This window comes from Lepidochelys kempii, chromosome 7 (assembly GCF_965140285.1).
Source record: "Lepidochelys kempii isolate rLepKem1 chromosome 7, rLepKem1.hap1, whole genome shotgun sequence".
NCBI classification, from domain to species: domain Eukaryota; kingdom Metazoa; phylum Chordata; order Testudines; family Cheloniidae; genus Lepidochelys; species Lepidochelys kempii.
The window spans coordinates 100,661,348-100,733,436 of NC_136386.1; the positions used below are offsets into that span (position 1 = coordinate 100,661,348).

Sequence of the window (72,089 nt, forward strand, 5' to 3'; positions counted from 1 at the left end):
TAATGAGTGTCCACAAGGGAGAGCTTATCAGGGTTGTAACGTGGCATTGAGATTCAGAGTCATTGCTTCTGATTCATGCTGAAAGATGGGGCTGATTTATTTCCTACCCAAATATAAAGGAGATGAGTGTCTCTTTGGAACAATGGCAGTTCTCCCATTGAGTTTAGTGAGAGTAGTCATGCCAGTAAAGATTGCAAGATCAGACCCATTTTGTAAGAAGTTATTAAATCCTGATCCAACACCCTTTGAAGTCAATGGAAAGATTCCCATTGATTTCATTGTGCTTTGGATCAGGTCAATAAATCATGAAAAGTGAATTACTCACATTTTTCCCAATTTCCACAGAAAACGGCCTTTTCTAAAAACACCTGATCTTTAAGAAAGTTGATAATGTTCTTCTTATGGGTTTGTTTTTATTAGTCCTCTAAAAGAACCAGGGATTTTCCAGAGGGCTGCAGGCTAAAGAAAGCTGATATCATTCTTAATTGCTGTATAATACCTGTATTACACAAGAAAGTAAAACATCAAAGGATAACAATAGACCAGTCTAAAGAAACACTTCGGAAATTTGGTTAATAACATGCCTGCAAGAAGAGTAGGTGGGCACTTCGATAGTGAAGGTGAAAATGTGTACTCTGATGAGGTCCGGAGTTTTCTGAGACTTACTGTATTAGTGACTATGATGAACATGGGAAAAGCATCAGCAAAGACAAGACAAAAGGAAGCCTGAAGAACGACAAGGGAACATATTAGTCATAAAGAAGATGAAATTTGTATTTTTAACAAGCGATATTTTTATGAGCAGTTCCCAGAAATCAGGATGAGATAATCGGCAATTGCTCAGTGTCTTATGAGCAATTATGAGGAGAGGCTGAGGGAACTGGGATTGTTTAGTCTGCGAAAGAGAAAACGAGGTGGGATTTGATAGCTTCTTTCAACTACCTGAAAGGGGGTTCCAAAGAGGATGGATCTAGACTGTTCTCAGTGGTAGCTGATGACAGAACAAGGAGTAATGGTCTCAAGTCGCAGTGGGGGAGGTTTAGGTTGGATATTAGGAAACACTGTTTCACTAGGAGGGTGGTGAAGCACTGGAATGGGTTACCTAGGGAGGTGGTGGAATCTCCTTCCTTAGATATTTTTAAGATCAGGCTTGACAAAGCCCTGGCTGGGATGATTTAGTTGGGGATTGGTCCTGCTTTGAGCAGGGGGTTGGACTAGATGACCTCCTGAGGTCCCTTCCAACCCTGATATTCTGTGATTCTTTGAGTGTCCTATATTTGCAAATCTCATTTTAGAAGTTCCTAATTTTTGTTACAACCTTGCGCTGCCTCCTGTAATAGCATTGACTTCTCCTGTCATTTTAAAACTGCCAATGATTTATAGAAATGGAAAAGAAATATTCAATATAATGTTATACAACTTAATAGAACTAATAATTTAAGTCTTAAAGAAAAATGGAACCAAAATGTCTACAATACTTGAAAAGAAGTCAATAACATTTTAATTATCAATAATATTGTTCATTACTGAACAGATACAAATATTATACCTAATTCTAAGGACTACTTAAAAAACCTTTTGCTGTAAACTCAAAATATTTTCTTCCCAGATATTTTGGATTTGTGGGGTTTTTTTGGCTGGGTTTTTGTAAAAATGTGTATCCTGTCAATTCCTTAATACAATCTTTTCATGTTGCCACTGAACTGCCTTGAGCTCTAGATTGGAGTTGATGAGTTTCAGCTTCCTTATTTCTGAACTCTGCCAACAAAGGTTCCAACTTGTGTGGCTGCTAAGTCATAAAGAACCCTAAAATTATGTGCAAATAACAGTCACAACACAATATTCCTAACCTGTATTTACATGATTTCCACATTACGAAATACTGAAAAAAATCTGTTTTCCTAATATGTATTTTGAGACACATAAAACTAAGACATCTTACAATTCTGCTCTAACTTTTTTCTGTTTACTTTATTTATTACGTATAGTATTACTGTTAAATGAGTAAAGCAAATTTTCAGAGTACTTACACATGAAATTTAGGACCTTATCCATGCACAGAACATGCTTCTCACTACTTCACATGGAAAGAGGCAGCATTTCTCCCTTTTTCTGTACCACATCTACACAGATATGGGAATCAATGTGGGGAATGGCTGGATGAGGAGGAGGAATGGCCTGGGAGCAACATGAATTGTCCTTCCACTGACCCTGTGAAGTTCCCCAAGAAAAGGGAAGTACTGTATTGCCTTCTATGCATGCCCTCTTTGATCGGCCCCTTTAAATGGGTAGAAGAATATTCAAAGTCCGCCACCAGCTTGACAAGTCCTGCTAGTGTCAATTTTCCCCCAGATCAGATTGGCAGTGACCTTGGGAGGTTTTTGCCTTCATCTATTGCATGAAAGGTGGCTCACAGGCCAGGATTATCAGGGTATATCTGACTTAATTATTTCCCTGATATTGCAGAGACCTTGAGCATTAATGCATCTCGGACCCTCCTATTCTCTGCCTTTGGCACATAATAGTCTAGTATCCTATGGGCTGTAATACTTTACTCTCATTTTGGTTGTTGGGTTTAGGGTGCATGGGGTGTTGCTGGCCTGTGATATACAGGAGGTCACACTAGATAATCTAGTGGTCCCTTCTGGCCTTAAACTCTGACTCCATTGTGGGGTGAGGTAGGTGCTGGGGTCCTAGCGTGGAGGCAGAGGATCCATAGGTATTGGGGCAGGGTTCATGGCCCATTCCTGGTGGTGGTAAACTTCCCTTGCCCCTCCATGGATAATTTTAGGAGGAATTTCATGTGATGCTGTATGATTGAATATGACTATTTATAGCATTGATATTACTGCTGTTATACAAATGCAATAAATATTGTACAAAGTATGACATGTAAGGTGTCAATGGAAAAGTTATGATTTGCTAAGTATGATTATCGTGTTTATATGTATGTATCATTTTTGTATCTGAACTTATGAATATTGGCTGTGCACTGGCATCATATACATGTTGTATTCCTGGGTTACATCCACCCAGATAAAATTTACATTAAGTCCAGACAACTATGTATTAATGACCCATCAAGGACACAAAATGGGCCATAGAAAAAACTCATTCCACCCAGATAGCTCTTCTTGTGGATGCCTAAGACTCCACGGAGCCAATGGCCACCCCTTGTGAGTCATCAAGCCATGTAAGGACATATGATATGCTCAAGTGACCCTGGACTCCATCTTAGGCCAGTAGCTTTCCACACACAGTAAATTTCCAGGCACATGGCAAAATATAAAAAAGGACCCTAACGTATATCCATTTAACCTCTTTCCTGCCCTGATTCTCTGGCCTGTGAATTTAGGAGCATTTTGAAGCATGGGCTGAGAACCTTCCAATCTTTTGGAAGTTACCAGAGAGACTTTACAAGATAGCAGTCTATTCCATCACTGCTACAAACCTGATACAAATAAATTGCTAGATCCTAATATGTGTATAATCTATTAACCATTACTAACTCTCTTCTTCTTTTCTTCTATTATTAAACCTTTAGTTTTTAGTTACTAAAGGATTGGCATCAGCATGATTACTGGGTAAGATCTGAGTTATATATTGACCTGGCTATGTGTCTGATCTCTTGGGATTAGAAGAACCCTGTATTTGATTAAAGTGATTTTCAGTAACCATTCATCAGAGTCTGGTGTCTGGGTGGGGCAACCTGGGCTGGAATGCCTAAGGAGACTACATTTTTTACTTCTTGTTAACCAGTGTGGTGAGATAGAAGTTTACTGTTGTTACTGGCTTGGTATAATCTAATGAGAGAATAACCAGCAGTTTGTGTGAGTCTGCCGTAGTTCTCAGAAGTTTGTCCTGAATTTGGCATTCTCAGCTGTGACCCACTGAGGCGTGGTGACACTCCATGAAGGAGATTTTATTTTTTGGCACTTAGTATCAATCACATTATGCAGCAGCTCTGAAAAACACCTAATCCCTTCAGAAGCACCTGAACCATTCTCTTTACTTTAACTACTGCTTGAACTTGCTAGTATATTTCAGGGAATATTATAAAATAAATAATATGCCATTGTCACATCATACTAACTTAAATCATTATCCCACTGTGTCAGTGGGGGTCCCAGTGAACTGCTGCTGCCCTGCTCTTACCCAGTGGTTCACTACTAACTGGTTGAAGAGACCATGAAACCTGAAGCTGCATCAGGGAGGCTTCCTTTGGGTCCTGATTGGAGGAACAGTGGGACCTCTAATTGGTCAGGGCTTCCTACTTAACTTGCTGCGCCTCTTTTTCAGTTTATCTGTACAACTGGGTGAATTCCTGGTTGGCTGCTACATTGGACTGTGCCTTCTTGCCTGACTTCTGATTCCTGTCTCTGGTCCTGACCTTTGTCTTGACTCCTGATGCTAACTTCAGCCCAGACTACTAGGTTTGACTGCCCTGGGTGAGATGCTTAGACCAAACCCTGTATAGTTTTGTTCTTGTGCATTTACTTTATCTTAAAAAATGGTAGTAAAAATTATGCTCTGAGGTTTATGGGCTCTATTGGATATTGAGTTCATTATGGTGAAGTAGTAATCTCTTGAAACATTTTTATGCTGGTCAAACACCTGAATTTTTATAAGTTTTTTTTTTTTTGGTTTTTTTTTTTGTAATCACTATTAAAGCACATCCATAATATTTTTGTTATCCTAGTTCCAGTGCAGCTAAATATTTTGAGTACAGTCCTCTTTTTTAGGTAGTGATGGTATAGCAGTTACAATAAAGGATGAGCAGCTAAAATCTAATCTGACTTTACTTATTGATTCAGTTCCTGACCTGGGCAAGACTCTTGACCGCCTTATGCCTCAGTCAACTCAGCTGGAAAATTGGGTAAAGAGCAGGGCCTGCTGGAAAACCATCTTCAATTTGAACTAAGATTTCCTGGATACTTAAGGAGTGTAGTGCTTTGGCACAGACGTAATTGATAGTGGACTGTACAGCAAAAACATCCTGAGCTGTGTGACAAAATTGGTGATATCTCATTTGTTGTTGAGGCTCTGGGTGGTCTCTGCAGTCAGAGACTAATCCCATTTCTTGTGTTTGAAGCATATTTTTTCAGTTATGTAGCATTAGTTTCTGTCCCAGGCAACCCCTCTGTACCTGCCCTTGTTAGGAGCACAGACCAAGCACTGCTTGACTCTGAGAAGGCACTCTGAGGTAAATTACAGTTCCTGTTGAGTTTAGGGGTTGCAGAACTAGATTATTCTGCCCTAGATTTATTGCAACCAAAGGTGGCATCAGTTGCTGTTGTATCAATAAAAATGGCATCCATGATCACCCCAGTATCCACATGTTACCTTTTCAGAATGTCTTTGCTATCCCAAACTGGGTTTCATATTGTCAGTCTGTAGCCAGACTTTGCTTTAATTGAGTTGTCGCAGGGTCACTTTACGTTTCCATACCCATTTATCACATTGCAACTCCTAAAAATAGGCATAAATATTAGTGTAAGCAGGGTCTGAATAAGTTCTCTCCTGGCAGCTTGCTGGGAAGGAGAGAGACTTCTGGAGCAAACTGTATTTACATGAACACACCTACTCTGCCAAGATATCCAGCAGATAGAGCTGTGTTGCTCAACGTGATCAACATTGGCTGGTGTTGGGTTACAAATCACTTTAATATGGAATGCAGGGGTAGTGAAATGTTGTTATCAATGTTGTTGTCTTTATTGTAGGAATAAAGGGGAGCGGAACTGTGCTTAACTTGTCCCAAAGAGCTGAAAATCACTAAGAGACTGACCTGCAAAGATCACAGCAGAGAGGCAGGTGGCAGCGATGAGGTGGCCAGCTGAGAGGGACGAGCGGCTGGTGGGGCAGCCAGCCAGCACAAGTGCTCAGATGGCGGAGCAAGCAAGGTGCCTTCTTCCCCGGGTGGAAGGTGAATTCACACAGATGTACCTCTGAACCCTGGGTCCTCACTGACCAAGGACAACCACTGTGAGTGGGGTGTGGTGAGGGAGCAGAGGGGGGCATAGCAAAGAAACTTTTGGTTGTAGAATTCAAGACTGTGAGGCAGAAGACACTGCCCCACGCAGTCTGGGCTGGGAGTCCTACTCCTAGTTTTTTGATTATGAATCCTGCTTGTGGCATTTTCCCTAATTAATGTCAGGTGACTTCTCTCCTTTCATTAAAAGTTTCTTTTGTACACTCAGAGTCTGTGCTTGCACATGAAGAGGTATTGCCTCTGAGGCACCCAGGGGTGGTGTATATTTTCCCCAGGTTATTGGGTGGGGGCTCAAGCTGGTTCTGTGTTGTATTGTTGAAAAGGAACCCCTAGATATTGAACCCTGGCCTGGTTGCTGCCAGCTCCACCCGGCAGAAGGGTTATATTAGAAATGTATGAATTCAAAGCAAGCTGAACTCACACTTTTTCCTGGTTTATGCTACATACTTTCTGTGGTGCCTCTACAGTTAGTACACTGCTGATTGCAGTCTTCAGATACACTCATCCTCAATCTGAACAGTTTGTCCAGTCCTGCAGTTTTGTTGCTGCAGCAGCCTTTAAGTGCAAGTGTTGAAGTCATATGGATCAAAGCCAAAGGCATGAAAATGGCATGTAGATAACCACTCGAAACTGATGTGCAGGCAGCAAGTGATCACCCACATGCACAAACAAAGCACCATCCTCTCACTAATTTGGCACTGTATGCAGTGGTTGAAGGCCAGCATCATCTGCTTGTGCCAGCAGATTTAAACTGCCCCAAACCTGCTAATCCATTCTGCATGACCCAAATTGGAAAAATTGCTATTTTATGTTCCTAATCCCCCATCTGCTATCTGTTTTCCTTCCTTTATCTTCCCATGATTTGGGAAGGAATTCAGGAATGCAGAGCACTACCTCTAATGTAGAGTGGCATATAGCTGATACTGCTTGCATCCTCTTAGTAGGTAAACTTGCTACGTTGTGTTCAGTCTGTAAATCACACCCACCCTTCTAGGTGTTCACAATTTAGAAAATGATTCATGGGATTCCCACAAGCCTTTGATGATTGTGTTTAGGAATGTCATCTCTGCCAGCTGTATAGCAACAGCAGGAAGGACCAACCTCTTCTCAGTCAAATCTAACAAATACTGCAACACCTGTCCTTTAAATAAGTCAATATTTACCACATTTCTCTGGCTCTAAAGGACAGAAAAATAGTCATAACTGGACACTGTAGGCAGTAGCATGTTTGATGGCTACATTATTCGCAAGTAATTCTCAAGTGTTTCTTTTCCCAGGTTGTACAGGAACATGAACACTGCCTTGGGTTCCTTTCTGAATTTTCAGGGAGGGTTCTGAAACATTGCCTGTTAAAATGAATCAAAGCTTTGACTGTCATGATTTTTCCATGGGTTGTGCTTAACCTTAATATTTGTATTCTGCCACAAAAATCTCAAAAGATCACCCACAACAGCTTTAATGAGATCAATAAAAAGGAGACTTTGCTCACTTTAACCTGAAAACCACCTTGCCCCAAATTGTCACAATTAAGAAAAACTATTCCAGAAGTAATAACATCCAGCTCTTACATAACGATTTTCAGCAGTGGATCGCAAAGCACTTGACAAAGGAAATCAGCATCCTTATCCCCATTTTACAGATGGGGAAACTGACACACAGGCTGAGGAAGTGACTTGCCTAAGGTCACCCAACAGCAGACCTAGAAACAGTCTAGATTTCTTGAATTTCTGTGCAGTGTTCTATCCACTGACTAGACAACACTACCTCCCTCTAACTGAACCAAATTCCACATGCTTTTTGACCAGCCCTGAGAGCACTAACCTGCCAGTAAATTAGGTGTAAATTTAATTGATTTTAGAAGAGCTTTTGACACACATTTCACAAAATCCTACTCCAGAATTCAAATGATCTTGGATATAGGAATTTACGTTGTAGATAAAAAACTGGCTGAAGGACTACAAAGTTGTAGTGGTGAACATCAGTAATTTGAGTTGAGGGTGGGTTTTGGTAGGATACCATGGAAATATTAGGTACCTACTCATTTAACATCTGCATTAGTGATCTTGAAAATGGAGTAAATAGTGCATTAATTACATGGCTAGAAGATACTAACTTGAGAGGGTTTATAAATACCCGTGAGGACAGAGAAATTATGCAAAAGACCTTGTTAAGTTAAACATATGGTCAAGAAATAAAGTGGAATTTAACTTGGAGAAGTCCAAGTTAATTTTTCTGGAGAAAATAATCTAGAATGTATGTATTCAATTCAACTGGGCAAAGGTGGGCATACAGTAGGTAAATCTGAAAAGTAGCAATATCCGAAGAATCGTAGGAGCAATAATGGGTTCACATTACACATAAGTTTGAAATGTGGTACGGCAACAACAACTGTTAATGGAATTTTTGAATACTTAGATACAGGCAATGTGTGAAATCCTGGCTCCCCTGAAGTTACTTAGATTCTTGCAGTACAATGCATTGACTTCATTAGGACCAGGATTTCACCCATCAGTCACAAAGCAGGTAAATTCATAGCACTTCTCTACAAGACCCCTGTCTAGATTGCACCTGGAGTGTGTTTATTCAGTTTGCTGATATTTTTGTGATAATGAGGAACACAAAACTTTAGGATGTTCAGCTAAGAACACCAAAAACAATTAAGAGGTGGAGGCAGTGACTTATTAAGAGAGTAAAAGAACTATTTATGTATGGTGTGACTAATAACTAAGGAGAGATACAGTAACTATCTACAGATATTTGATGGGTGAATCACCAAGTGTTTAATAAGCATAATGGAATGAAAGTAAGAAGAAAAAAGAAAATCTTAACCTGAATATCCAGGAAAACTTCCTATCAGTGATGTCTTGCAGATTGTTTTCCTTTGTCATTTTAAAGTTAAAATTTTTCCTGCGGCTTTAGGCACAGATTGTGCCAGAATGAAGGTACAGAATATACGCATAATGGTGCAAAGAATTGAATGTAAAAAGTGGTGCCCTGACTTGAAGGCAGGATTCTATGTGCAGTCTAGCCAGAGCCACATAAGAAGCACTACTAATGTCCCTCTTTTGTGACATGACACATCTGTATATGCATCCAAAAAGTTTATTACCTATTTTGAAAACTCATACATAATCTGCTATCTATTATCACCCATAGATTTCTCTTGCAATTACTTCTTTCCAGATTTCCTCCTACCATTGAGAACCTTTGTTTCAGATTATTTTTCCCTAGATATATTAGCTTGCATTTTTCAAAGTTAAATCTCATTTGTCACTTTTCACACAGAGGCCATACATTCCACTTTGAAATACTCTCTGATAATTGAGGCCATAAGACCTGGTTATCAGAGAAACATAGAAGTTAGAGATGAAAAGTTCTATTAGGTCATCCAGCCCATCTCCCTGCCAGTGCAGGACTATTCCATGGGTCTGAATAGTTCATGGTGTACTGACAGCCTTCCTTTGTCAAAACGGAGTCATAGTGGTATCTTGGAACAGCTCTCTTTGGACCTAAACTCAGACTTTGCTGTTGCAGACAGATAAGTTCTCTTTCATGTCAGTGTGCCATCAGAAAAGAAAATTCAACACATTGATGCAATGAGTCAGACATTGTTAGTGGAAGATCCTGCACAATTTCAAAAGATATTATATGTCTAAGCATCAAAGTACTTGAACAAAAATAAAAAACAGATTGGCTAATTCTCTGGGTAGGATTCTTATTCTGTCAGTTTTCAGCATAGAACAAAACAAACATTGAAGTGCATGAAATACAAAAACACGTTTTGTGCTTTAAAATGGAGTCATCTTTTTGTGCATGAAAGATAGTAAGATGGCACCCACTCATGCACAAAGTAATCAAAATTAATATTTTTAGCAGCAAATTGCTAATACTAAGCAAGGGCCTGATCATTTTCTCATTGAAATAAAGGGAAAACTCTCTGATTTCACTGGGAGCAGGATCATACTGCAAAACAAAGGTTGGATTACTTGAAACTATAATTGACCCAGTTTTGTAGTGGTAAGGGGGGCAGGATGAGGAGGGTCCTAACCATCTTCAGTTTCTTGGTATATCAAGACTCAACTGTTACTACCAGTCTGTCTGTCTAATGTACTCTTTCCACCTGCTGGATATTCTGCTATCTATGTTAATAGCATTCAGTATTGCAATAAAGGCAGTCCTGGCTGATGTTCAATTAGATTAAAACCAGTGAGTTTTTAGTGCTCTTCTAGTTCTTTCCAATACGTGGGTGCTTTTTTGTTTCTTCGGGTGGGGGTGGGGGAAGTTACCTTTATCATAGTAAAAGTTGGAGCAAAGAAATAGTTACATTTATATCCCTTCCAGTCTGGTCTAAAAGAAAATAAAAAGGTTTTGTTCTCCTTTCCTATGCAGGCTAACTGAGTCTCAGCTGATATACATATTGAGGGGAGCATACCTCAAATAAAAGCATTTTTCATTAGAGTCAAAGACTGTCTTTAAACAATTATGTGACATTCGTTTGTTATTTTACTTGAAATACAAACAGGCCATTTCATGCAATATCTACAGTATGGAAAAATACTGATTTTCTGTCTTATTTATTATTCTCTGAAATAGGTTTTTTGCTGACCTAATATATTGAAAAAGGACTTTCTGTTCTTCCCCGATGGGTCTCAAGGCTCTTTGGGTCATTTTATATACATTGCACATCTTTGACCAAGACTTTCAAAGGGTGTGCAGCACTTGAGAGAATGTTATATAACTCCACAGAAAGAAGCCTTGTCTGTAATTAAAATTCTATACAAAATAACAAGATCGTCATCAGATTCTTTATATTCATATACAATCTGTTGCCATGGGAGCTAGCACTGAATAGCAAGGTAGGCAAAATCAGTAATGTTACATTACATTTGCCCTATAGCCACTGGAGCGCCCCTTAAAATAAAGTCACCTTTTATCTCTGCTTTCGGAATAAACACAAAACTGGATTTTTAGTGCAAAATCCTGATTTCAAGGTTATTGATGCCAGACTAAATTAATACAGTCTGTGCGATAGCATACAAAATCCCCAGCAAAGCCAGGGATACTCCTGTCTTTTGAAAGCTTGACATTTGTTTTTCATCATGAACTTAAAGGTCACCAGCTACAGATGAATCAGGACACCTACTTGAGTTTACATTTACATGCATTTTTATTTTATTCCCACATGCACTTTTTTATAAGATCTCTCACTGGAATAAAACAGTAGTCCTCTCTTATTATCCAGGTTTGAAAAACGAAAAGAGTTATCATCCTACTCTCTTTAAGAACAAACTAGTTGTTTTTAATCTCATTATACTGCAGTTCCAAGAAATACATGAGTTTTCTTTTAGCTCTCTGCGGATATTGCTGCTTATACCAAACATCACAAGTCTCTATAATCAGCTATAAGCGATGTTAAAAAAAGTGATAGATTAAGCCTGAATCACTAGTTTGCTACTTTTATAATCTCACATGATGATTGCTAAAATACTGTCAATGTTGCATTGTCAAAGTAATTGGAAACCGGTCTCTGTGTACCGGTACTTGTTTAATTTTTATTTCATTTCTGGAGAGATGTATGCAATTAATCAAAATGCAGGATTCAGAATTTATGATGAATCAAAATATAGGATTTGGAATTGTCAACAGATGTGCTCCATCTCTTCTGCATATGAAATTTTTGTTTTTGTTCAGGATAGGCATGTGACCTGTATTGCTGCACAGATTTTGTGAAACCAAATATTTTATATTTTTACCAAAATACATGTGGAGCTGACAGAGCATGATGCATTCATTTTCCTTGATTTTGTAGTGAGGGAAAGGCTAGCATGAATAATTCAAAAATAATGCTGAGACTGTTAAGATTTAGTACTGGAGAGGTCATCACAGTTGGGAGAATGAGCTGGGAGACTATTACTATTCCACGATCTTTGAATCTCAAGGTGACATCATTATTTCTCTATATCTATAATGTGGTGCAGCAACCAACTTATTGCAGTGTTTCTCATGTAGGGTAGAAAGATCAATTACATACAGACCTCAAAATGTGAACTATAAGCATAGTGTCCAATAAAACTGTCATTAACAGTCACCACAATTTTAGCTGTATGCTTCCAGGTCAAGCTGTTTTAAAAATGATAACTGACATTGAAAGGTTGAATAAAGAGCACTCATTCTAAAGGGAGCAATTTTTTAGCCAAATAACTTAAACTCTTTCATTAACAAATGTGTTAATTCCTTCCCTGATGTTACAAAAGTATTTAATCTTGAGTTTAAAAAAGTGTGTGTGAGTGTGGGGGGGGGGGCCTTGAGCATTTAAACAAAAGAGTATTCAGTCTACTCTGGAAACACAGAGGTTTGCTACATGATCGACATCAATGGTAAGTATTGTTGAACACAGATAAAGCATCTCCATGCAATCCGATTTAATTTATTCCTGTTTTCAACAAGAAACTGAAAGACACTACCCAAAATGGAACTTATATAAGAGTAATGTTTACCACATTACATTAACTATTGCCTCACCTTCCCATATATTGATAGCTAAATCTGTTCCCCACAGAATATATGGTATCCAAAATAATTAAGGTCACCCACAAATATTCAAAAGTAATGTGTGACAGCAAATAGCCTTTAGTACTGCAGAAGTATCTCTCTTTTGGATAAACACTGATTTGTATGTTTAATTAAACATACATTTACACTAGAGACTATTCCTCAAGAAGCGTAACTCTTCCAGTCAATTCTCTTTCTATTTTTTTTGTTTTCATTTTCACATCAATATTTGAATTATAAATTGTAGTTTTGAAATAGGGGGATTGGGTGGGGGATAAACCATGCATCCAATAATGTTTTGATAATAGTTTCAAAGTTATTCTAAAACTTATGCTATACATTTAAAGCAAAGATTACATTTTGTTATTCAAACAAGCCAAATCACTCTTCTCCTTCCTCATTTTTTTCAGATTTTTTCCTATAGAATTTAAGACAAGCAGGGACCAATGTGATCATCATTTCATCACATTTTTCTCATACCTCTTGGTTACTTTCTTCAGCGATAGGTGAGCACTGACACTTTCCCCAGACAGAAACTAAATGTCAAGTTGTGGAAAAAATTTGTTCAGTAGTTCCAGCATCTGACTCCTTGGTAGTCTTCACAGGCAATTGTGTGCTGATGCTTGTGAATCTAACATATGGTTAGCTTCCAAATAAGCTTGTTGGCTGCTTTATACTTCTGAATTCCATCCTCCTTTCATTCATCTCTGCAGCTTTGGCAATTAGATGCTACCCCAGAAAGTATTCATCTGATGGATCAAGTGTATGCAGGAAAGACTGATTAAAAAGGAAGACTCTTTATCACTTTGTTTGCAAAGATCTTCTGATGAGAAGAGCCAGAAAGAAAGGAGACTGTGATTGGACCATGGAATTTAGTCTAGCTAAATCAAGAGATGAAGTAAAATGAATCAGAGGGATCAAAGGCTAATAGGTATATATGATGATCCCATCAGAAACATAAAACAGCTGTAAAATACAGAGCTTTTTTTAAACTTACAGTAGACTACAGGTAGATTGCAGGTGGATTTTTTTAAAAAAATAAACGGTGGCCTTCTAAACCAAGCTTTTTTTCTGGCTTGACCAAACATTTATGCACCATTTTTTAGGCATGCAGAGTGAAGTTGACCCTTGTGTAGATGGCCAGCACAAGACTTATGCATGACTTAAGTCCCACTTAAGCCTCATTTTGAGAACTTAAGTGAACTTAAATTGTGCTGTAACCCTTTTGCTAGCCATCTGCGCAGGGATGGATTTTGTTCTTTAGAGTAGTTGCAATCAATAGGCAACAAAGAAGGACAAACTGCTTTGAGGATTGTTAAGGACAGTCACAATGTTCATAGGTTTCAGAGGAACAGCCGTGTTAGTCTGTATTCGCAAAAAGAAAAGGAGTACTTGTGGCACCTTAGAGACTAACCAATTTATTTGAGCATGAGCTTTCGTGAGCTACAGCTCACTTCATCAGATGTTTACCGTGGAAACTGCAGCAGACTTTATATACACACAGAAATCATGAAACAATACCTCCTCCCACCCCACTGTCCTGCTGGTAATAGCTTATCTAAAGTGATCAACAGGTGGGACATTTCCAGCACAAATCCAGGTTTTCTCACCCTCCACCCCCCCACACAAATTCACTCTCCTGCTGGTGCTAGCCCATCCAAAGTGACAACTCTTTACATAATCAAGTCGGGCTATTTCCTGCATAGATCAAGGTTTTCTCACATCCCCCCCACCCCCATACACACACAAACTCACTCTCCTGCTGGTAATAGCTCATCTAAACTGACCATTCTCCAGGTTTAAATCCAAGTTAAACCAGAACATCTGGGGGGGGGGGTAGGAAAAAACAAGAGGAAACAGGCTACCTTGCATAATGACTTAGCCACTCCCAGTCTCTATTTAAGCCTAAATTAATAGTATCCAATTTGCAAATGAATTCCAATTCAGCAGTTTCTCGCTGGAGTCTGGATTTGAAGTTTTTTTGTTTTAAGATAGCGACCTTCATGTCTGTGATTGCGTGACCAGAGAGATTGAAGTGTTCTCCGACTGGTTTATGAATGTTATAATTCTTGACATCTGATTTGTGTCCATTTATTCTTTTACGTAGAGACTGTCCAGTTTGACCAATGTACATGGCAGAGGGGCATTGCTGGCACATGATGGCATAGATCACATTGGTGGATGTGCAGGTGAACGAGCCTCTGATAGTGTGGCTGATGTTATTAGGCCCTGTGATGGTGTCCCCTGAATAGATATGTGGGCACAATTGGCAACGGGCTTTGTTGCAAGGATAAGTTCCTGGGTTAGTGGTTCTGTTGTGTGGTATGTGGTTGTTGGTGAGTATTTGCTTCAGGTTGCGGGGCTGTCTGTAGGCAAGGACTGGCCTGTCTCCCAAGACTTGTGAGAGTGTTGGGTCATCCTTTAGGATAGGTTGTAGATCCTTAATAATGCGTTGGAGGGGTTTTAGTTGGGGGCTGAAGGTGACGGCTAGTGGCGTTCTGTTATTTTCTTTGTTAGGCCTGTCCTGTAGTAGGTAACTTCTGGGAACTCTTCTGGCTCTATCAATCTGTTTCTTTACTTCTGCAGGTGGGTATTGTAGTTGTAAGAAAGCTTGACAGAGATCTTGTAGGTGTTTGTCTCTGTCTGAGGGGTTGGAGCAAATGCGGTTGTATCGCAGAGCTTGGCTGTAGACGATGGATCGTGTGGTGTGGTCAGGGTGAAAGCTGGAGGCATGCAGGTAGGAATAGCGGTCAGTAGGTTTACGGTATAGGGTGGTGTTTATGTGGCCATTGTTTATTAGCACTGTAGTGTCCAGGAAGTGGATCTCTTGTGTGGACTGGACCAGGCTGAGGTTGGTGGTGGGATGGAAATTGTTGAAATCATGGTGGAATTCCTCAAGGGCTTCTTTTCCATGGGTCCAGATGATGAAGATGTCATCAATATAGCGCAAGTAGAGTAGGGGCTTTAGGGGACGAGAGCTGAGGAAGCGTTGTTCTAAATCAGCCATAAAAATGTTGGCATACTGTGGGGCCATGCGGGTACCCATAGCAGTGCCGCTGATCTGAAGGTATACATTGTCCCCAAATGTGAAATAGTTATGGGTAAGGACAAAGTCACAAAGTTCAGCCACCAGGTTAGCCGTGACATTATCGGGGATAGTGTTCTTGACGGCTTGTAGTCCATCTTTGTGTGGAATGTTGGTGTAGAGGGCTTCTACATCCATAGTAGCCAGGATGGTGTTATCAGGAAGATCACCGATGGATTGAAGTTTCCTCAGGAAGTCAGTGGTGTCTCGAAGGTAGCTGGGAGTGCTGGTAGCGTAGGGCCTGAGGAGGGAGTCTACATAGCCAGACAATCCTGCTGTCAGGGTGCCAATGCCTGAGATGATGGGGCGCCCAGGATTTCCAGGTTTATGGATCTTGGGTAGTAGATAGAATATCCCAGGTCGGGGTTCCAGGGGTGTGTCTGTGCGGATTTGATCTTGTGCTTTTTCAGGAAGTTTCTTGAGCAAATGCTGTAGTTGCTTTTGGTAACTCTCAGTGGGATCATAGGGTAATGGCTTGTAGAAACTCGTGTTGGAGAGCTGCTGAGCAGCCTCTTGTTCATATTCCGACCTATTCATGATGACAACAGCCTACAGACAGCCCCGCAACCTGAAGCAAATACTCACCAACAACCACATACCACACAACAGAACCACTAACCCAGGAACTTATCCTTGCAACAAAGCCCGTTGCCAATTGTGCCCACATATCTATTCAGGGGACACCATCACAGGGCCTAATAACATCAGCCACACTATCAGAGGCTCGTTCACCTGCACATCCACCAATGTGATCTATGCCATCATGTGCCAGCAATGCCCCTCTGCCATGTACATTGGTCAAACTGGACAGTCTCTACGTAAAAGAATAAATGGACACAAATCAGATGTCAAGAATTATAACATTCATAAACCAGTCGGAGAACACTTCAATCTCTCTGGTCACGCAATCACAGACATGAAGGTCGCTATCTTAAAACAAAAAAACTTCAAATCCAGACTCCAGCGAGAAACTGCTGAATTGGAATTCATTTGCAAATTGGATACTATTAATTTAGGCTTAAATAGAGACTGGGAGTGGCTAAGTCATTATGCAAGGTAGCCTGTTTCCTCTTGTTTTTTCCTACCCCCCCCCCCCAGATGTTCTGGTTTAACTTGGATTTAAACCTGGAGAATGGTCAGTTTAGATGAGCTATTACCAGCAGGAGAGTGAGTTTGTGTGTGTATGGGGGTGGGGGGGATGTGAGAAAACCTTGATCTATGCAGGAAATAGCCCGACTTGATTATGTAAAGAGTTGTCACTTTGGATGGGCTAGCACCAGCAGGAGAGTGAATTTGTGGGGGGGGGTGGAGGGTGAGAAAACCTGGATTTGTGCTGGAAATGTCCCACCTGTTGATCACTTTAGATAAGCTATTACCAGCAGGACAGTGGGGTGGGAGGAGGTATTGTTTCATGATTTCTGTGTGTATATAAAGTCTGCTGCAGTTTCCACGGTAAACATCTGATGAAGTGAGCTGTAGCTCACGAAAGCTCATGCTCAAATAAATTGGTTAGTCTCTAAGGTGCCACAAGTACTCCTTTTCTTTTTACAATGTTCATAGTTTCACTGTGAAAGTGGCCAAAAAATATGAATGTAGCAGCTAGTAGGAGTTTGTATTCTATCTGCAGTGTAATGAAACCCAGGTGACTACTCTCACAGGGGAGGAAAGAAGGTCTTACAGTAAAGGAACTTAAATGGGACCCAGGAGACGGGGGTTCAATTCCTGGCTCTGCCACAGACTTTCTGTATGAATACAAGCAAGTCATTTAGTCTCCTTCTGCTTTAGTTCCCCATCTAAAAAAGGGGATTGATAATACTTCCCTAGGTCACAGAGATATGATGAAGATTATTCATATTTGTGAAGTGTTAGGATATTGTTATGATGGGGACCGTACGATTAGGTGGACTGTGCAATCAGTACAGATAAAGCACAGTATATGGAGGAAGTATGGTCTAGTAGTTAGGCACAGGACCTGGAGTCAGGAGGTGTGGCTTCTATTCATCCACAGACTCATGTGACCCTGAGAAAATAAATTGGTCAAATTGTGGCATAGTTTCTGTAAAGCTGAAATAATTCTAACTTATCTCACAAGGTTGCTGTGGGGCCAAATTATTGCTGTAAAGCTATGTCAAAAGCTATGTTACACTAGCTGAAAATCTGGCATAGAGTATGGGGACATAACACAGTAATAAATATGTTGTAAGCTAAAGCCATCTTGCTCTCCCTGATACCTCACTTGACAGCTAAATAATGATCATACAATCAAGAGATACTATAGGAGGAGTTTGAGCTCATCCCCATACCAAAGAGGGAGGAAATCTGCATTTCAAAGTGCTCAGAACTGGTGACATTTCTGTTTAGAAATAAAAACCCCAATTCCTTCATGAATGAAGTAACACTTCAGGCAGTAGAAACACAAAAACCAACCAACCATTCTCAATAGATTTGTTCATCAACACCTATAGTGGAAACTCAGTCAACTAATTATAGATTTATTTTTTTAAGTGATGAAATATTGCATCAATAAGAAACAAACCTCTAGAATATGTTCGTTATCTTCCACATTAAACGAAGTCTATGACCCGTTAGCTCCCCTATTAAATTTAATAGGTTGCCTCATGAGAAGCAGCTCATTAATATGAATATGAAGAACATGCTTCAACCTGCAAAGTAAATAACACATATGAGTGTTTACCATGGGCACATTTACTCTTAAAAATGAACTATTTCAATAGAAATAGGCTAGGAATCAGGTACCTTGTTTCTATTCACTGCTGTATCAGACTTGTGGTGTGACATTGAGGATTCATTTAAGTGCTTTGTGCCTGTTTCTGCAACTGTTGAAAAAAAAAAAGGAAATTGTAATACTGTACCTATGTCACATGGCTATTGTAAGGCTAAATAATCAGCATTAATAATATTGGGCTAGACAGCGACATTACAAGCTGCCCTGAATACGGCACAGCATGTAGTGTGAGCAGCAGACAGAGAATGAATTATGACCATGGCACCCCCTCACGTGCCAGGGAAAAGCAATCTGCTCCAGATCTGTACCAGTTTCAGATTATTTCTTCTTTTGTGCTGGTGCAGCTCCATCAGCCAGTACTTTTGGGGTGAGTGGAGATCAAGGTTCCACTCATTCCTTGGCCATACCAACCTACTCCCTGCTTGCAGGGAGAGGAGTATTGGCCCTATGGTGGCTACTCTCCCCACTGTACTGTGACCTGTGATGTGGGTTCCCTGCACAGGGGAGTAAAGGGACCTCTTCAGTCCCTTAATTCCCTGTGTGCAAACACAGGACGAAAGACAACCTTGCTCATTACTGAAATGTTTAGAAGCCATCCTATGTGCTTAGGTTTCTGTTTGATTTACCTACAGTAAGTTACTAAGGGCAAAATTAACAAAATCCCACACTAAAAATTTAAACAGAAAAAGGTCAGGAAATACAGAGGTTATAGCTCTCATAGGAACATTTACCCACATTGGGGTCAGTTTTCAGAGGGGCAGCTTCTTTTTGGCGAGCTCATTTTCTCTCAAAAATTAACACACATCTGTGAATTACAGGCATAATTCTGAGGACTGGCACCCTGAGAACTTGATTATATTATTCATTCTTTTTGAGTTATCAGTAAGTAAAATTTCCTTTATATATTTTTGCTGAAAGAGTTTATTCATTCTACCATTGTTCATAAATAGCTGCAGGGATTGTCTTCAAATTTTGTAGGGGAATTAATCTCTGGGTTTAGACCAATCTTGGAAAGCTTCAGACTCAACAGTGGAAAAGAAAAGGTTATAACTGAAGCCTGAACAAAACAAAACAAAATAAATAAAAAAAATCAGGCCTGATCCTACAAGGGGATGTGACCAAGTGGACTATTACACTGATGCAAAGCCCCACTGAATTCAGTGGTCCAGAACCTTCACATCTGTTCACAATGGAGACACTCCAATGGCGTCAATCCTGTGTGGAAGAGGGGCTTTGTTTCGGTTTAGTGGGGAAAATTCCCCTTTCCTCTTACTTTTTAAACTTTAAAAAGTAACACAGAAAATAGGATTTCCCCCCACAATTTCCATAAAAATTAAAATCTTCAGGATAGAACTAGTGTAATCCTCTGGGATCATGTGGCGGTCCATTGACTTCAGTGGAATTCCATCTACTTGAAGTATTTTTAAGTCTTTTAGGCAGAGACCATGTCTTCTTGTTTTCACTGCAAAGTACCTGTTACATCCTGGAGGCTATAAAAGGGCAAGATTTCACTCGCAGCCCCCTGTAAGGAGCAGCATGTGTGACAGGTTTTTCCCAGAGTACCAGCTGGGGTACCTCTGAGCCCTCTGACCCACCAGCCTAGGCTCCCTTTCACACTGTGTTGCTGTGACACGCTGTAGACCACTCCCACCAGCATTCACATAGCCAGGGACACAAGCAGCTGCAGTTACATGCAGGCTTTGGCCAGCCACTGCATGAACCAACAATAGAGAGGCTGCAGCCAAAGTAACCACTGGCTCCCCAGCCTTAGACTCCACAGCTGTACTGTCCTGCCCTTGTTGAAACTCCAACCAGCATGAATTTATTACCCAGTTCGCCCCTCCCTCAATGTGGAGAGTAATATGCAACAAACTTTTGTTAACGAAGTTGAGATTTTTCCACAGACACTTCACTTAAAGGCACAGTGGTTTAGATTAAAACATAAAACAAGTTTATTAACTACAAAAGATAGATTTTAAGTGATAGCAAACAGATCAAAGCAGATTACCTAGTAAATAAACAAAAATGCAAACTAAGCCTAAAATACTAGAAAGATTGGGTATGAATTAGTAATTTCTCACCCTGACTGATGATACAAGCAGGCCTGCAGAGTCTTAAGGCACAAGCTGCACTTGCTTTGCAGCTTGGAATCCCCACCACCGTTCCAAGTCCTTTTTTTTCAGAGCATCTCTCAGGTGTTGAGTTGTGGGGGACTAAATAACAACAGATGATGTCACTCCCTGCCTTATATATCTTTTCCATGGGGTAGAAACCCTTTGTTTCAAAAACAGTTCCAGCCCAGTTTGTGGAAAAATACCGGTACCCAAAATGGAGATCAGTGACATGTGGTTTGGTCACATGTCCTTGCATGCCCTGCTGAGTCATAGCAGCCATTACTTACAAGCTGTCTGGAGCATTCTCAGGAAGGCTCACCAGGTGGGGGGATAAGCTTCTCCTAGCTCCTATTTTTTTTCCTAATGGCCCATTACCCTGAATAGGCCCTTCACAACCAGCTATCTAGGCTGGAAGCATTTTGCCTAGTGGGTGTTTCCCAGGTGTAACCACATTTGAAATACAGATACATAGTCAATATTTATAACTTCAGATACAAAAATGAAACATGCATAAATAGGATAATCATATTCAGAAAATCATAACTTTTCTGACACCCTACACGACCTAGCTTGTAAAAATGCATCATAATTATGCTATTATCATATCCTAATATTACTATGATGAATATGGGGTGTACTGTCACAGCATGTATGTCACAGCATGTGCTCCGTAGGAAGAACTCCAGAAAGGAACTGTGACCCTCAAAACATCCTCCTGAGTTACAGTTCCTTCAACATACCTGTTTTGTGCAGGGAGGGAAGTGTGCTGCATCAGCCCATTACAGGAGGCAGCAATGCCGGCTGGAGCATGAGTGGGTGGGAGCCATGCCTCTGTCTACTACACCCCTCTCTCTACACACTCTTCATGCATTTGTTTGGGGGTGGAGAGGGAGTATCAGAGTTACAGACCCTGCTCTCCCTACTGTACCTGGATTCATGATCTATGAAGGGTCACAAGGTGGAGGGCCTTCATTTCCTGCATCACAGTATAAGGCTGGGTCATAATAGAGGCCAAAATAAATAATTTCCTAATAATAGTTATCAACTCAACAATAGAGTTTGCCATCACAATTTTTTTTTTAATAATTAAACACTTCGGAATTAATTCAAAGTACTTAGAAAAGTTTGCACGGTTTTGACCTACACTCTGCTCCTTAATGCGTACAAATGCAATGTGTTGGGTATTCCAATAATTTTTTACATTTTTGTTCCATTACACGTACTCAGGAGAACGTCTTTATTTCAAATTTAAAATAGTCTATGAAAATCTGTATTGACGTAGCATCTTATTAGGCTACTTGCAAAATATTCCCAGAACTAATTTTTAATTAATATAGTTCACTGAAAACTTATAAAAGATTCATACATAATATGATAAAAAGAAATAAACATCTTCAATAGCATGTCATTTTATTTTTCTAATTTCTTTGTAGAACATTGAGGGTTTTTTTGCTCCTGTGTTGTCAGAACGAAAACACCTAGTCTTGTGAAATGACTTACACTTGTCATTTTGTTTATCATAACATGTCAAATTTGACAGATCTGCCAAAATACATTTATTAAATCAGGGCAGTTCTGTCACTATTACTTACATTGGGTGTTACCCCATTCTACAAGTAGTCCTATTTCTTTCAGCTGGAGTTCTTGTAGAGTAAGATACTACTCCTCAAAGGGCTTGATCCATAGCTCACTGAAGTCAGTAGAAAGGATTTCATTTATACAAACTGGCTTTGGATCAGTCCAAAAGTGATGAAGGATGGCAGAATTGGGCTCTTAATGTCTGATCCTGCAAATATTTACTATTGGGACTTTTCATGGTAGAAAGCACCACACCTGTAATTAAGTGTTTGTAGGATCGGGTCATTAGAGAAATAAAAAGGGCATATTCCTGTCTCAAGATCTTTCAGTAAGAAAGACCCTATGTGCTCTTTGGTACATTATATGTAAATTATCTTCGGACCAAGGAATTATGCATAAGAGTCCATGGGATATTGTGAGACTTCTCCAAGAAGCCCTCTCCTTACTCCTTTTTCTCCCCCAGAGTCCCGACCAGGGGAGTATCAATATCTTGTGATGCTTATTAAAATCTACTTATTTTAGTCTGCTCCCAGATTTTAAGTTTGCATCAGAGTTTTATATTACAATATTTTCTGGCACTGTAGAAGTTGTTGGGGGGGAAATCTGGAGAGTTTGATAGCTGAGCTGGGCAAAGCTGTGGCTTTTGGTTGCCAGGAAAGCATTGCTTTGGTGTATCCTGAAAGCAGTTGCAGGAGGCCTTTGCTGCTGAGATGGGACTTCATCTCCTTAGCCCTTCTGCTTTTGGGCAGCGGCAGTGGTGGAATTAGATTTAGGGAATGGCAATTTGCATTCCTCATTTCCCACATCAGTAATATCTAGTTATCCTATTATTTGCCATTACATCCAGCAACAATGGATGAGCCTGTTTGCTCTATGATTCTTCTAAAATGTTCAGCAGTAAAATAGCTAATGCTGATATTTGCATCATAATAAGGTTTCATTCCCACTGATATGGAAGAGAGAAGTTGACACTTGTCCCAAAGCTATTGTTTTAGACTGTCTGCAGACTCAGGCAGACATCAGTGTAAGTGGGGGAGGAGGAGTGGCATTTCAGGAGGCCATACAGGGTGTACTTACCCTCTTGGGTGGCAGAAAGCCTGGGTGAGTGGGTAAGGTTCTGTGGCCTGCAATGTGCAGGAGTTCAGACTAGTTGATCATTGTGGTCCCTTTTGATCTTAAAGTCTGTGAGTCTAAGGGACTCCCTGTGCAGCTGTGTGAAGGAGGGCATGGGGAAATGCTGGGAAGGGTAAGGAACAAAGGAACTTCCTCCCATGAGTGAATGGATTTTAGGGCTGCAGAAACTACTCCAGCTAGTGAAGCTGCTTTGTATCCTGGATGGAAAGACTCCCCACCTTTTATCCCTACAGACATCTTCAGTGACAGACCCAGTTTCTTAGGCAGGGCGGGGGAGGATGTTGCTCTACAGGTAGTTTCTTTTAAAGAGCTTTAGTGATGTTGTTAGAAGTATTAATGATCACATTCCAGAAATCATAAGCATCACAATAGAGGAGTGACAGGGTTTGACTCATAAAGAACTATATAGAGTCTGAACACCTATACAAGAAATGAGGTAGGTCAAAATTTGGGGCCTACCAACCTGGACAGTACCCCTTTACTTACTTTAACCAGGGAAATATTACAAGACCAATAACAAGACCATGATACAGTAATAACACCAGCCATCTCCATTTAGGCCTCCCTTAATTTCATGTTGTTGGACATCTTTGTCCAAGTCAAAGTAACACAGCATCCTTTGCAGGGTCCAATCCTGCAAGGTGCCGAGCACTCTCAACTCCTGTGCTATTTTAGGGCATTCAGCCCAGTCAATGTAAGTCTTTACATCGACTTCAATGGGCTTTGTATCAGGCCCTAACTGTAAACTGATACATTCTCATGTAGGTAAGCTAAAGTAATGAAATTACTTATTTAAACATATATTGTCTATGGTAATGTTATTTAGTTTAAATCAGTAGTACTTCCTGATCCCTATGTAGATTTGCATAGTGCAATATTAACCTATCTACTAATGATATTGTAGGTCTGGGTTTTAGCTTATTTTAAACTTAATCAAAAGCACCATTGGGTATTCTTTAATGTTATAGGAAAGGAATGATTAATTTAAGGTTCAGGTGCAAGATAGGGTCAGGAAAGAAATGTTACTGGTTATAGTGATCATTTCAAGATGAATTTGTGGTTTGAAGCTTCATTTTGTATGATGGGTGACATGCGAGTGATCACAGTGTTTTGGTGCAATGTTCTGTGATGGGCTTTTCATAAAAATTAGCTGACAATGTCATGAGTATACAAGTAAATTTATAGCTTTCATACTGGACTACCATTCCCAAAGCAATTTCCAATCACTTGGGCTTTTTATTAAGTTTATTGTTCTTTTATTGTTCAGCAGAGTGTAAGCAGTGAGATTACAAATAAATGTAAGTTTCACTGGGTATGAAGTCAAGCTTGTAGAATTAGGAAAGAAGCAAGTGAAGGAAAGCAAAAATTAATTTGAATCATCATTGGTGATATGAAAGAGCACATTTTGACTTTTCTTGTCAAATGTACATACTGTATACAGCGTCTGAAGTTGACATACTGTTCGTTAAAGTTGAAACAGAAAATTCAGAAAACAGTGTGTCATTTATGCTCAAAATATATTGATGAAGCTTTTGACTTTCTTACTGAAATCATCGTTGATTTTTTTCCCAGTTCACTTCCTACCTCTTTGTTCTTATTTCTCACTATCACTTGCTCGTAGCATAACAGAAACCAACAAGTGAAGGACAACAAACTTTCTCACTTCAGAATCATTCTCATAGTATCTTCAGCATGAGACCTTCAGCATTTATTTCCCTCACCTTTTCCCCCCTCAGAGAATGAATATTTTATCATTTTGGTTAATATCCCGACTAGCAGAGCAGAAAATCAGACATAGCTTTGAATGACACATTTTCAACTGCAAGTTAGTCAAAAAAAATCATTCTTATGTGGGTCTTCAATACTTACACAGTTTTCAGGAAGCTTAATTAAAATGTGTGTTCTTTCCTTGTTATTACTATAGTGGACTCCACTTAAAACTAGATGCTGTTTGTCTGGACAATCTGACAATAACTGGGATCCAAAAGCAAATCAATTTGCTGTGTTGCTTCCGCTGTTACTTAAGTTATAAATAAAATGATTTTTTCCCCAGATGGCTCCCTGATGGCCTTGCAGTCCTCCCAGTACCTGCTTTTTATCCCTGCTTTAACTGCCCCATGGCTTCCCTAATCCACTTGCCCCTATAGCCTTGTTCCATCTCCTCTTGGACTCACTGAAGTCTTTCCCCAAATGGTACTTTGCTTCATATGAAAAAGAGCCAAGCTTTCAGTGGTGGAAACAAGTTCAAACACAGTTAATGCAGTATCCAAGATGACCATAAGATTCCTAGCAGCTTCAGCCCCCAAAAAGATTTGCAAAAGCAACTATCCTGTTCCTTTCTATGACTGAAGAGCAGCTTTTTGTTATTGTTAATGTTACATACCACTCAAGAGGGTGTTTTAGTCAGACAGATAATATCAAATGCTTTGCATCCCAAGCGTAAGGAATTTGAAGTTCTTCCTTTTTCAGTGCCAAGTGGAGAAAACTGATGTTTGAACAAGAGTGTGGTAGGTGACAATTAGTCATGGCCCACCTTGTCTCTGTAGAGGCTGTCTAGCATCTACCATGTAACAGCTAGGGTCCCTCTGCTGCATGGTTCTGATGCTGAAAGCTTCACATGACAATTGTGCTTACGCATGAACAGTCCCATTAAAGGTGATGGGACTACTCATGTGATTAAAGACTACTCACCTAGAGAGCAGGTTCAGGCTGCAAGTTCATCTTCTATTGTGTTTTGCTTAACTCAGTCATTTAAAAGACTGAAAGGCTGACATTTTCCTACCAGGCCTGTTTATGCCATGGGTGAATTATGCCTTCAGATATGTGGAAGGATTCCTATTGAAATCAATGGAAACCATACGTATACAAGAACGGAACATGTCACTTTATCAACTCTTTATTTTCTAACTTGCCTCTTTACGACAGCTGAAATCAGTAATTTTTATACGTTTTGTGCGTGTGTTTATTTTAGAAAATTGGTGAGAAGTAATCTACAATCACACAGAAATAGTAATAAAAGGAAAACAAGAAAATGATAGGACTAAAAATGGCCCATATTTTTGCCATAAACACAGTGGAAGTATATTGAGAAGTATAAGCAAAAAATCAATAAAAAGTAGAATGTAAGAGCTATAGAGTTCAAACAAAGTGCATTCACTCCCTAGTTCATATGAGGACTTGCTGATATATACATGCAAAATTTCATGAAAATCAGAATTTATTGTCATCAATAATAATGAAGAACTTAGCTCTGCTGTTTCTCTTCATTTTAGCTGTACATTTCTCCATAAATGTACCATCTATGTAAAGGACTCAGTCTTGATCCTATTAAGTCAACTGCAAGTCTCCAACTACCTTTGATGCAGGTTTGGGCCCCAGATAATTTTTCTTTATTTTTAATAAAGTGATATATGTGATTTGATGTTAGTCTGTCTCTTGAAAAATGCACAAGGAATAAAATTCCAGTGTTTGGAATTATCAGGGAGTTAGCCCCAAATCCCTATCAAATGTAGTTCTATCTAGATAAGAATGGTAGTGCTCTTTTTCTGACTTGAGTCTCGGTTTTATGTATATATGAGATCAGTGTGTTGCACAAAAGTTACTTGGTTGATAGATTCAATACATATTCACTGTTTGCTACTGAAAACTGGTCTATTTTCTAATTTTAAATGCCGTGGAATTGGCTCTAGGAGGACTCCATGCAAGACCCAAGGGCCATTTTTTATTTCTCCTATGTTATTCCTCCCTTTTCTTTATATTACCAAATATAATTTATACTGGAGTTCTTTTACTTCTTGTGGTAGTTTCATCTTCTCTCTGTCTGTCTATCTGTCCTCCTATTGAATCTGAATACCTCCCAATCCTGCATTTAATTTATTGCTAATCTTATCAGTATGTGATTTCTAGATACAATGAAAAAAATGCTTTGGAAGGGTCTGATACAAAACCAATTGAACCAATGGGGATCCTTCAGCTTATTTAAACAGACTTTGGATCCGGCCCTACATGCCTGTCATACAATGTAGTAGGGGATCCAGTTTATCTCCGAGTCTGTTTGTTTCACTTTTTTTTTTTTTTTTAAAGTAAGGGTTTTTATTTTGCTCATCAAAATATACGGGAAAGGCTAAGAATGGAGACATCCATTCTGGCTCCAAGCCAAGACAATTTGGCTGAGAAACAAGTTTCCTATAATTTAAAGGTTTGCTATAAAAAATAACCCATTGTTGTTCCATTCTTTATTTGGCTGTTTGCAACTTAAAAAAACCCCAAACCATTAGTTTTTAAATTAGTTTAGAAAAAAAGAATCTTCAAACTTTCCTTCCCAGAAAATAGACTGGCTCCTAAAAGAAGTTAGTCATTACAAACACACTCTTGATACAATGGCTGGCTCCAGAGCAGCAACCTTAGATCCCGTTTTGCAACTCCTACTCATGTGAGTAATCTTTATTTATGTCCCACTCACATGTATAAGGATTACTTATGTAATAAATGGTTGGAGGTTCTGGCACCAATGGAGGAATGAATTGAGCAACCACTGTAAAACCTACTGTTAGTGACTGTATGATGGATGTGTTTTACAATTATTTTGGTGAGATGATGTTTAAGCAGTGACACTGGGTTTTAGTGGGTAACTAGTCATGTCTTTCATTGTCTTTGAACCCCTTGTTTTTAAAATGACCATATTAATTAAAAGAAAATATACTGAAGAACTATCAAGATGGCAGAAGCAAACATTTAAATGGGTAGGGAGTAGGGGATGGGGTGGGGAGAAAATTTCATATTGAAAAATGTACCAAATATTTGAAAACTCAGGCTGATTGTAAAACTTCAGGATATTGATCCAATCTTGCAAATCTTGTATTTCATCAAAAAGATAAGTAGCAATTGGATGTCTAACCTGGTGAATGCCAGTGAAAATAAGGTAGGATCAGAGGCTAAAATAGGAAAAGAACAAGTTAAAAATTACTTAGTTAGATGTCTTCAAATACATCCTAGAATATTCAAGGAGCTGACTAAAGAGATATCTGAGCCATTAGCGATTATCTTTGAAAAGTCATGGAAGACGGGTGAGATTCCAGAGGACTGGAAAAGGGCAAATATAGTGCCAGTCTATAAAAAGGGAAATAAGGACAACCCAGGGATTTACAGACCAGTCATCTTAACTTCAGTACCTGGAAAGATAATGGAGCAAATAATTGAGCAATCAATTTGCAAACACCTAGAAGATAATAAGTTGATAACTAATACTCAGCATGAATTTGTCTAGAACAAATTATGTCAAACCAACCAAATAGCTTTCTTTGACAAGGTAACAAGCCTTGTGGATAGGAAGGAAGGGGTAGATGTGGTACATCTTGACTTTAGTAAGGCTTTTTATGCAGTCTTGTATGATCTTCTCATAAAAGAAACTAGGGAAATACAACGTAGATGGAGCTACTATGGAATGGGTGCATACCTAGTTAGAAAACTGTTCCCAGAAAGTAGTTAAAGTAGTTCCCAGAAAAAGTAGTGGTTCACAAGCTGGAAGGGCATATTGAGTGGGGACCTGCAGGGATCAGTTCTGCGTCCAGTTTTGTTCCACATCTTCATCAACGATTTAGATCAGCTGTTCTCAATGAGCGGTCTGCAGCCCACTGTGGGTCCGTGAGCCCTTTCAAGGGGGCCGTGGGGCCCCACAGCTGAAACTCCGATCCAGGCACCCCAGTTTCCTTTCTCAGCCCCCTGGCCAGGTCGGAGTCGGGAAGCTGGAGCCAATGTAGTGGTACAAACAGCTCCCTGGCAGAAGAATTTGCTATCTAGGTTGTACTAAGCATGCTCACGCAAACTGAGCAGGTTCAGTAGGTAACTGCTATTGGTGGGAAATTGTGCCAGCTGCTGTTTTTCCATTACACTGGGCCGTGCAGGGCAGCTGCTGCTCTGGGGGGTACCATGGAGCAGGCAGCCGCAGTGTTCCCTCCTCTCCTGCTGGTGTCCCAGGTTGAAGCTGCTCCTCAGCTCCCAAGTCCCAGCCCCCTTTCCTCTCGCAGAGGCAGCCAGTAAGAACCCCCCTGAGTAGGGCTCCATGTCTGGCAGCCCCCTCCGAGAACAGAGACTGCAGGGGAATCCTCCCAGCACACAGCCCCTATTACTCCTCTCCCTGCACCCTGAGCTACCCCTCTGCCTGCACACAGCCCCTAGTACTCCTCTCCCTGGACCCTGAGCTATGCCCTCCCTGCACCCTGAGCTACCCTCTGCCTGCACACAGCCCCAGTACCCCTCTCGCTACACCTTCAGCTACCCCCTCCCTGCTCCCTAGGCTACCCCCCTGCCCACACACAGCCCCTAGCCACCCCCTCCCTGCACCCTGGGCTACCCCCCTGCCTACACTCAACCCCAGTTATCCCCCTCCCAGCACCCTGAGATACCCCCCTGCCTCCACACAGCCCCAACTACCCCCTCCCTACACACAGACCCAGCTACCTCTTCCCTGCACCTTGAGCTATGCCCTCCCTGCACCTGAGCTACCCCCTGCCTGCACACAGCCACTAGTACACCTCTCCCTGCACCCTGAGCTAACCCCTCCAAGCACGCTGAACTACCCCCCCGCCTACACACAGCCCCTAGCCATCCCCCTCCCTGCACCCTGAACTACCCCCTGCCTGCACAAAGCCCCTAGCCACCCCCTCCCTGCACCCTGACTACACACTACACACAAGCCCAGCTACCCCTCCCTGCACTGTGAGCTACCCCACCCGTATCCTGAGCTACCCCCCTGACAGCACAAAGCCCCTAGCCATCCCCTCCCTGCATCCATAGCCACACCCTGTGTGCACACAGCCCCTGCACCCTGTGCTATCCCTCCTGCCCACACACAGCCCCTAGGAAAGATGTAGAGAAAGTCCAGAGAAGAGCAACAAAAATGATTTAAGGTCTAGAAAACATCACCTACGAGGGAAGATTGAAAAAAATTGGGTTTGTTTATTCTGGAGAAGAGAAGACCAAGAGGGACATGATAACAGCTATGAGTGCAGGGGACTGGACTGGATGACCTCCCGAAGTCCCTTCCAGTCCTACAATTCTATATTCAGTCAAAACTCATTCATTTTGGTGGTGGTTTACATCAGTTAGCTTTCCCTGTCTGTCTGTATCTATCAACTTCTGACAATGTGTTTAATCAATAAACAATATTTACACAGATTTTCACCTTTTGCTGGTTCCACCTATGTGAATTTGACTTACTAGGGTTGAATCTCAGGAGAGGACAGCTTTATTTCATTAAACCTATGACGACAAGCCATTTTGTTTCATGTGGAGACTTTGGGAGTTCTAATATGTTTTGAGTGGGTAATGTTTCCATGTGTTGTGATCCCATTCATAATCCATTATTTGGATAATTCCTCATTTGTGAGACCTGGAGAAATTATGGTATGCACAAGCATTTTTTGAATATTTATATAATGCCATAGCAGAACTTGGGGTATCAGTTGTCTTGAAACAAAGAGGCAAGATCCTCAACAGTTCTCACATTTAAGTGCAAGTTTGATTCTTTGGCAAAAATGCAAATTGCAGTGTTGGAAGAAAAAGCATTATTGAACATGAGGATTATATTCTAAAGCAGTTGATTTGAACAGCTGTTGTCCTTAACAGGGCATCTGAATTTAGCATGAATATAATTTTACTGACAAGAACTACTTTGCAAGTTAAAATTTTTAGCATGGTTTAAAAAACCCACTTAGCTTCATATGAAATATTGCTGTTTTTCCTGAACCATTTAGATGAAATGTCTTCATGGCAGTTAGAATGGTTGCAAACTCTTTAACTTAAAGTTATTCCCATACATAGCAAAGATAATGGTTCTGGTATTTATAATGAGGGCTTATACTGAGCAGCAATCCGCTCTGTCTGACATATCTAGTCCCATGTGGTCAAGATACAACATTCCTGGATGTTTTCCTTGTACCATTATTCGTATCATACCTGAAATTCCCACTGTAGTTTCAGCTGGAGAAGATAATTTTTACTTCCATCTAAAAGTAAAGTTTTATTGCTGGTATAAAATGGCTGCTAGCTGAATTTCCTTGGTGGGTGAATGATCCTTATATATTGTGGAATTCTTTTGTATGAAAGGTATGAATATTATTATTACTTTACACTCATGTAGCAGTTTTCATCTGAAGATGGAAATGTAGTTTACAAAGCTAAGAATTATTCATCCTATCATACAGATGTGGAAATGAGGAACAGAGAAGTTAAGAGATTTACCCAAGGTCATACACCAAGCCAGCGGCCAAACAAGGAGTAGAACATAAATCTCTTAAATCCCAATCTCATGTTACTAAGTAGTAGGCATTTTGGCCTATAATATAAAGTGTAAGATTATGACATAATACTAATGTATAACAATACAAATGATTATAACAACAATGCGCCTGAATTTCTCAACGAATAAACCATTTTTGGCAAGTAGACATCCAGGCATACGTCATTAATATATAATAAACAGTAGCTTCAGTTCAGAATTAACCTTAAGGCTTTTTTTCCCTCCTGGTTACTCGAGTCATGCCATGACAAGAGAGTATATGGACTGGGGGGAGAGAGGGAGGGAAAGGAGAATGAGAACTATCCGCTCTGTGAACTCTGTGTTTCATTGAATTTATGAAGTATTGATTTTGGAGGCCATTTGCCCTTTTGCTTTCTGGCACTAAGATATAAATATTATAAAGAGGTATTTTCTGGCATTCTCTTTATTAAGGTGTTGAAATATTTTATTTAATTCTGGAAATATTGTTATCTAAACATTGCGTAACTGTAACATAAAAGCAACCAAAACCTTGTGGTGATTGCAATCTGCAGCCAGAGCCCTGCCTTCCAAAATGAAGGATGACCTTCGGTCAGTGTGCCACACCCCAGATCCTTACACAACAGCAGCTCCTCCACACACATGAAGGACCATCAAATACTACAAAGTAGCCCCTGAATGACAAGATGGAGGTGAAACTCAAAGCTTTTTGTGTTGGGACTATGCATAAGAATAGAGAACCCACACTTGGATATATGTGGAAAGACTGAGAAGAACAAAATATTTATCAGCTGATCTAATAATAAAACCTCTGCACATATTAGTAAGGAAAGTGTATTAAACTAATTTGCAGTGTAGTAGAGCACATATTGGAAAAGGTCTAAATTACAATCAGGCATTTTTCATTTTTGGTGCCAGAACATGCTTTCTTTACTCAGTCAAAGCATCTTCACCTTCAGTGGCAGTTTTGCTTTGACTGATCTGAGTAATGTTAAACCCAGATTCAGCCAGGTGCTTAAGCATGTACTTCACTTTAAGCATAAAACTATTCACATGCTTACAATTAGACATGTGCTTAACAGGCTTGCTGAATTTCCAGTACTGCCAGCTCCTGCTTGCACTGAAGTCTTTGGCGTAATTCTGTTGATTTCAAAGGGATCAGGATTGGGTTGTTCCACTGAGGAGACGTCTGTGTTGTTGCAGCATAAGTTTGTTCTATGGAGCTTGAATTTAAGCAAAGCAGTTTTTATGGAAAGAGTGTGATGTTGCTTGTATTGATTTGGCAACTGGGGAAGACAGTGTTAGTGGGTGACCTTGAAAAATGTGATAAGTGGCAAGGGTGCTGAAAGGTTGAAGCACAAATGGGATGGTTAAAAGCAGGGATATTTCTAGCCTTTACTGACAAACAGAGGTCAAGACTTCCATGGAACTCTTCTCCATAAGAAGAAGCTTTTCAGCAGCCATGGAATATCCATCTCATTCTTCTCAGCTTCACAGACAAAATATTCACAGCTAAAGGGGGATCACATAAAACTTTAACCAATACTACCCCTTAAAAACAAAAGCAAAGAAAAGAAAACCCTAAATCCAATGCCTGTATTCTCCCTTTTCTATTAAAAAGGTGCAGAAGGTGCTCAGATCATAATACGATTACAAAAAATGTAATAAATTTAGTGGGACTGACTAGAAACTCTCACTAAAGAGATTAAAAACTGCACATACTAGGTTGAGGAAGATGTGAACAACTGTATCACCACATGGCAGACTCTATAGTAAGGAGAAAGAACATAAGGGAATGTTTGGAAATCTTTGCTACACATCTTGCCATGTGAGATGAAGCAAACATATCCCCACTGGTTCCAGGAAGTATGAGAATTCTTAAGTGCTTGTAGAAATGTTTATATTTTGTCAGACTGAGGCACAGATTTTGGCTGGAAGTAATTTACTACTCTCAGCGCAGCATAAATTTACTCTGTTTTCTTTAGTAACTTAGTCCCTGATTCTGGAAAGAAAACTCTGTGGGCAGATCCCTGCACAGCACAGAACCCCACTGAACTCAGTGGGGCTCCATTAGGTTCTCGTTGCAGCATTGGAGCAGAATTCTGAATTTGAAGGGTAGCCTATTTAGACAAGTGTTTTGGGTTTGGCCCTGAGTCCTCCCATATTTCTCCAGTGCACACCTCAGGTTTTTGGAACTTTTAGACATTTTGCAGATTTCCTGCACTGAAACAATTGTCATGTTCTAAATTGGCATGGCAGCAAACCAAATAGGAGGTTTTAGTTTGTGTGTAGAATTGGGAAGCAAGTTTTGTAGTAAGTTGCTCCACTTTTCAGCATGAAAATCATGGGAACGTATGGCCCTAAATGAGGATTATAGGGTGCATTTGCTAGGTGAAAATATGTTTTATTTTCACCTTCCTCTGAAGCACCCAGTGTAGCCCACTGTCAGAAACCTGTTTTGTTAGGATAATTTTTACATAGTGGTGTGTCATCGATAAAATAAAATAAAATTAAAATAAAAACAATGAAGTCAGCCTGAAATATCTAAGTAAGAGAGATCATGCTGAATCCACCTGCAACAGAAATGAAAACTGCTATGGTGAATGTTAAGGAGTCCATTTATCTTGGCCAGCTATTTGGGCTAATTAAAATCTAGCAGGAAGATATCAAAAGTACAAGCCGATGAGAAGAAAGCATATTTGATAATACTGGTGTCACATTAGCAAAAAATATAGCAAATACTATAAATTTAGCATTTATTAAAAAATTAATCTGCTACTGGAATTATTTCCATTAGAAAGGAAGGGAGTAATTCTATAGCTTTATACACTATTACAGTAGGAGAGTATCATCTCTTTATGGATCAGAGCCAACAAGAAGGAAACAGGAAACCTGGGGGATGGGAGATAGAAACTTCAGGAAAGAATCAGACTGTGTAACTCTTCTTGCTGAATCATTTACATAAAAGACTGTTGTTTAACCGATTTCATATGCCCTGACTCCTGATATGACATACTAATGTTTGGACATCCTGTATTATCTAGGATGGACCCTAACTAGTCCCAGGAATTATAGGGCAGACAAGCAGGAAGCAGGAACAGAAATTGATCATTGTAAGTGGTTCCTAGGTCTCTAAGAAAAACAAGAAAATTCTGCCATTTATTAATAAGAGAATATTCTACAACCAAGACCTTTCTTCTTCTCTGTGGTTTAAAAAACAAAGGAAAAATGCAACTGATTGAATATTTTTGTGTTGCAAATGAGCAACAAAGCTGGCCGTGTCTGTGTACATGATTTCTAAATACTGTAGCAAAAGTGCCTTAGGAAATATGTCAAGAGTCTCTATTTGTTAGCCACGATTTTTCCAGCAAAATATTTACTATGTTTTCACGTTGTTCTTCCAAAAAGCTCTTGTATTTCCAGTGGAATTAAAAGGGAGGTCCCTATTTTTCTCTCCCTAATGTCCCGATTTATAGCTTTCAAGTGTTGACATGCGCTAGCACCTGAGATAGCTTGGTGAAGAGCTCTGGGAAATGTTTCAGATAAAACCAAGGAACTCTTCACAATCAACTAAGCGACTGATAAAATGTACTCTGATTTATTTTCTGTATTTTAGACATCTCCTTTTGAGGCATAACCTCATGTTTATCAAAGAAACATCTTCCTGCTAAAGAATACAAAGAGGCATTCCTCAAAATGTTTCTTGAGAATACCTGCTCTCTGGTGGTTAATCTCAAGAGAGTTTTTTTAATAGTTGAGGGACTGGTCCAGCTTTCATTGGACATGATGAGGGCCCTACCAAATTCACAGTCCATTCTGGTCAATTTCAAGGTCATAGGATTTTAAATATCGTAAATTTCATGATTTTAGATATTTAAATCTGCAATTTCATGGTGTTGTAATGGTAGGTGTCCTAACCCAAAAGGTGGTTGTCAGGGGGTTGCAAGGTTATTGTAGGGGGTTGTGGTATTTCCATTCTGACTGCTGGCAGCACTCTTCCTTCAGATCTGGGCCGCCAGAGAGCAGCGGCTGCTGGCCGGGAGCCCAGCTCTGAAGGCAGTGCCACTGCCAGCAGCAGCGCAGAAGTAAGGATGGCCTGGTATGGTATCGCCACCCTCACTTCTGTGCTGCTGCCTTCAGAGCTCGGCCACTGGCCAGCAGCTGCCACTCTCTGGCCACCCAGCTCTGAAGGCAGCAGCACAGAAGTGAGGGTGGCGATACCATGACCCTTGTACAATAACCTTGCGACCCCCCCCCAACCTTCTTCTGGATCAGGACCCCCAGTTTGAGAAACGCTGGTCTCCCCCGCGAAATATGTATGGTATAGGGTAAAAGTACAGAAAAGACCAGATTTCGCGGGGGAGACCAGATTTCACAGTCTGCGACACATTTTTCACAACTGTGAATTTGGTAGGGCCCTAGACATACTGGCAAAGCACCCACTAACCCAGTGGGAGAGGGACTGGGCCCCTGGCTAGCAACTGCCATTTGTGAAAAGGGTTGGGAAGAGAAGGAGCTGCAGGCCATAGCAATAGCAGCAATCACAAAGATTGCAACCTGTGAGATTAAGAGGAAAAGGAGCTGCAGGCTAAAATAGCAATGGGAACAACAGAAGCTGCAGCTTGTGAGAGGAGATGTGAAGGGGCTGCAAACATAATAGCTTCAGGAGGAGCAGAGGCTGCAGCCCGTGGAAGTGATTTGGAGAGGAAGGAACTGCCCACCACAGCATTAGCAGCATGGAACACCAGAGACTACAACCTGTGATAAGCCCAGAGAAGGAGCTGCAGGTCAGAGAAGCAGCGGGAACAGCAACTAGTAACCAGGGTTCTGAAGGAAAAGAGCTTTAGGCCTCAGGAGTAGCAGCACTGAGAAAAGGAATCCTAGAGAAGACCAAAGAAGCTGGTAATAATGAGTTAGATTGAGAAACTGGAGTTTGGGGTATTTGGAGCAGTTTTTGGTCAGCTGTGTGGATATCTGTCTGTTTAGCATTATTGGTGACTTATTAGCTGGCAATTGTAACTGAATTGTTTCTTTTTTCTCAACTTTGCAGTTTACCAACCCTGAAGGGTTCCACATCATGAATCAGCCCCCCCGGCCCCGATCATGAGATTGACTTCGAAACTCACACGATTTTAAAAAGAATATATTCTGGGTCCTTTTTGTTTGCATGCTAGTTTTTGAGCTTTTAGGGTTCATGTTTTCAAATTTCCCACCAAAACTATGAAGATTAGGAACTTTCCTTTTTTTATTTTAGATGATAGCTGAGATTCTCTTGCCATCGCCTGACTCTATGAGCTAGGACTTTGAGGAAAACACCAATTATCGTGACAGTCACAATAAAATCTTAAGATTTGGAAACATGGTTACTTGCAATATATTTTCATATTTAAATAAGCACTGCTTGGGCCCCAAGTAAGATTAAAAAAACAAAAACTAAAATTAATCTCTTCAAGACATAATACTTATTTTAATCCTAACCATAAGCAAAGATATACACACACTGTCCTATTCAATACATAACATTGTTTATTTGAAGAATTTTCTTTAATTACCACTTTAATGCATGTTTTTAAAACTTCTCACTCCTGGAAGAGATTGAGTTCCTCTCCTCTACCTTTCTGCCACTGAATGTAATGAGAATCTCACACACAGCTATAATTTACAGCTCTAAAGGTGTAGGTTAAATTTAGGGTTTGAACTTCTTGGGTGCATTGCATTAGTATTTCTGTCACAACTCAAAATTTATTTTGAGCCAAACACAAATATTAACAATGAGTAAATAAGTATAAAACATCACAGACAAAGCTGATATAACGAGTACAGCTTTTTCCCCTTGTGATGTGCTTTGCTCTCTTATCCTAAGGTTCTGAAAAATTTGAAACTAAAACATCTGTAGTTGTCAAGGCTATTCAAAGAATTTCTATGTTTTGCACTTAGTTACCGAGAATGAGTCACTTTTCTGGTACTGTCAATTATTGTTAATTTCTAAGCAGCATATTCAGAATTAGTCCGGCTGTTCCTCCATGCTGTAGGTCAGTATGAGTCAATATTGGTGCTTTGTAGAACCTGTTCAGTGTGTCTTTCACTTTTCATTTGAAACAGCATTGGCAGATAACAAATATTTTCCAAGCCAAATCTGAAGATAAATACAGATTTATTATTTTTTAACACCTTGATCCTATTGTGATCCTTGCTACATTGAATCTCTTTACTTTGTGGTGGTTGTAAATTGAACTCCATCTCTTCTTCATGTAGTTTTGGGTTCAGATATGTCCTCACTCATATTTTAAATTATCTGAATTTAAAGATTGTAGTCACATCTAGATGAGGCATGTACTCTAGAACACGTGAAGTATCAGAGGGGTAGCCGTGTTAGTCTGGATCTGTAAAAGCAGCAAAGAGTCCTGTGGCACCTTATAGACTAACAGACGTATTGGAGCATAAGCTTTCGTGGGTGAATACCCACTTTGTCAGATGCATCAGGACCACAGGACTCTTTGCCGCTTTTATAGAATGTGTGAATTACCCCAAACTGATTTGCTTAGAAATTTAAGGGTGGTGGGTTTTTTTTTACAGTTTCAGGTGCAATGGGCCTTATATTTACAAATGGTTTAAGAGTAAAATTTCAGGTTGGGACTGTGTCATTCATGGTTTTGTGTAACTGTGCATTTAACTGAACCTCTTGCTCACAATTCAAATGAGGCCCTTCTCAGTGGCTTTTCTGTGGTGAGGTGAGTTGGTGGCCAGTTCCTTCACCCCTGGACAGTGTTTTCTTCCCGTGCCACTGTCTCTTTTGTCATCCAGAACGACCATATTCCTTTTATACCTAAAACACTGTGGAAATGTTGTTTGATTGTACCTATTTATGACAGCCTTTTCCTATTTGAAAACGGGGATGGCATTTCCAGATCTTCCAATGCATTTGGCATTTTGTAGAAGTTTCCCATTCACAATCCCTAATTTATATTCCCCTTTACTCAAACAAAGCAGAATCCAGTCAATTCACATCTCCTTCAATCTCAAATTACTCCTATGAAGAAACTGATTCTCCTTGAATATTCACTGAAATTTCAATGGTCTTCATTCATTGTTGGCTGCACTGAAATCAGACACTGCATTTAAAACTTTCTTCTTCAAACGTGAAAAAACAAGAATCAAGTGGAGCTGTAACATCTACTATCTCTTCCAATGTTTCTTCCTTCCTTTCTAGTTCATCTCCAAACCTTAAACTCTGCAACTATGCATTAAATATGGAAGTATCCACTAGTATCCAAACTTTCTCTGGGTCTGATTCCAGCTACCAGTGCACATAGGGTTCTTGAGGCAGGAATTATATGTTCCCATGTGTTTGTAAAACACCTTGCATGACTAGGATCAAATCCTCAGTAGGATCTACCACAATACAGATAATAAATTATAATCATTGCTGGATTGAATCAGTATATCTGGGACAGCAGTTCAGTCTAACCAGTGCTGCTAAGATCAGTGCACCTTCTAGGCCAGGGGCGGCCAACCTGAGCCTGAGCAGGAGCCAGAATTTACCAATGTACATTGCCAAAGAGCCAGAATAATATGTCAGCAGCCCTCCATCAGCTCCCCCCACTCCAACCTGCAGCCCCTCCTGCCCACAGACAGCCCCACCAATCAGTGCCTCCTGCTCCCTCACCACACCTCCCGCCCACTGCCATCAGCTGTTAGCGGTGTGCAGGAGGCTCTGGTGGGTGGGGGGGAAGAGCAAGGGCAAGGCAGGCTCAGGGGAAAGGGTGGAGTGGGGGCAAGGCCTGGGGCAGAGCAGGAGGTTGAGCACTGAGCACTCCCTGACACATTGGAAAGCTGGCATCTATAGCTCTAGCACCAGAGTCAGCGCCTATGGAAGGAGACGCATATTAACCTATGAAGAGCTGCACGTGGCTCCAGAGCCATAGGTTGGCCACCCCTGTTCTAGGCTATCACTGTCCTCTCTTGTGGTATCTCTTACTACAGGGCCTGCAGACTCTCCAGGATGTGGTAAGCTGGACACTGCTAGGTTGGTGGAATCCCTCTATTTGCTTTTTCTCTACCAGGGTCTTTGTCATCTCCACAGACATCAGTCAACTGTGAATTATACTTTTATTTAAGCCAGATGAAAGACTGAACCAAGAACGGAAATCAAGGAAAGTACCAACTTTATTCTCGTTCCCTACAGCAGTGGTTCCCAAACTTGTTCCACCGCTTGTGCAGGGAAAGCCCCTGGCGGGCCGGGCCGGTTTGTTTACCTGCTGCGTCCACAGGTTCGGCCGATCGCGGCTCCCAGTGGCCACGGTTCGCTGCTCCAGGCCAATGGGAGCTGCTGGAAGCAGCAAGGGCTGAGGGACGTACTGGCCGCCACTTCCAGCAGCGGGATTGGTCTGGAGCAGCGAACCACGGCCACTGGGAGCTTCGATAGGCCGAACCTGCGGATGCGACAGGTAAACAAACTGGCCCGGCCCACCAGGGGCTTTCCCCGCACAAGCAGCGGAACAAGTTTGGGAACCACTGCCCTACAGTGATGTTGTGACAAATTTAATGAGAATGGATAATAAAGTTGAGGCAATTGTAATTTACAAACTTGAGCCTAGCCATCTGTCACAGTGACTGATACCCAAATCCTGCTCAACTTAATAGTGCAGAACTCTCACTGAAATCATGAAGATAGAGGTACCTTTAAGAGCCAAACTCCATTGGCTCTATAATCAGAAAAAGTGGGAGTTTTGCTGAGAAGAGCCCGAAGAGCTTGCCTCGGACAAGTCCATTCATCTCCTTGAATTTGTGTCTTATCCTTGTTGCATCAGGTAACGAAACCAAAGCCCTGGCTGGGATGATTTAACTGGGAATTGGTCCTGCTTTGAGCAGGGGGTTGGACTAGATGACCTTCTGGGGTCCCTTCCAACCCTGATATTCTATGATTCTATGATTCTATGAAACCAAACCGCAGGCATTTGGGAGTGAGGGAATTTTGAATTTGAAGATGGCAAGTGTCATGGCTGCCTTCTTGACTGACACGTGGAGATGGAACTGGGGGCCTCCAGAGTTAAAAGCAAAAACTACTACATCTTGAGCTAAAGCTCTGTAGCTGTGCTACACCTCTATTCTCTGTGAATTGGCACAGAGGGGGACTTGTAACGCATGCTCACCAATAAGTTACCCAAGGATTTTGCTTTATTGGATGCTGACCCTCACCTAACATCATATATACCACTGAAAAATGGTAATTTGCTGTTTAGTGTATGAGAAATTAGTTATCACCAAAAGGCAGATTAGACTTTCATCCAGCTTGTTTTATTTATGAGAGACTGTACATGTTATGTTATGGAAAATCTGCTGGAAGGACCGAATTTGCTTGTTCCTAATGTAAAACCTACCTTCTCTTATCCTGATGTTTTTTTATTTACTACTTCATCTTTTTGGAGCTCTTTGTCAATAGGTTTGTGAATACTGTCTGTTTAGTGAGGAATTCTTAGGAGGGTTTTTTATGTGGGATGTTTTCAGTTATCCTTTTACCTACTACTTAATGTACAATGTTTATTTATTGTTGTGTTGTATGATTGCAATAAACTATTGTAGCTGTCTGTTTCTCCTGATTAAATACAGTATTTGTTAAATAAATAAAATGATAATAATGAACTGGGCCATTCCCCACACATAATGTATGGCTTTCACATTTCTGACACTTTGGAAGATATATGAAATGCTGATATGCAAGAGAAGGTTTGTAAATCAAAGGGAGTTGGAAAAGATTCTGATTTGCTTTCAGGCAGAGGGTCATCTTTACCGTTATATACTCTGCAGATGGTTTTGACTTTCTTTTGGGCACAGAGGTACTGGTCTGAATAGGCGGCTGGGCCCGAGGGGCCTTCATTAACAGCATATGAAAGTAAGATCGTAAGAGGGATGACTCCTCATCCAGGTGGAAGGATTTGTGCTTACAAATAATGGGTCAAGGTGCATATGCTCTTCAAGATTGCATGTGGCATCTTCATCCACATTGGCTTTAGTATAATGATTGATTATTGGTCCCTGTAAGGCGACAGTCGAGATGCAATGATTTTTTTCCTAATCTGACTACAGACATCCTTGCAGCACAATAGTATATATTGTCATTTGTGCTGTTTAATTAAATTATTGTTTTCATTTTCATGCAAATTAAGATAAGTTATTTCTGCTCTTGAGTTGTGTGTTTAATAATGGTACAGATTTTTATAGACTTGAAAGTAATGTGTTAACTTCAGTTGCTGGGGGGTGTCACTGTAGCAAAGCATTTCCAAGAGCTTTTGCACAGCAGAGCCCAGCAATTCCCACTGATTCAGTAATTCATGTGCAAGGTACTCTCATACCTCCTCTTCATTTTATTCTCAGTATTCCACAGAGCAACCTCATCTCCACATATCAATTACTGTGGTATTAATTTCTTTTGCTGTATATATCTCTCTGACTTAGCTGTTTGTCGCATGCTTAACTTACTTCTCTGAGTAGGTTTCTGTAAGATTAGGCCAGAATTTAATATTGTGGGTTTCTTCATGTGCTAATTCCATAGCAGATTTTTTTTAATTTTATTTCTTTATTTTTTGGTGGGGTGTGGGGTGCCTATGGGAAGAGTTCTTAAATAATGGACAAAAATAAGATTTTAAAAAATTGTCAGAAGAGTACCCACCAGAAACTGTGCAAACAGGAAACCTTTTGATTATGTTCGCTGTTGCGAAATTAGTAAAGAGTTTGAAATTGTCTTATGCTTACGGATTCTATTGTTTTCAAAGAATAATTCCATCTATTTTAACATTTTCAAGTATAATTCCATTAGTAACAGCTCTTCCTTTGATTGTGAACTACGCTAATTGAAAGGTGTGGTGCTGTGTCTGTTTTGGCAGTTATGCTTATATCTTTTGTTTAAAAACTCAAAGTGTTGGCTTTCCTGTCCAGCCTTCCTTAGTATTTTCTGTTTTGGTGATGTGATGACAGACTTACAGTGTGTTTCCTTGTGTGTATGGTAACAGATGTTTATGTGAATAACAGACTTTTTTATGAAGGCATACACTTTATAGCCAAATACTAATTAAAAATAATTGCATGTAAGCATTTTTGTTTATTCCCTGTTGTGCATCTTTAATCATTTGAAATCACCTGCAGTTGAAAATTGAGGCAAAGATTTGATACTGCAATTATAAGAGGCCATCTGACTCTGTATTAGAAAGGAACAGCAACATATTTGGAAAGCAAATTATTATAAAATATGTGAATGCGTGGCCTCTTTGAATATGCTCTTATATTGGGTCAAAATATCAATGCATTATTGTGTTAAATTAACAGGAGTTTAAGGTACCTTATCTTCCAAACCAATTGTTTCTTAACTAACATCCTGTTCAGGACATTTTCTGTGCCCTAATAAGCTCATTACAAATATATTTTAATTAGATGAGTAACAGATGGTTCCGAGTAAATATGGGCAGTAGTGAATATAGTACTTTTTTTAAAAAGAATAAAAAATGCAGATTCTTTTTAAAGACTCAGCATCTTACTTTGGATTGTGTCATAATAGCTGGTTCACTTAAATAAAGTGGAAACTACTGGCAAGGGTACTCAAATTGGTGAAAGAGTAAAACAACAACAACTGGGTTAAGAGAACTCTTCTGGTATATATCGGCTTATCTAGTAGCCTCCTTAGTATGGAAATGAAGCAAATGTGGTCTCATGATTCAAGACTGTATTAGTCTCGTCATATAGTTGAGCAAGATTTTATTTTAAGGCTTGCCTACTGGTGACTGACAGGGCTGGATATAAAGCCCACTGGAGTCAATATAATTTCAGTGATTTCAATGAGCTTTGGATCAGGCCCAGAAAGTAAATGAGAAAATGTTTATAAGGGACAAATTGTGGCATTTAGCAACAGGTTTGCTTAATTGGCATTGTGGAGCTACAGTACCTGGTGGATGCTTCCTCAAGGTGAAACATCACCTCCAGCAGCCTGAAATGGAAGGGGAATAACCCACAGCTCCATCCTTTCTTGCAGTACTTCACATTTTGCCCAGGGTGGCAGCCCCATTCAACTTCATTCCTCCCCATTCCCTGAGGGCATATGCAGCGAGCAGTCCTCAACACAATCCTCCCTTGCTGGCTCCAAATATATGGTTCCTACAGCTATCATACACTGTTCACAAATAATATGACAGATGCCATTTAGAAACATTAGCTATATAATAATAATAAGTATGTGGGTGAAATTATGGAGTTGCATCACCAGGGAATTTAGCCTAATGATTCTAACTGAACAAGTTTCCTGCGCTTCACACATTATACATTGTGGGAGATGAGTGAATGGAAAGGCTAGATAAGCAACTCTTTTGGAGTTTCACTGCTAAGTGAAAGATTCTATATGTTTGTGTGCTGGGAGAGGGGTTGGGGAGAAGGAGACTTGGGGAGCATTGTGTGACTGAATGCATTATCATTTGTGGGGGAAAGTACCAATCTTTTGTTGACTTTGGCTTTTACTTAGAGAAATCCTGTGTGATTATTTTTTTTCTGTTTAAACAAACTAAAGTTAAGTCTTTTATGTAGCTGGAACTGTTATTTTCACTATTTGAAATAAAATATGATTGGCCAAGACAGAGAACAGCATCTGTCAAGTTTATATTCCTTGCTTTGATAATCATGCTGCTGAGCTTCGGGTTGGTAATGCAGATCTCAAAACAATAGGGTGGAAGAACTCCATATTGCAAAGGAATGATGATGAGAAAAAGAAGAGCTGAATCAAACTTTCATTGACATAGTTCTACTCTTAGCGATAAATCTGCTATGCGGCAGGTCTCAGACAGATCAATATCAAATACTCAGTAGAAGTGAAGGATTATTTTGGCTGTAATGTAGAAATGTTAATCCCCTGCATACTTACAATATTCTATTAGTGACTCCACCCCACCTTCAAGTTGGGGTAAACAGATCTCCAAATGGATGCAAGACTTGCCACCAAAAAAAGAAAGTTTGTTATCAACTCATCACTTCAAATATTTGAACTAAACTATGCTGACATTGGATGAAATGACCATTTCAGGCTCAAAATATATAATGTCTCTTAGAAGTAGGATAGCTGACAACAGCCTCCTCAGCTATGGAAACACCTGTTTTTTTGGCTGTTATATGATACCTGCTTTAATATGGGCCATCTCTTAAACTAGCAACTGTAGATGGAAAGCAGTGTCATGAGTCAATACATAAGTCATTTAATTTACAAGCACATGCAACAGGCTACCAAATTTTGCAGCCCTTACTGCTATCTTTTGGAACCTAACATTTTGGTAAACATAATGTCAAGGTTCCTTCCCCACTCTGAACTCTAGGGTACAGATGTGGGGACCTGCATGATAGACCCCATAAGCTCATTCTTACCAGCTTACGTTAAAAACTTCCCCAAGGTACAAATTTTGCCTTGTCCTTGAACCCTATGCTGTCACCACCAAGTGTGTTAAAGAACAGGGAAAGAGCCCACTTGGAGACATCTTCCCCTAAAATATCCCCCCAAGCCCTACACCCCCTTTCCTGGGGAAGGCTTGATAAATATCCTCACCAATTTGTACAGGTGAACACAGACCCAAACCCTTGGATCTTAAGAACAATGAAAAATCAATCAGGTTCTTAAAAGAAGAATTTTAATTAAAGAAAAGATAAGAGAATCACCTCTGTAAAATCAGGATGGTAAATACCTTACAGGGTAATCAGATTTAAACCATAGAGAATCCCTCTAGGCAAAACCTTAAGTTAAAAAAAGACACAAAAACAGGAATATACATTCCATTCAGCAAAGTGTATTTTACCAGTCATTAAACAAAAGGAAATAACACATTTCTAGATAGATTATTTACTAACAGAAGTTCTGAGACTGCATTTCTGATCTGTTCCCAGCAAAAGCAACAGACAGACCGACAGACCCTTTGTTATCCCCCCTTCCCCAGCTTTGAAAGTATCTTGTCTCCTCATTGGTCATTTTGGTCAGGTGCCAGCAAGGTTATCCTAGCTTCTTAACCCTTTACAGGTGAAAGGGTTCTGCCTCTGGCCAGGAGGGATTTTATAGCACTGTATACAGAAAGGAGGTAACCCTTCCCTTTATTTTTATGACACATAAGTTACTGGAGGCTCCAGCAGAGAAATTGCGTAATATTTGGCCTTTTGTGACATAACATTTCTGGAAAACATTATCTCACATAATCCCTCCTGGAACAATATTTTGGATTAATTATTGTGGTTCTGTTCATTCAGCACAAACATAAATGTGCTTTACATCATGTTAGTGCCAGTTAAGAGAATACTGTGTGCATCTGAAGAATAGCCACAGGCTCCATTTTATGTTTGATAGCTGCCACAATAGAAAGACTGCAATCTTAGAGCAGGCAGAACTAAGTTATCACTCACCTACCTGGCCAAAAGGGATTCTTGTACTAACTGGATCCTCTCCATTTTCCTAACTTGGCTGGAAAGGGGAAGAGGATAACCCTCTGGATGGCCCTGGATCTCTCTTCAGGGATGAGAAAAGAAAGGTACTTCCTGGCCCCAGCCCATTCCCCATACTTGGGAAGAAGGAGAGAGAGTGACTAGTCAGCCACTGAGGGGAGAGGGTGACTCACTGAGCATGTGTGTGGAAGTGTTAAAAGACAACAGCAGTGCTCAAAGTATGTTAATGCTAATATGACAATTCTGATATCCAGATCTTCCTGACTTCCAAATTTCTGGTCCCATATACATCCCTAGAATTTGTGGATGAAGATTTCAGTGGACATATATCCAGAACACAGACTTACCTGGCACATAAATATGCAGTTTATGTGTACATAAGCACAGCTATGGCACTATATAGATAATAAAGAAAATAATGAATTTTACCAACATTACCAATCATAACAACCTGAATAATACCTTTTTCATTTAGAATCATAGAATAGAATCATAGAATATCAGGGTTGGAAGGGAACTCAAGAGGTCATCTAGTCCAACCCCCTGCTCAAAGCAGGATCAATCCCCAATTTTTGCCCCAGATCCCTAAATGGCCCCCTCAAGGATTGAACTCACAACCCTGGGTTTAGCAGGCCAATGCTCAAACCACTGAGCTATCCCTCCCCCAAATTTGCAGTTCTCATATCTGTTGTCTACTAAACCCATTGTCCTCTAAGCCAATTAACATCAGAATCTTATGATTGTAATTATTTGTACTGACATAATAGTTTTAATGGTAATGTATATTATATTAGCAAAAGTATGTTTCACAATTGTATGGTAAGGTACGTACAGTATCCTAGGGGCCTGTGACCTGTCCCCGACATATTCAGAGTTACAGGGGATAGGGTTAAGCCACATAGTTTCTTCTAAAATCGATAGGAGTTGAGTGGCTAAATCCTGACCTATTCAACTCTTTGAAAAGTGAGGAGCAAGTGTGGTTTTGTGGTGCTTCAAGTGTTGGTTTTGGCTTTGTGTCAAGGCTGCTCTGGGAACAATGCACTGAAGCAACATCAGAGCAGTACTCTTGAGATTGCACATAAAAGTCAGTTGGGGGAGGGAAGGGCAAGAGATAGTGCCCCGTGTAACATAGTGACTATTGCTGTACAATCTGCTCAGTTTGAAATTGCCTAGTGGCTGGTCTGAAAACAGGACATAATAAAAGCAGTATTCCTGCCAATACCTGATGGAGATATTCTATTTGCTGAAGTGGTAGCTACATATATTTCTGGAGAAGAAGCTTCCTTACATGTTAACAAAGAATCATGTTGCTTGGCCAGGGCCCAGTTCTTAGGTCTCGTACAACCCCTTTGTGAAACTCTGGTGGTGCAAAGGAGCCATAATGATGGCTTAATCAGCTACCTAGGAATTACCCCAAGTAAGAGGAGTCCTTGGACATGTAAGGTCAGGCTTGACAAAGCCCTGGCTGGGATGATTTAACTGGGAATTGGTCCTGCTTTGAGCAGGGGGTTGGACTAGATGACCTTCTGGGGTCCCTTCCAACCCTGATATTCTATGATTCTATGATTCTATGATTCTAGACCTGCAGAGCCGGTTTAGTGAATCTGTGCCACCACCCTTACAGTCCCCAATACAGGGGGCATGGCTGGGAAAATGGTGAGTTGCTATTGCACTTGTGTACTCCAGCTATTCCTGGCTACCAGAGCACACTTGTGGGCCAGGCTGCTCTGAAATAGTGGTGGGCTGAACTTCCCCCAAGAACAGCCCCAAAACTAGGTTCTGCACTGAGTTTATCTAGGCCAGACCTGAAAATTGAGACCCAGGCATTTTATTTCCACAACTGAGCTACATTATTAACTCTAGAACTATGTAGAAGGGAGATTATATTTTAAAGATCTTCATATTTTGCACAACTCTTTGTCAAAGGTAGACAACATAATTTAAAACCCTTTTTAAAAATGTGTCTGATTTGTGAATTTATATGCCAGTTTTCCCCTCAGGATAAATATAAATGAAAGTGTTACAGGACCCTTAAAAACAGGGCTATTATAAGGGAAATGCTAACAAATTCTCTGGTATAGTGGCATTGCTGGGCTGTTCTGCTCATTCAAAAGTAGCTAGGAATGACCTTACAAAGTTGCAGCTATAATGTTAAATGAAAGTAAAATGTGTGCCACTATTGCGGAGGGCACTCTGCATAGGTTTGTTTATGGTGTGACCTAAATTAAAGTGGCAATTTGTTTTATTTTGGTTTGTTTTCTAATTAGTCAAAGCTGGTGGGAATAATTTTATAACAAAACATATCAGTATAACTGAAGCACAATGGCTAAAAGAAGATCTGATTTTTAAGGTAATTAAAATTTGAGGTCTTGAGGTATTTGACCGTGTCACTATATAGCATATTTACAGCAGTATCCATGTTTTCAGGAGTAGTAATTTACACTCTTGCATTTTTGGAAAGATTTCAGTTATTTTTTCCTTGCTATGTATAGGCGTACAGTGTTCTCCGAACCATCAACAGTTCGGCTGTCCTTGGACTATGAGCCTTTAAGTTCCATAGCTGAACTCAGAGAAATTATGTACAAAAGCTTTATGGAATTATAGAATGTTTTTAGCACGTTTAATGCTGCATTGTTATCTTTTATGCTGTATGTCATTAATTTAGTAAGCAGATACCTACCTTCTTTTCTCCCCAAGAGCCATAAGTACGTGCATAGATCCTGGAAAAACTTCAAGCGTGTTTTTTTCTATTTGTCATAGTTTCAAAAAGAGCAGAATACTTAGGATGGAATTAAAACATGACCTCAGAGGAAAGCAAAATTAGAATAAGTGGGTGCTGAGAATGTGCCTTCAGTGCATTGAAAAAATGCTATACCACACCTTCGTTATGTTCCATTTAAAAACACAGGTGCTTAATCTGATTTAAAAATTGTAAATAAAAATGCAATATAATATTTGAGAAGATAACTCATCACAGCCTTGCTAGTGGCTCTGTTCTAGTGAGGGTTCGGAGGGATCCTTCCTACTGCCAACATACTGGCCACAGTTGCAATCCTTCTGCTTCTACCACCCACTCAAAAAGAGGCAGGGAAAGGCAGGATTTAGGGCTTTGAACTTCCCCCCACCTTGGCTCCAGCCAGTGCAGTTTGCTGGTGATGTAGGGGAGTGAATGCATCTTTCACACTGCACCTTCTTAATGCTCCCTTTGGAGTTCTTGCATTTTCCCCTACACCGGGGATCTCAAACTCAAATCATCACCAGGGCCACATGAGGACTAATACATTGGCCCAAAGGCCGCATCACTGACACCTTTTCATACAAAGATACAAAATCCCCCCCTGCTCTAGCCCCAGCCCCGCCCCCACTCCACCCCTTTCATGAGGCTCCACCCCTGCCCCGCCTCCTCCCAACGCTGCCCCACCCCCATTCCAACCCTTTCCCCAAAGTCCCCACCCCAACTCTGCCCCCTCCCTGCCCCTATTCCAACCTCTTCCCCAAATCCCTGCCCCAGCTCCACCTCTTCTCTGCCTCCTTCCCTGAGCACGCTGTGTTTGCAGAGAGTGAGCAATAAAAGGTCTGATTCAGTTTAATTTGAAACAGTTTCTAATTTGGCTACCTGCCCTGGAACAGTCTTTTGCACTCTTCCCCCATCCAGAGCCTTTTTTTAAAAAGGGATGAATTTGCTTTTGAAGCAAAGCTGGACTCATATTCAGCACAGCATTTCGAAAGATCACAGTATGTGAAAACACTTCTCCACTTCATGTAACATTTTTAATGAAATATTTGTAATATCCTGAAACAATCAGATATCATTAACTAATTTCCATCACTGGTATTGACATCACTGGAATTGTCAATGGGAATTTTCTGTGTGTTATGGGGAGTAGAATTGCTTTGAAGTGAACCATTGTGCAGGTCAGAAAGAAACACTTTTCCCTCTAACCATATCCTCTTGTTTTGAACTTTGCACAGTACTCCAAATTGCATTAATTTTTTGGTATCGTTCATTTAACCAGATCTGCCATTTTTAGTAACCCGTTATTTTAATAACTTATACTAGTTTGACATCTTTGTCCACATTGACACCTTTTCCTTTTGCTTATTTCTACTTTATTCTACTTAAAATAACATTAGTTATTTTAAGATTATAGTAAAAGTCAGTTTTACATGTGAATAGCTTCTTGCATGTTCTATTTTTCCAAGCAAAAATGTATACATTTCAATCATATTTATATTTCTGTCCTTCCAGATGTGCCCTGACTTGTTTTATGTGCCATGTATTGCTCAAATGAAGACCAGTATTTCAGGTTTATTTTTACTTTTGCATGCTGGTACCCATCCTAGATATTCCAGCTGTTCAGTGCATCACAGTCCCCTTTTATATTATGTATCATCTACTTCTGACCCAGGTTTGGTACAATCACTGTCATTTACTATGATTTGATCTTCATCACACATCTAATATTAACAAAACATTCACAGTGTGATAGCTACAGTAATTATAACATTCTAGCATATCCTAAGATGCTACCACTCCTTCATGGACTGTATTAGGTATTTGTGAAGAGATAATCTGGTATACTGTATTCTGAATATCGTTTTTATTACATAAACCTTGAAGGCGAATGCTGAGATTTGTCAGAGTTTTTGATTGCAACAAAATTGTGGTGAAACAAGACAGTAAGGAATTCTGTTGGAAATAAAATCTTAAATGGGATTCAATTCTTCATGAATAACAGTTGGATACAAGATTAGAATAATTGAATAACAGAGTTGGAAGGGACCTCTGGAGGCCATCTAGTCCAATCCCCTGCCCAGAGCAGGACCAATCCCAACTAAATCATCCCAGCCAGGGCTTTGTCAAGCCTGACCTTAAAAACTTCTAAGGAAGGGGATTCCACCACCTCCCTAGGTAACGCATTCCAGTGTTTCACCACCCTCCTAGTGAAAAAGTTTTTCCTAATATCCAACCTAAATCTCCCCCACTGCAACTTGAGACCATTACTCCTGGTCCTGTCACCTGCTATCACTGAGAATAGTCTAGATCCATCCTCTTTGGATCCACCTTTCAAATCACCTTTTAATTGATGATTAACTCATTTGTCTTTATTGTCTTACATTAAAAAATGCTAGTCTAGATCCATCCTCTTTGGATCCACCTTTCAAATCACCTTTTAATTGATGATTAACTCATTTGTCTTTATTGTTTTACATTAAAAAATGCTAGACTAATTTAATTGTTTAATAGTAAACATATCCTCTAATTTTTCATCAGAGGAATTATTTATCTTTGACAGAAGAGCAGTAGCAGTCTAAAGCATAGTATTTAAATTTCTGTTCATAGTCATAGAAACCAGAGATGGAAAAGACCTATTAAGTCATCTTGCCCATCACACTGCTAGGGCAGGATTGTTCCTTACAGTGCATTTTCCTAAAACTTTCCCTGCTCTATTTTTAAAAAACCCTTAGTAATGGTGCTTTGACTGCTTCTGTTAGGACACTATTACTCAGTAATAATGTGTTCATAGGATTAGTTCCATTAAACTAATATTATGCTTTGGGAAAAAATGTAGTTTTCACTGTTGTTTTCTTCTTCTGATTACCTATCTTAAAATAAATATTATGATTCTGATTTCATTCTGTTCCTTTTTCATTATTTAAGCAAGTTACACTGTTCAAGATCATTAATCTTGCATTTTTTTCATCATACTGTAATAGCTCATGCTGCCCAACAATCATTATCTTAGTGCCACTTGTCACAGAGTTTTCTATCCATCAATCCCACTTCAGAGTTGTGGGTCTGCAACAGCCCCCTCATTCCACTGGGGCTTCGGTCCTTCTTCATTTTATTCTAGTGCCAGATCTATTGGGATTCTGTATTCGAGATCGCAGCCCTTTCACTACCATAACGTCAGTGTGTTTAAGGAAGAGCCTGAGTGAAAAATCCTAGAAATCCTCTACAGCCAATTTTTTCATTCTTCTATGCTAACCTAGTGTTTGCTCTTCTGCTGTCTAATATTGTCACTTCATACATTGCCATAGAACACAAAAAGCCAGTGATAAGACCAAACTCGTAAAATTAAGGCTTGAAAGGTCAAATACTTAGATTATAACCCTTAGAGCCTAATTCTGTAAAGTACTGAGAAGCGTCAACTGATATTTAAGTCAATAGGCCAGATTCTTCCCTCATTTTCACATAGTATAAAATCCAGAGTAACTCCATGGACTTCAGTGGAATTATTCCAGATTTACTTCATGTAAATGGGGCCACCCCTATCCTCTGATGCTCTCAGACTCCATCAGTAACTAGCAACTTCTTGTGAATTTATTTATATTCCCATCACCAACACCAATACAGTCTCATGCAGCAAAGTATTTACAGTGTTTCTTGCCCTTTCCCACAGGGCCAGGAAGGATCAGACATCTCCCTTCCTTGGGATCTCAGCACATACTGAGCTCAACTTGGCCAAGTCCTCCCCACTTACTTTCTTTCTATGTCATCTTTTATACCCCTCAACTACTCCTAGGGGAATTCTGTACCAAAAAATTAAAAATTATGCAACAACCAATTAAAAATTCTGCACACAATATTTTCAAATTCTGCAAAATTCTGCATAGTTTATTTGTCAAAATAACACAATATAATCACAAGATGATTCACCAGCTTCAATTATTTTGGGTCATTTATTTAAAAATATCTGTCAGCAAGTATGTCTGTAACAATACAGACAAAAAAAAGATTCAGGAAATTTTTTTTTTACAAATAGATTCCTTACTAGGCATATCAATACAGAACTCTGAGTAATAATTCATATAAACTACAATACAGAATTGTATTTCCCGCACCCCTCAGAAGCAGTGCAAAGGCTTGGGGGAGTTAGGGGTAACGGAGGAGCTGAGAGAAAGGGAAGTAATTGCTGGGAAGGCGCGTGGGTGTGAACTTGGAGGGTTGTTGGGTATAGGTGGTAAAAGTGTGGAACAGGTTTTTTGCGGGAGTGGGGAAGGATTGTTAGGGAGCTTCCCCCATGCAGACCCTGGATGACCCCTAGCCTCTCCCATTCTGTCAGGCACATCTGCCCCTGTCCACAGGTGTCCCACCGCCCACACTCAGACACCCATTCCCCCCATCCCTGTGTTGCCCTGCACCCCCCCTTGTCTCCATATGGCCCTGCAACTCCCTCCCCCTGTGGCCCATTGTCTCCACTCCCATTCAGCCCCTGCTCCAGTCTGTCCTTCCCCACTAGCCCTTATGAGCCCCTGTCTGATCCTCCAGCAGTCTCACACTGTCTGTCTCCCCATAGCCCCTGTCTCCTGACCTTGCCTGACAGGTGCTGTGAAGAAGGCAGGCTCTTTCTCTTCCTTAGCTGGCTGGGAACTGCTGCTCTGTCATTCACCACAGCACCCCTGGTGGGCAAAAGGCAGAACTGCAGCAACTTTCCAGCCAAAGTTATTTTCTGCCACAAGTACTCCTTTTCTTTTTGCGAATACAGACTAACACGGCTGTTCCTCTGAAACCTGTCATTATTTTCTGCTGATGCTGCTCTGTTCTAGCACCATAGCACCCTTCGGTGGGCAAAAGGTGGAACTGCAGCAACTTTTTGGCAAAGCTTTTTTATGCACAAAAATTTAAAATATGCATGGCTCATTAATTATGCACATGTGCAGTGGCGCAGAATTCCCCCAGGAATACCCTCATCTGATGGCAATTGGTTCATCAGCTCTCCCAGACTGATCAATGAATTTGCTGCATATCTGGAATCAGCCTCCTCCAGTGGAGCTGACTGGTGTCTAAGTGACCAGAAAGCTGGCTTATCTGTTTAGCTTCCAGCACAGGGGTGCATAAGGAGCTTTGCAGGGTGTGGTTAACATTTCACGTGAGGTGATCTCCTTTCCATACTACTGGTCCATCATCCAGACATCATATCAGCTTCACAGACTCTTGGCCATTCTTTCTGCTCTGGAAATTCCTTACTATGGATATTTTTTCTGTCTTTATTACAAACTTCCTAAGAGATACAGTATTGTCAACCTCAAATATTTGATAATCATGAGTCAGGCATGAAAAAATACATGAGCTTTGCTTAAAAATAATGAGATTTGTTTTAAAAAATAAATTTTGAGCTCTCTTGGTTTTTGACTCTTTTAGGGTTACATTTTCAAGCTTTTCTCTTCAACCACAAGGGCTAGAAATTTTCTTTAAAAATGAAAGCTGAAATTCTCATGTAATCACTTCCCTCCAGGAGCTGGGACTTTAAGTAAAACATTAAATATCATGAAACTCATGATAAAATCACAAGAGTTAGTAACATGGAGGATAGATACAGGCTGTACTTTAGTATGTATTGTATCCTGTTGTATTCTAGTCCTTACAGCACTCTTTTGCATTCTATTTTCTATTTCAGCAGAAAAGATACCCTTACCAGAGTCAGCAATACAGAACTTTCCCTCATTTATTTTGACTAGTCCTCACCATTAACTCCATAACCTGGACATAATATATTGGAGAAATAACGCATCTCATTGCCTTGCAAGCATCCTGCTTTCACCATGTGATTTAAGCATTCTGCTAGAAAACTTCATCTTCCCTAATTGTTATAACTATAAAAAATATCAACACAATCTCTAGGTACTTTTGATGTAAAAGTCAAAGGAAATTCAATCAGCTCATTGACTATAAGGTCATCTTTTCTCTAAGTTCAGCCACAAAACCAGTTTTGTTTTGCATCTTCTTGCACTTGCCTTGAACATCTTATTAACAATTTGTGTAAATATCTCATCCAGAATATTATTACTATACTAGACTGTTGACTCCAATTTCATAAATGTATAAGAAGTGAGCAAATTAAGTAGTATGAACTATGACAGTCCTCTGACACTGACAGTGTAGTGTATTGGCTCACACATGCTGTACAGCATAATGATTACATTACAATCTTGTGATATTATTCAAAATGACTTCAGATAAATGAATGATAAACTAGGGGTTATGCTTCTTTTATTACAGGGATGATAAGGTAGCTAATCAGTGTCCAAGTATATGTCATTACATAAATTATGAACCAGAGTTTGATGTGTATTCCCAAAGAACCGGAGCCTGAGTGTCATCTGGTATAAGACTACAGGCTGAAAAATGAATTCTGAAAACAACAGCCATTTTCGTTCTAACTGTATTAATAAATTACTAATAAATAATCTTAAAAGGTTAGGAGACAGTCTTTTCATCCATTAGCAGAATTTTTGTGCGCTAAATAACTCTAAATTAGTGTGTATATATAGAAGATTACTTTTGCAGGCAAAGATTCTACCCTTGTGCCCACTTAAAAGGAATGATCTTTTTGATAGTTCTGTGGAGGATAGATAAACAAAGCGTATGGATTTCTTTTCCTTTTTTTGTGAATAAGATGTCTATAATTTTGGGAATGCTAATTATGGCAAGTTCTGTAATTTCTTTATGTTCAATATACTGCTTCTGAGTCTGACAGCCCACTTCAAGAACTTCAAGCTAACTGATCAGCTGATTTCTGAAGCAAAAGGTGACCGGTGAAAGAGTTGCAGTTCAGAATGGTTATTCCCTCTTTCTCCTCTCCATCTATCTTGTGAACAGTGGCAATCTTAATTATTAAGCCAATATGCCAGTTCCTGGTTGATATCCAGCATCTAATAAATTGGCTTTGGAAGATGCCTTTCATATGACAAATGTTCACTTGTAAAAGTTTCTGTATACTGAAAATAGAATTTATTCTCATCTTGGATTCTTCAATTTTTTTGATATGTTCAAATGTATATATTCAGCTTCACAACATTAACCATAGGTGCGGGAACTAGAGGTGGGGGAGTGCTGCAGCACCCCCGGAGTCCTGGCTGCCAGCCCCGTGTCTGGGGTCCCGGCGGCCACCCTGCGCCCAGAGTCTCAGCTGCCTATCCTGGGTCCCAGCTGCCATCATGGTCTAATTTGGAAAATGATTTTTTTTCATTGAAAATGACATTTTTCTTTGGATTTTTTGTATCTTTTTGTGGGGGGGGGAAATGAAAATCCAAAAACGGAAAAAAACGGTCTACTAAAATGCAAAATTTTCAGGAAACATATTTGGTTCCTGGCAAGAGCCTGGGAGAATAATATGAAATGGAAATTTGTCCCAGCCAGCATTTGAGCGCCAAAGGAGGTTGAGCCATGTAACAGGTATGGTATATGGTTCTTACAGTTCTGTCATTGGAATTCCCCTGCCCACCTTTTCTACTCTCTCTCTCTCTCTCTCTCTCTTTCTTTCCCACCCTGAGTGGGAATCCCTGAGTATGTTCAGCAGATTCTCCTCACCTTTCTTCTTTGGCAGTCACCAGTGGAATAGTGCATAATGCCTAATGTAGCAGTCTGCTGCCTTCCCTGGGGAACAGTGATTATCCTTCACAACTGTGGAGACCAGAAGGCTTGAGAAGCTTTTGTGGGCTAGAAAGCATGGAAGTAGGTTTTGCTGAATCGAGCCCCATGTAATTAAATGGTCAACATTTATCTTGTAAGAAAAGAATAATTACATGATATATGTTTCCTCTAAAAAACAACAGCAAGCCTTTTAGCAAGTCTTCAGTTCAATGAGAAAGCTAAATGAAATAAATAATGTATTGAAAAGTGGGGACATATGTTTGTCCAAGATCAATGTAAGAAGGAAGGATTTTTATTAAAATAGAATTCAAAATATCAAAGTGTACAAGCATTTTAATTGAATATTTAACATCCACTAAATAACATAACTATGGGGAAAACCTGAGATGAAGAAAGCATATATTAAGCAGACTATTTCAGTATGGGTTCCATTTGCCCCATTGCTAAGAGAAAGTTCACTGTTTTCCTTTTTTCTGTTAAAGAACCAATTACTGAAATTTAAATCAGGAAGGAAGATCCTGCCAATTTGACCCAAGTCCATGTGCACTGGAAACCCACGACTTCGTGGGAACCTGATGGCTGTCTTAATATATGGTGTAAGGCATCAGAGGGATAGCCTTGTTAGTCTGGATCTGTAAAAGTGGCAAAGAGTCCTGTGGCACCTTGTAGACTAACAGACGTATTGGAGCATGAGCTTTCATGGGTGAATACCCACTTCGTCGGATGCATGTAGTGGAATTAAACAAAGACAGGATTAAACAAAGACTGTGAATGGCTAGCCAACTACAAAAGCGGTTTCTCCTCCCTTGGTGTTCACACCTCAACTGCTAGAAGAGGGCCGCATCCTTCCTGATTGAACTAACCTCGTTATCCCAAGCCTGATTCTTGCTTGCATATTTATACCTGCCTCTGGAAATTTCCACTACGTGCATCCGACAAAGTGGGTATTCACCCACGAAAGCTTATGCTCCAAAATGTCTGTTAGTCTATAAGGTGCCATAGGACTCTTTGCTGCTTTAGTATGGTGTGAGATCCACAGGGCGAGGACCTGGTCTGTGAGTCACTGCACTATCTGCACCACCACGAACAGCTCTTGCAGAGGAGTGATTAATGGGCTGTGAACCTTGTGTGACCAAGAATAACTGGATATGCTGCCCACAGAGGGCCTGACTGACAGTGCTTCTACCCGGTTAGTCCAGACACACTACTTAAGCCTGAAGGGAATGCCATGAATTTGTCTGCGCAACTGGGTGGCTCTCTAGCTGGCTTCTATGACAGACCCTATTTCTTTGCCTAGCTCTGGTTCCTGGCTTACAACTTCAGCTCTGACCCTTAACCCTAGTTCCGGCTTCTGGTTCTGACCCTTGGCTCTGACTCTACTCATTAGGCCTGATTACAGCTCCAACTGTGAGGCATGACCACCCACAGTCTGGCTGTGAAACATGGTCTGTGCTGTAAAACAGCTCTCCTCTGTATTAGTTTGCTGGGGTGAGCTCCCTCTGGTAAGGTGTGGCCCTAGGACTTGCTACACGTACAGCACATTAGGTTGGGCCATTGCTAGGGCACAAACACAGAGGTGTTTTCCCCATTTCAGATTATGAGGCTTTACTCTGAGGATGGGGGGCATGGATCAGCATTAATGTTGCACTTCCCATCAGTATCCAGGCCGGGAAAGCTAATGATCCAACCAGTGGACAAAATTTGGAGATGATCCTGATCCCATGCCACGTGAGGTGCACTGTGCATATGCTAAGATGACCCTGAGGATGCTCATGTGATTAAGATCCCATCTTGCACACTGTCAGAGGCAGGTCACTTGATGCTGCTGCTTACCTAGATCATCCTCTGTTGGCCTACCCCGGCCAGAAATTCACAGACTGCAAGAAATATGCAGATATGTATCTTTGTATCTCAAAGGAAGGCAAAAACTTGTTGGAGGGAAGAATATAACTTGAGTGTGTACTAAATTAAGGTGGAGAAAACTATCAGGAAATGTCCTCCTGACACCAGAAGTGGCCAGATGTGATCTCTGGGATAGTCCACGTGAACACACTGTTGAGCAATAAAATGAGACAGTGAAATATGGTACAATATCATCTTTCAAAAACAAGTCATTCACTGAGGATGTTATATAGCAATCAGATAACCAGCAGTGACTTTCTACAGAACAGTGTGATCGTGGAAGCATTGACAAACTCAAAATGTGAAGGTCAGTTAGGGGAACATAAGAACGGTCATAATGGGGCAGTCTGATGGTTCATCTAGCCCAATATTCTGTCTTCTGACAGTGGCCAATGCCAGGTGCTTCAGAGGGAATGAATAGAACAGGCAATCATTGAGTGCTCCATCCCTTGTTGTCCACTCCCAGCTTCTGGCAGTAAGAGGATAGGGACACCCAGAGCATGGGGTTGCATCCCTGACTATATTGGCCCAAAGTGGAACCTTCATGGGCAGAGACCAGAGAGAAAATGTATTCACCCGGTTGATCCTCTTATTTGTCACAACCATGATACTTGTTCCCCAACAATTTGGGCTGTACAATACCAGGGCCAGACCTGGGTAAATCTGATTGGCTAACTGCCTGACTGATAGATATAGGTCCAATACACATCTGCAACCTATGCCCCTAATCAGCTGTGGGCATTAAAATGGCAACCCTCTGAGGGCTACAATATTGTACCAAATCCTGAGGAGAACATTTTGGTTTTGAAATGTAAGAAGAAAAGTGCAATTTTATGTGGTCTGACATATAAAAACCCTCAAATTATTAAAAGACTGTCATAGAAACTATGGGCAAGTCCTGGTTAAATTTAGAGAATGTCTACGGTATTTATTAAGGGTTAAATATTGGTCCCCTTCACAAATCCAGACACAACTCTTGCATAAGGGATCTTTGCAGGGGTTACAAGGCACAGGGTTTTTTTCTTCAACTTTAGCACACCCATACCAGCACTCCCAGGCTGGCACTTGTGCTCACACTGGTAGCAGTGGGGGTTGGCTGCTTGCTCTGCATAGTCTCACACCCAGTGGTCATGCCCCTGCCTTGCCTCCAAATCCCCTCTGCAGCTGTGAAGGCTGCTGTGGAGAGAACCATCTCACAGTTTTGTCCACAGCATATGGTGTGCAGAGCCCATCTGCATTTAGCTCCATGGCTTATCCTATGGTACTGCACCTTTTCCACTGGTTAGGATGCTTTACACCTATATTGTGGGATAGAGGCACATTCTTCATTAGAAATGTTAAAAATCATTTGACCAGTTGTGCAAAATCTCTGATAGTATTTCTAGATAGTAGGCCAAATTCTTCACATGCAGCTTAGATTGTATGGGCTGGGCTGTTAGGAACTGTATCTTTCTCACTCTGTGTTTATCACCATTTGCACCAATGGCACTATATTAAAATGTTAAATAGCAATTAATTATAATTAATCCTGGTGTAACTAAATTGATTTAAATAGTTACTTCAGACCCAGTATGTTGTCACTCATTGCATTTCTAGTGACTCTGGGTTTTTTAAACATTTTTTATAAATTAATTTGACTTGCAAAGCTAAACTTTTGCACTGAGGATTCCCAAAGTGTAACCCCACCCTTGTTTCTCTGGAAACATTTATGATCAGAATGACAGAGGATGTTTACAGTAATACAAAACAACCGTCAGAACCATGGTGACTGGATGACAGTAACACTTTCTAAACACTGTGTTTGTTTAAAAAATATATTGCATATGGTGGACAATATTATAGAATAAATATATAACGTATGTGTGCAATAAGGGGCATGCAAATGTGCTTTCATTTTTTATTTTGCTAACTGGTATGCAAGTGTAAGCGGGGAAATAGTCCCGCCCTTGTGGGGAACTTTCCTGGCTTCTGCACTACCCCGGTGAAGTGGGCTAGCGAAAGGATCTGAGTCCTCACTCCCACTTCCTTTACCCAGTGGCCTCCCTGCCCTTGAGGACTTCCCTTCCGCTCTCCTGTCTGGCAGAGTCCTCGTAACCCCAACAAGGCTGGGCCCAGGATTCCTGGGCGGCTCGACCCCCAACCCTGCTGTGGTCACCTAGGAGAGGGGCTAAGATGTCCCCACTCCGGGGTACTTTCTCTGCACTGGGCACTTCTCTGACCCACTGATCATTACACACAAGTTAAAACAAATGCAAGTTATTTAATCAACAATTAATTTTAAAAAGAATAAGGAAAAATGGGAAAAGTTCAAGGAAACACATCAACCCGCTCTGTGGCAGAGAATATCACAAACAGTGTCTCTGGAATGTCTGGGCAGTTCACAGTCTGTTCCTTGTAAGTCCCAAGCCTTCTTCTCAGGCCCTGGCTGTGCTGCAGGGATGCTGTGGGTTGGACACTTGCTCTGGTGGTGGCCACAAGCTCTTAGGCTCTAAGTGGTAGGACCCTTCTTCCCAGTATCGCCCTGCCCTGTCGGGGTTACGATCCAAGCCTGGCCTGCAGAGCCCCTTGGCTGAGGCGTCTCCCTGTGCTGGGCCTGCTGCCCAGGGTCCCCCTCGCTCTCCCCAGCTGCTCACCACACCCACCTCCAGACTGCTCCAGCCCCAGCTCCACCACTCTGTCTCTGTACTTCTGCTGCTGCTGCTGTTCTGCCTCCAGTTCCCTGGCCAGCTTCTTTGGCCCCTCTGGCTCTGGTTGCGGCAGCTCTGCTCCCAGGGCAAGTCTGCTCTCTCTGGGCTGTGCCTCTGGCTTTGGGGCTGCAGCTCTGCTCCCAGGATAGGGTCTGCTCTCTTGGGCCTGCTTTCCTGGTCCCTCTGGATCTGGCCCAGCTCTGCTCCCTAGCTTAGCTCGGGCCCCTGCTTTCTTCTTAGCTCAGCCCCGCTCTGTCTGACCCAGGCAATTTCTGCTCACACGGAGGACGGGACCTCCCTGGCCTCCTGATTCTCTGATTAGCCTGCTCACCCTCTCATTCAGGCTGACCTGGAGCATTGGCCTCTCCCCATTGTTCCTGGGGGCTGTCAGTCTCAGGGTTCTGATTTCCCATAGACCCTTCCCCTTTTAGTACTGGGAGCTAGCCAACCAAAACACCCCCACTGACTGTTAGTAAGAGGACAACAGTCCCCTTACACAAGGTTCTAAAAAGGATATTTTTTCAAAGAACATACTATAGCTTTACAGTGTTAGATCCCAGTGTACATATTTGCAAACAGTCCCCCCAAAACAAACCCCAAACCCACCACTACTGTACCTATACCAGTGAAAAATCTGCCAGAAAGTAGCTACTTGATATTCCTTTTTATTACTACTGCAGCTGCCTCATTTTTTCTCATCAAAATAAAAGAAAATCACAGGATCCTTACAAGAATAGGTGACAGCAAGTAGTTACTGAGAATTGCACATCCCTAGCTCCTAACTTTGTAGCATCCATCCAGATGGCAGATTGGAGGCTGGGATCTGCAGGGTGGTGACAAATACATGGGTAATAGCATTCAGCTTTCCTAACAGTAAAGGTGAATTCACTATTCCTCTTTGATAGTAGACCTGACATGTCAGATGAGAAGAATCTCTAGAAGAACCTGCCAAAGCAACAACACAAATAAATGCCAGATACAAGTGCTGCTTGATGTATAATTACAAACATTGTATCTATCATCGATTCAAATTATCTGATATGTAAAGTCGGGGTTGTTATTACATCAGGCAAACAGTAACCTTGGAAAGCTAACTGGTATGGTTATACAAAAAAAGTGTTTAGACAGAATAGTCTCTAGTGACTTCATCCAGTAACACAGCTCTAGCTATTGTTTTCTTATGGTGAAAGCAAAGATCTTGAATTTATATTCACAATGTACAGTGTTTAACATGCAGTGTTTAACAGTTGGGATCCAACTATCACCCCTGCACACCCCAAACTCATTGTCAATCATTTGAATTTTGTACAGATAACATCACTGATCTCCGGCTTTTGCTGAGGGGTACAAAATGTAACTTGGGAAGGTGATGATGCAAAGATGGCTTCTATTGGCCTTTGCATTCCCTGGATCGTGCGCTGACTGTGTGCTGGGATGGTCCCCTGGTGGGTAAATTATGTTGACTAATAATGACCCCAGTGAGCTCATACAGCAACTAGGAATTGCTGGGGTGCAGGGAAAACCCTAGCCTTGTCTCCTACAGTGAGTGAGCGGAGAAGGCATGGGAGCCATTAAGCCACTTCTACACCATCAGAGGATCCCCCTATAGTGAGGTGATCCAGCCAAGACCAGAAAGGTTGACTCTAGAATTCCGTGAGCAGTCCCAATGTAACTGTGGATCAGGATCTTTCTATTTCAGTTTCTAGTGCTTGGAAGAACACTGTGAACAGGGAACCATCAGCTTTCCTTACTCAAATGAGGTGAACAGGTTTTAGTCCAAAATATTCCTGCACTGCTTACTTTGGGTGAAATACCCTGCTTTAAATTGCAAAAATATCAAAATAGGCAATCCTTTTTCCTGGTATCTTTGCATGTCTTTATGACATGATCAGCAGCACTGGTTCCCCTCTAGTGTGCTCAGGAAGACGCAGGCAGAGAAAGCCTTTACATCATAGTGTTAATGGTAGTTGCAGGTTACACTCCTACAATTACTCGAAATTCCTATTTTTTTACTACTTTCTTCTATAGCAATAATTTAAAGTGATACTTATGGAACTTATTTTTGAATATAGTTTCTATACCTCTCAGGGTATATCACTTTTATAGGCAAGATTTATTCAACAGACATGTGCAAGTATGGTAGCATAAAGAAACATAAAATAAATTAAAATCTATTAGTTTAAATAGACATAATTAAAAGACAGTTATATTTTTTCTGTTTGTTTCCAAAACATCTATCCATTCTATGCTCTTAACATGACCTGTAACAGTCAGTCATTTGTTATTCCTTTTTACTTCTCTTTTTGTTCATTTGTAATTAATATGTTATTACTCTTCAAAATAGTATATGGAAAGGCCAAACAATAGAAAATACTAGTCAGGCAGTTTACACTTAAAAGATCTGTAATGTAGGGATTAACTGCCAAGAGCCAATTTATAGTACATATTTCACATAAGAAATAATCAGGATGATATCTCCTTTATCTAGAGGGACTTTGATTTTGAAACCAGTTCTTCACAAGGTATAACAATTTCAAAGTCCTCGGACCAAATTCTGCTCTACATTACACAGGTTTAAAAATGAGAATATCCACTTATTTCAGTGGATTTAAACCAAACTAAGGAGCCAGAATCTGGCCTTGCATCCATAATTTTTTTTTTTTTTTTTTTTGCTCAAAATTAAAGCTCAACCAAGTGAGAAAGAGCTTTTTTTTTTGTATTAAATTCTTATCTCCCCAATCTAAAAAAGCTTTTGTAGATCAGGCAGAGCTACAGTTTCATCCAGGTTCCTGTCAGGTTGTTCTGTGTTACTACAGTCAAAACCCTGGGATTATTATATTTAGATCAACATATTGAAAAGTAATATAAAGACATCTAAATCTTAAATCTTTTTAGAGGTTATAGGTGAATAATGAGATTATCTGTAGATTTCTTGCATTGGCAAAGTTTTAACATTTCACTCAATGTGTCTAAAGGTTATATCTATTACAGGTTTATCATATCTGAAAACAGTATTTCAACAGCTCTGGTCTTACAATATTTAAGGGGCAACAAGGTTTCTTAATCACAAGTTTAGCTGTTAAGAAAGATTGATTCATTGCATACAATCTTAAATATTGTTGTACATTTTCTCCAGATGATATTGATGCTCAAATCATTTTATTTATCATTGATGAAGCTAATTATCTCATGATTTGTTTACATAATCTTGTTTATATTAAGTAGATAGCAACAATTAACTTTGTTTTAACTGTAGTTATTTGAAATACAGTAGTGGTAATATCTGCCAGAAGCAAATAAACATATTAGCAGGAAATGCTTAAATGATCTGGATAACCCTATGAGCCAGCATAGCAGGTGGTAATATCCTGTTTTTAAATTACATTTCAGCAAGTGAACATAATAAATCCTCTTGTGTTATATATTTCGCTGGTAGCAACTTATACTCACATTATTCTATTTGACCTCATTACTGCTAATCATTATCACATTTTTAATAGCTGCCACAGTGAGTGAAACAGTTAATACAGTATTTCTTGCCGAAAGAGAGCCTGTCAGGTTATTGATGACAAATTAAAATTAATAAAGAAGATCTGTGTTGAATTTGAGGGAATGGAATAACTACGAGTATCCAGATGATTGGAAAGGCCTCTGGGGTACTCTGTGAAGAATAATGTTTTTGGTGTACGTGTATTGTCTTGAAAGGAACGCTAAAACTGCCAAATCTCTGCTTTTGCCTGGAAGACTTCCTGAAATAGGAACTGTATTCTTTTGGCCCTCATCACATGTAATTTATCCCTCAGAGAGTTATTTCCTGTTCTGTACAGCTTAGCTGTGTGGTGTAATAATAGCATGTTCCTAAGGTTCTACAGTTTTATTTACCTCAGTAAGAACCTTTACAAGAGCAATCACTGGCGCATATCGCAGGAGTCCAGATGATATAGTAAATGAGTAAAAGTTCAATACTGCATTTCTTCAGTATATACAGTGAACCTGCTACTCAGGAAATAGAGCCTGTTACTATTTATTTAAAACTTTCTGTGATGATATAATTTTCGTTTCAAATCATTTGTTTGTTAAGGATGGTAAAGCAATTATATACTGTCCAGGAATTCTCTGTCTATGTATTTTTATCTATACTAAAGTGAACTAGAGACTGGAATATAACTCACTTTATCAAATGTATACATACCTTTACATATTTTATATGCTTTGTGTCTATTTTTAAATAGTAGTGTTTATTAAAGGTGCACATTCCACAGGGAACTGGGTAGCTAACTGGAGATAGTCATTCACCATCTGGGACTATAGTTCAAGGCCATCTTGAGGTCCTGAATTAATAGAATATAGTGGCATTAGTTCAGTCCTTAGTAGACAATAGTCCACATCACAAAATCACGAGATATAATTTTGACTGTGCCCAGGAGGCACACCAAGGAGACTGAATTATCCCTTACCAAAAGAGAAAGTAGTCCTTGGAGGTCAACATTAGAGGTCATTGGTGGGTCAGAGTAGAGAAACTCCAACACTAGATCTGCCTAAAAAGGAAAAAATAAACAAACATGTTCCAATTACAGTATGTAAGCAATTCATGCAGAATTTCTTTACACAAAGGGTTTTTAGAGTATGAACAAATTGGAGAACTCAGTAGCAGAAGTATGAGTTCATGGGAGTACATGGATGAATTTTTGGAAAGGAAGGAATACAAGGTACAGCTATTAACTACTTTGGAGCAGTCAAGCTGCTAAACTACTGTATATTGCATATATATTCCTAGGTGTATAAGTCGCGTTCCTGGTGGATCATACATTCTTCAGGTCCTTAATATTCATGTATTTCTTTGGAAACAAACAGGTTATTTTAGTGTGTAAAGCCTAGCCATAACAAGACAGAAGTAATTGAAAAATAATTAGGCAGTTTTTTTAGACAGATATTGAAGTCAATATTATTAGCCTTGTTTCAAATTAAAGATCAGAATTAGCATCTGAATTTTAGGGAATTGGATCAGATCTGAAGCTTATAAACTTCGTCCAAGGTTCAATAACAACAAAATAAATTGTGCTTTATGCATCTCTTACAAAGTCCCAAAGCACAGTAAATGACCATGGAATTAATATCATACATTTTAGAGGCTTACATCTATATGTTGAAATGTAATCTTCCTTTCATACAGGATTAAGGGGATGTTAGAGGGTTGAATAATTAAGATAAAATTTTGTGTACTTCACATGGTTGACAAATACCAGTCATATTGTTCTCAGTCCCTGAAAAGTAAAAATGAAAATATAAAAAATAAGAAATAAATTCAATTACACATTTTCCCACATGTATTTCACCTTTCCTTGCAGCTCAAGGGAATCATTCTTGAATTGTATTTCACTAGCAGACTATTTTTACCATTATTTTTAACTTAATGAGTATACCTTACACATCAGAGAGAAAGTACAAAGGTTAAATTTTACATTAAGAGCACATCACAACATGGTATGCAAATATCCCTATGCAAATGTAAAACCACTAGAAGATAAATGTGTTATATTTTTAACCAGTTAACTATGACTGTGAAGTATGGTGTGAGATATTCAGTGGTTTCATTTTTATATCTTTCTTGTAAATAATGCATAAAGTACGTAGATGTTGTCAAAATATGATTAAGCTATTAGCTTTATAGTTTTCATAGTTAAGAATGTGTTCAGCATGTAGCTCATAATAACTCATTTCTAAATGGAGAGACCATTATAAACTATTTCTTGTTCAAGTGAATGTTATCATGTGACATAATGATTTTGCTTAAAACCACGTTAAATGAGGAGTAAAATTAAACAATATTGCATGAATTGTGTTTGACTAATTTTGTGTCACATTATATTAGCCAAGCTTTCAAAATATGTGTTAATGACAAATAGTGTAAGCCCCTAACATACTTTATGTCTGTAAAATCACCCTTAAGTCATTAGCTTTTAAAAGGTTCATTTTGTTTGCAGTTTTTGTAGCCAGTGGCTTTTTAGTGATTACTTTTGTCTACAAATCTAGACATGATAAAAAAAAGATATTTTACATACGTCTTTGGGACTTATTGCCATATTGTGGAGGCATACTGTGTGCATTAAAACAATATCTAATAACCGATGAACTTTACAGTTTTGAGATAAACATTACTAAGGGCGTATTTTTAATACTGATGTTGCATTTACATAAGCAGCATGCTGAAAAAGACTAACTATGCTTTTGATCAACAGTTTGTTTCTCTTAGGCTCTGATTTGTAAATTGCCAGTCACATAAAATGTACTATACTAGTATTTAATATTCAATGCTAAATTATTTTAATTCTCTAGCAAACTATACTTTTAAAATGCCCTACTTTCCAACAATGGATTACTCCTAACTTGTTTTTATTTTAAATAAATGCCACTGGAATTCCAAAATGTGTTGTTTTTATTCCTCCCAGGCAAATATGGTTATGCGCCAGGCAAAATAGCTATTCAGGCTCGACTTTGCCAGGATAAGGATATATGAGAACTGCAACATTAAAACAGCGCAAGGTAAAATACGTACTGTTTACATTCATTGCTTGGAAATACTGTTTGACCTTTTGTTGGAGGAGCGGCAACCTTTCTGTAGTTAGAAAGACAGTTTTCACAGGTCATACAAACAAATTTAAACTGTTGCAAAACTCAAACAACACTTAATGTCATGCTTGGAGTAATGAATGTCCAAATCCTGCTAATTTTACTCATAGGAGTAGTCCTATTGGATCATATTCAGTTCTCAGCAGCTAAACTATGATTAAAGTATACTTTTGAATCTAAACTACCTGGCAGGGAGCATGTAACTTGCGAAAGGTGGAGTATAATGTAGGGTAGCTGCAAAGCTGGTGTAAATCATGAAGGATGGTGCTAAATTTGCACACTGTGCCCACCTAGCAAAGTTGCTTCTAGAGACTCTTCCGAGGGTCCACTGAAAGTGGAGCTGGTTCTGATGGCTCCAAGTGAGCCATCAGGGGTTACAAAGGGTCCTCAATATTTCTTGCCAAATTGTCTCAATATTTTGGAGAGAAAGAGAGAGAGAGAAACACAAAACCCTATAGCAATCTATATAATAAAGTACAGGTTTACTAGCCCATCATAAAGATGTCCAAATACATCCAGAGATTTCACCCCATCCCACCCGTTTGCATCCCAACATATCTTCCTTGTAGCTCAGGGGTTGTGTGCTCTCGTGGTTAGAGTTTGAGTGGGAGGGGAGGGAGGAACTGGGAGTTAGAACTCCTAGGTTTAGCTTTCGTATTCAGGAATGTAAATCCTTCCCTTGCAGCCTCCATGGTACACAGATGCCTGACACTGCAGGGACCCCATTAGGACAGCTCAAAAGATTTAAGCCGCAGCAGTACTCTGGCAGCTGAGTTTCTGTTGCTGCATCCTGTTGCATCTCTGACTATGTTCCATCGGGACTGCAACTACACTTGCCCAGAGCTGGTTTAATGTGCCTGCTGCTCCCAACCCACCCTGCTGTGAGTAGAGCTTGGGCTGCTGGCACACAGAGCCAGAACTGAAAGCAGAGTTGGGAGAGTGGCAGGAGCTTGGCTTAAAGTTAGCTGTCTCCTGAATCAGTTGCAGAACCTTGCTTTGTAGATTAAAGAAGAGACAGAACCATGAGGAGGAGTCCATCTGAAAGCAGGGGCAAAGAATCATAAGGTGAGGGATGATCATTTGGGATCAGGGGAATCTGGGGTGATGAGGTGAGAGGGAGTAGAGTTTGAAGGGCGAAAGAGAGATATTGGGAAGGAACTAGCGGTGAGTAGGAGGAAAAGAGGGAAGACAAAAACCATAGAAAGATGAATTCCTCAACAGCAACAGGAGAAAGAGAACAAATTACAGAGTCAGATGGCACGAGGTCAGAACTCTAGCAGGTGCCATTTTTAAAAAGTAAAAACTGAGATAGACTTGTGAATACAGGGAGAAAATAACAACTGGTATTGCCTTCAGTGAGACCCTGCATGGGTATAGCAGTCAGTCCATGTGCTAAATTGTAGGATTGGAGTCTGAGGCCCTGATCCTGCAAATATTTATGCATATGAAAGAGTGCCTGCATGGGAGGTGGTTTGGCAAGAGTGAATAGACAACCCCTTGTCTTTCCTACAGTGATGGGTCTCCAAAAAAAGTTCAGAAAATTCAAACAGCAACTGATCCTGAACCACTGATGTCAATAGGAATGTTGCCACTGTGAGTTATTTTCCAAATTTTAATTAATATCACTGGGATTTTTTTCTGTAATACCATTTCCGGGTGATTTTCATTGTGTTTGATGTTTAAGCCTTATTTGCATATTTCTTTGGTTTGATGTCACTGTTTAGGAATCCTATGTAAATTAAAATATAGCTTAATTTGGAATACAGTCATGTTACAGCACTTTGGGAAAATGAAATCCCAAAATTACTGTATGGCAGCTAAACCACTTAATGTAGATGTATGGACAAAATAATTAGATAGCATGTTGCCAGTAAAAGAGAACTGTTGTCTAATATTAAAATAGATTTCACATAGATTTAACTCTTTCAACAAGATAGCCAAAATTTAAATTTCCCCTCTTCTATCTTTGTTTATAGTATTATTGCTGTAATATCAAATTCATACTATCCTGTATCACTTGGATTTAAATTCACTAATTACATAGGGTCATCACAATAATGAATTAGTTTATGAATCTCTAGTAAACTAAAATAGGATGTTTTGATTGTGGAATTATAGAATTATTTTAATGGACAACTGTTATTAATGGAGATTTGCAACCACTCTGTGTGTTTTATTTAATTTCAGTATGCTTTGGTTCATAGTACCGTTGCTAAGTGCAGAAAGTACAGGGCTTGCCAGAATCACAAACCCACCTCAGCGTAGCCTTGATTTTACAATGTGCTCCATGTGGTCAGATTCCTTAGCCTGCACAGAAGTTAGTGCCACATGAATGCAGGCGTCCATCTGCATGTTACTCAACACAAGATCAGGGCTTATGACTGTTTCTAAAGCATATGATGGTAATAGTGGGTTTATTTCCCATTCCCCCAACACACACATGCTTTTAGCTTCCATAATTTTGGTTCTGGTCCTAGACTGGACCAACACGGTAAGAGCCACATAAGTACCTAGACAGATAGATTGAAAGCTTCCATTGAGAGGCCTTAAAATAATAGCCCTGTTGTGTAATTTTTAAAAACATACCATCAGAAGAAACTAGAAGGTTTATCTGTGAGATGATATGTTTTTCTTGAAAATGAAGTCACATGGTTTTTTTAAGCTATTTTTAATAATATTCTAGGCCTAAATCTGGCTTGGTTTACACATATGAGTAGTTCCATGCCAAACTGCTGGCATAAGTGAACTAGGTGAATTTGGTCTGATATGTAGAAATCCTGGTTGGCACAATAATTAGTATTAGTGAATTCAGTATATTATTGTTTAACTGCTACATGAGTTTCTGATCTTAGTGTTTGAATGACTGATTCATGGTCTTGTTATATTTTGGTTGTGGCACAAAGCTACTCTTTACTTGCCAAACAGATGAGCTATTTGGAAAAGTTCTCTGTGGTCTTTCTTATTGTTTTTCAGTCAGTCAAAATTTTGCTTTGGTGCATCCATATCAAATAATATTAAGCACCTTATACTTGTAGAACGCTACACATATGTTAGCTAACAGCTCAAGTCAAGTAGATAAATACCACCCCTATTTTACAGCTAGAGAGACTGGGACAGAGGTGTGACGGAGCCAAGGCCGTGCAATGAGTTAGTCACAGCTGAGATTAGCTTTCAGGAATTCCTGGCTCTCAGCCCTAGTGCTGTTCCTCCAGACCTGAATATTTACACAAACCTGCATTATTCAGCAGATGAACAATCTTCTTCCAGGAGGCATGTATATACCGATGCTGATATATGAATGGATAGTACTCAGCTGTGGCTTAATCCCAGACCCCAATAGCAAGACTTTATTTCTTCATTTAGCTCCCTTGCTGGAAATAGTTTTCTGTCCTTTCCGGTGATTGGACAGGCTGGCAATGAAATAAGGACAACAGATTGGAGTGGGGAAAAGGTGCGGACAAAGGAAGTGCTGGGATTTCTAGTGCTCCTGTGCTCAACTCCTTTGACAAAATCTTCACGCTACCCACCCTACCCTTATGACATAGAAAGCTACAGCTTTATCTGAAGCATTTTCCCTCTGGACACTTGTCAGAACAAAGACTATAGACTTTGCATATAATTTATACTCTTGTATATGAGGAGCTTGTCACATCTTAATGTTGAACCTCACCAGAGAGAAGACCTCTTAAGCACTCTGTATTCTGCAGAGTGCTCTGCATTTGGGTGGGAAAATCGGAAGTGCTCAGCAGCTCTACTCTCTCCCTCCCCCATCTGCATGCTTTGTATTTGCTGCCCAGCCACTACTCTGGTTCTGGCTGCAATCACTGCATCCTTTTCCTGATTGTAACAGTTTTTCTGGGGTTCTCTTCCCCCAGAGAATAAAAGTGTATTTTTTAGTAGTTTATCACTCAGCTAAACTTGAATGTGTATGTAATGGGAAAAGGAAAAGGCACTTCCCTAGCCTGAGGACTTTCTCCCTGCCCAAAATCAAAAACCTGCTGCAAACAATGAAGGTTTTACGCTAGCTTCTGAAAAAAGGCTGCAAGAATCTTTTGGAAAGTGTTAGGTAACCTTAAAATATGGGTAACTACCTGCTATCCTTATAATGAAAATTGAGTCTCATGTAATCTCATGACTCCAGAAACTGACACTTTAAGAATAACATGAATTATTATTAAACTCGTGATAAAACCATGAAAGGTGGCAACTCTTCACTTTGCAACACCAGCACTACTATGGCTTCTAGCCTTGTGCAGTCATCTGTGCCACACCACCTTTGGACATCCACGTAAGGCTGTAAAAAATCTGCACCCACAGATGTATCCTTTCCAATGGTGTAGCACCACAGTTGTATGTAAGCATGGGAAAAAGTGACTGCTACCAATTTGGACCCTGGGCTCTACCTTTGGAGGTCTCTGCTATACATTTAGGGTCAAATTTTCATTTCAGAGTAATTCATTCACCCTCATTTCCCACCTATAATAGGTAATTAGACATTTCACTCCTAATAATTAGACATTTCACTCTGCAATTCTGTGCAGCTGCAACCACTTGCAGGTGCC

General features: G+C 40.1%; 2 long non-coding RNA genes across 2 annotated transcripts in view; both read left to right on the forward strand.

Annotated features, from left to right (window-relative positions):
- The first annotated feature begins 4,312 nt into the window (after positions 1-4,312).
- Positions 4,313-36,801, forward strand: LOC140914940 (uncharacterized). The gene is made up of 3 exons (XR_012160045.2): positions 4,313-4,448; positions 5,721-5,982; positions 36,527-36,801. It is a non-coding gene; the product is annotated as an uncharacterized LOC140914940 (long non-coding RNA).
- A 32,277-nt stretch (positions 36,802-69,078) lies between these two features.
- LOC140915364 (uncharacterized) overlaps positions 69,079-72,089 on the forward strand; it is a 43,145-nt gene continuing 40,134 nt past the window's right edge. The window contains exon 1 of the long non-coding RNA XR_012160141.1: positions 69,079-69,120. This is a non-coding gene — a long non-coding RNA (uncharacterized LOC140915364). The remainder of the gene's footprint in view (positions 69,121-72,089) is intronic.